The sequence below is a fragment of the Bicyclus anynana genome, chromosome 15 (genome assembly GCF_947172395.1).
Source record: "Bicyclus anynana chromosome 15, ilBicAnyn1.1, whole genome shotgun sequence".
Lineage (NCBI taxonomy): Eukaryota > Metazoa > Arthropoda > Insecta > Lepidoptera > Nymphalidae > Bicyclus > Bicyclus anynana.
Window position 1 is genome coordinate 13353331 of NC_069097.1, and position 72089 is coordinate 13425419.

The 72089-nt window shown below is 34.5% G+C and overlaps 2 long non-coding RNA genes across 2 annotated transcripts; both read right to left on the reverse strand.

The window, feature by feature from the left end:
• Nucleotides 1–3653: 3653 nt before the first annotated feature.
• On the reverse strand, nt 3654–48953 carry LOC112055601 (uncharacterized). Its single transcript, XR_002887513.2, has 3 exons — nt 47659–48953; nt 29882–29922; nt 3654–3941 (listed from the first exon to the last, which is right to left on the reverse strand). It is a non-coding gene; the product is annotated as an uncharacterized LOC112055601 (long non-coding RNA).
• Nucleotides 8115–29875, reverse strand: LOC128198795 (uncharacterized). The gene is made up of 2 exons (XR_008251497.1): nt 10236–29875; nt 8115–9828 (listed from the first exon to the last, which is right to left on the reverse strand). It is a non-coding gene; the product is annotated as an uncharacterized LOC128198795 (long non-coding RNA).
• Nucleotides 48954–72089: the final 23136 nt, after the last annotated feature.

Genomic DNA, 72089 nt, shown 5'->3' on the forward strand with positions numbered 1-72089 from the left:
TGCTAAAATGATTACTTGATGGTAATTTGTTGACTGTCTTTAGGGAAGCATACACGCAATTTGCAATATCAATTTTGGTCAGGCAAACATAAAATTGAGCGTGACAAACCGTCTGTATCAATCATTATTACCTATTAACATGTGATAGTGATAATTGTAGAGTCAAACATTTTCACACAAAGCCCGCTTAAGCTTCAAATCACTAACATATCAGGAGGAAAGCTGTTAATTAACTTTGACAACAAAACTGAAATTTTTTTTTAAGCGTTTTGACACGCCACAGACGTGTAACAACTTATTGCAAAACGGCTTATCTATTGACAATTTTATTAGAATATTTTCATTCAAAAACTTTAACGAAATTATTTTTTTTTAATTATTCTTTCGGGAAACATTAAATACGACACATTGAAGGGTAGCTACGAATATAACTATTCGCCAAGCTGTGATTTCTGCCAAGGGTCGTAAATACCGACTCGGTTTACAGGGTTAAGTTTAAAAAAATATGTTTCACTTTTACTAAGTTTTTAACAACGTTTCGTAGTCTTTTTGGGTGTCTATCCTGAGTAAATACGAGTACATATTGTATAAAATATAATAAAAAATATAATTTCATACCAAACTTTTTATGCGTTAGTTGTAACATTTAGTTTATGACCATTAAAATTAAAATATTCATAAGTACATTGTTTCCATCAAAAGCGAAATAGTAATAAATCTAAGATTATATTTATAGTTTTACAGCCTAACGCACATCTATAATTAAATTTCCCTATTGTGTTCAACAAAATTTAAGATTTATTTTGTTACCTAAAATTATCATACATTATAAACGTAACAAATTGTGGTTTTGTTTTCATATTACTTCTAAAATATTTATTTCTAAAGAAAACGAAGAAAACCGAAAGAAAGAAAATCCACCTAAACGACGGAAAATATAATTACAAACTTCGACCCTGATAATAGGCACAAGTGTGCAGTTTTTGACAAAATCGTTAAAATTCTTAATATGGATTGAATACAGATCCTTTAAAGGATAAAAATGGCTCTTCTTAACCACACAGACGTTATTTAAAATTATTAAAATACGCACGTGATAAACTTACTCAGGTTCTGAAACTGTATTTAGAGAAAATTGCAAAAGCTTCGAAGTTAAAGCTTTAAAAACACCAACTAACTATTAAACTAGCAAAATAAAAAAAAAAGTTCGGATAAGCGTACCGCTAATTTGTTTTGACATTTCAGAACGTACGGCCACTTTTCCCGCCTACAAGTTTGCACGATCGTTTGGAAGGGTCTTCCAAATTCAAATAATACGGCACAGATAGAAAAAATAATTCGTACCGTGTACACACAGGGGCCAAATTGCGTTGACCGAGCGGGGGTAGGTCTCTGCGTTTTATAGTTAGGAGAGCAATTGAGTTTTCGCATATCTATTATAGTCGGGACCCTTTCGGTTTTTATTTTTTAACCATTGTACAGCAAAACGTACCATGTTTGAGGGTGAGTCCCTAGGACGCGTGCCATCCGATATTGCGTTTCGTTTCACAAAAACTTCAACGCGGCCGATCAATAGTTACCGGTTACCTACGCGTGAAAAAAAAAGGTTTTTATAGATTTGTGTGTGGCCAAAAAATTCGGCCCGTCATTGTAAATGAAGTTACACTTGCGCTTTATGTTTTTGCAACATGAATCCAACACAAAAGTGTGATTTTTGTCGAAAAAGCTCGGCTAGTTTTGACTATTTTAATGTATGTAGATATTATAATTACTTAAATAATACATTTGTGTGTGAACTATGTTGTTGTATCATTGTTTATTCGCCTATTATAAGTAAATACACTTGAAGAATTTTAATATCAAATTATATGCATAAGATTTATTTGTTTTTATTCAAATAATCAAGCAAATTAATAATCTCTTTGTCTCGGAAATATTACTGGTAAATGCATAATATCTTGTCGTAATTACTTATTTATTTTCCAGCACGTAGCTGTCTGTACAAAGCACAAAGGTAATTGTGTGACACATAATAGAATGAGTCACATACAAGACCATAATTATAAAAGAGAGAAGACTATAATATAATTTTCCTTTAAACAAACTTACGCGTAAATTATACTTTAATCTGAGGAAAATGGGTAAAATTTTCCTCAAATCAAACACTCCCTAGAACTACTTATAAACATGAAGTAAAGATTTCTTTACTTTTGTCTTGAATGAGTTAAAAGGTCTGATGATTGCCGTAGCAAGTGATTAACCAACGGTTATTAGCGAATAACGCCGCGTATAAACTAGTATTGTACGATTATTGATTCCAATCAGTAAAATGACAAGTGCAGCTGTCACTGAAATGTCATTTTATTGACTAGAATCAAATCTAAATCTAAGAATAGTTATAGGTAGAAAAATCTTGTAAGTATTTCAAGTTAACCCACTACTATCACACACTTATATTAGAACTAGCGGACGCCCGCAACTTCGTCCGCGTGAAACTCGATGTAAACTTTCAACTACCTCTACCCTACCCCTACCTTACCCTACCCCTACCCTACCCACAATTAGGGGTATAAAAATAGATGTTGGCCTATTTTCATAGATACTGGATAAGCACAAAAAATTTCATCAAAATCGATCAAGCCGTTTCGGATGAGTATAGCAACGAAAACTGTGACACGACAATTTTATATATTAGATAATAAGTCAAATAATAACTAATTTAATTTAGATTCACATTTCATGTAAACCGCTTCTTAAATTTGTAGTATTACAATGCAATTATTCATTAAAACAGCCACATAAAACTATTAAAATAAATAGAGTTTAATTTATAGTCGCGCGGTAGAATTTCACAGTGTGAACCGCGCTTTAAACTCGTAGTTCAATACAAATCTTAATGGATTATTCAGGCGGGTCAAGCGACCGGTTCGGCTGCCAAAGACAGATACGGGTTATGGCCCTCTACATTGTCTTTGCACGTCACCGTGAGTCACTCTATTGTGGCGCACACAATGCCCTTTGTGCATTGTGCAGACCTGGGCCACGTGTTAGAAAATAGATAATTAGTTTACATGTTGATTGAATGACATGGGGCTTTCCATGGAGTGACGTTACATACTCTTGCTTGTAGATTGGCTTAATTGTGGGAGTAACACACAGATAGTGGAGTCACAATGAATACAATGGCCACCGTAGGTTGGTGGTACCTACCTATATTTGAACATAAAGTAAGCTTTAAGCTACACCTCGGTTTAGAGTTTTTTATATCAGTACAAAACCAATGACATTTGAGTAGAATTTAAATATACTTTTAATTACAATACGCGCGGTTATAGTTCACTGTGTAAACAAGTCTTCAAACTCTTATAAACTAAAGTCAGATTGTCTATGGGTACAGGATTCTACTGAAAAAAGAGAGAAGAAAAAGAAGAGTAGGCATTACTCTATTTAGTAGAATCAAGAAAGATAAGCGATTTAGCGTTCCGGTACGATGCCGCCTAAACCGAACCTATGTATCTTTCCAGATTCTCGCGCCAAATTTCAGAATCCATGATGACTTCACATCTGGTGTGTTTGTAGTCATAAATACAATACATGTAAATACGTAATTATAAATTATACAAACTAATTCAGAAATAAATGAAATACAGCAATTTGTTTAATTAATATTATATTAACTTATTATGCCAGTAGTTTTAAAGTTTAAAAATATACAATTTTTCCTCTCAGAAGGTAAAAAATGCAACAGCGGCGTTAAATTAATTGTAATTACAATAATAGGTGTAATTATGGTCAATTAGCATCTCCAGATCTCTCGATCTGAGTTAAAATCAAAAGGTAAATTACAAAAAAAAAACTTAAATACCAACGTAAATAAAACTTATATTACGTAAATAAAACTTACTGAAATACAGGTGAATGAACTCCGAATGTTAATTAATCTGAAACAAAAGAATCAACAATGAGTCTTTACACAAACATTTTACACAGAAATAACTTTAACTATACGTCACTATACCTACTGGAAATTGATATTATGAGAATGAAAATAATTTTCAAAATACCGATTTCCAAATATGAAAAAAACTAACCTACGCCGTGTAGTTCCCGTTCGCGTGAGAATACGAAATTAGAAAAGAAGATGAAGAAGAATACGAAATTAAAGAATCTATCTATTGTTAGTGATTCTTAAGTGAATTGATTTGATGTCAATTATATTACATTGCTATAGACCAGTTAGTGAAAAGGTCGGCAGGTCCGTTGGAATATTCTCAAGTCAATTGGTTTGATGTCAATTATATTACATTGCCAATAGACTATAGTTAGTGAAGGTAGGCCGGTAGATCCGCACGACGCCTTTCCAACAAATTAAAGAGAAACGGGAATATCGGTATTAATAAAAAAAATGTGTCAAATATTCTTTATTTTTAACCATCCAAAACCCGTCAACACGCAATGGAGCAATGTGGTGGGTATAGTCTACCTTTCCCAAGACAAAAGAGGCCTGGTCTAAAACTTCTTTAGGTACTATAAGATAAAGAAAGAAATGCTTAGTTAAAAACTAAGTTGAAAAACATCGAAATAATATCTTCGTCAATATCATTTATTTCATCTAATTCCAAATGAACGAACGAATCGAATTCCATTCACATTCATCATTCATTAAGAAGGAATGTTAAAAAACGAACATTAACATTTGATGTAAAAAACCAAAATAGACAAAAGATCGAATCATTTTCATTGTTGTAACAAAAAAATGAATCAACAGAATTGGATAGGTTACCAACGCCGGGCATTCGGTTTTTGTCTCGCAACCAAAGATTTTATAATAAAGACATGTTACTGGCGCATCAAAACTGAGCCGAACATAACCGGCTAATTGACCGCATTTCATTGAATCGCATAGGTATTCATCGCAACATCCAAAGGTATTTAAATAAATATCACCTAAATTATACGTATATACAATGTCAAGTTGTATGTTTAGGAACGTTTAAAACCGTCATAAATATATAATGGAATTAAACACAAAATTGTGCATGTGTGGTTCTGTAGTTGTAGCTAAATTCGGCTCACTTTTTGCAGTGATTCTGTAGGCACGTAACATGTCTATAGCATAAAATGTCGTTGCTCGCAGGTACGAATAGGTTACACCTAACGTTTTTGCTACAGTTAGGTTGAGACGACCTTGCCACGGTCAACAATGACCACTTTATCCAAGTCCAAAAGGCTGGTGCTTGGTTGTCTTGGTTTTTGTTGTGTTCAGATGCTTTGATATGAACCTTTAATTATTTTCAAATACTAGGTCCGTCCCAGAGTTTCGCTTGTGTAGCTTTTTTGTTTTTGGGAATATTGTGCGTATATTTGGGAATCTATACTAATATTATAAAGCTGTTTGTTTTGAAAGAGTTTTTGGAAAAGTTTCTTTGCTTGAACGGGCTAATCTCATGAACTACTAGACCGATTCGAAAAATTCTTTCAGTGTTACATAGCCCATTTATCGAGGAAGGCTATAGGTTATAATATATTATCCCCGTATTCTTGCGTAAATGGGAACCATGAGGGTGAAACCGCGCGTCGTCAGCTAATATGAACATATTAAAGTGCTTATCAATGAATTTTTGCCCAACTTAGTTATGTTTACATAATATTGTTGTAATTGAAAGATTATTTGACAACTTATATATCAAAAAACATTATAATTATGAGTTGAATAATTGGTTTGAAAGCGTACGAAACAAACTAGCATATGGTTTATGTCGAACATGATTTAAGATTAGTATGTTATAGTAATTTGTTAACAACGACGAAGTTTTGCAAAATTTTTAAAAATAAGATAGACTCTCCCAGCTGTCAGGTGTTACGACACGAGAGTGCGATAGTCGCGATCCGTCGCGACTTCTGCGCTGTGCGTATCTTCGACGTAGGTTGAAGTAAGTCTGAAGCGAGTCAAGTACCTACCAAAAATATTTTAGTGCCAATGACATACAGTGATTATAAACTTGATTATATATTACGTAAGGGATTACCTTGTGTATGATTGACATAGCTAAGTGTCGTTAGGTGTATTAATATGACGGAGATTATGATTAATGAGTGAAAAAACTGCTGCGAACAATATTGCTTGAAGACATAATAACAATTGGTCTATGTTTATCGATCGACCATCAATAATCTTTAAATATTTACACCTACTTATAAATTGGCAATGGATTTATTAACCGACTTCCAAAAAGGAGGAGGTTCTACGCTCGGCTGTATGTATGTTTTTTTTTGTATATTAGTAATAACACACATTATTTATATGTTGCTTTCCAAACCGGTGGTCACTAAGCACTGACATTTCAGAAGTGCTTGTATGAAAGCCTAGACAGTAGTAGAATGGAATAAATTTGCAGTTGTTGTATGAAATTGTATCAACTTAATAAAAAAATCAAAAAACCTTACTTAAATTATACAGAAAATATCTGTCACTAAATAATAACTATAAATTTATATTATCAAATGAGATCGTGAAGATTTAATTTACAACAACGTGCAAAGTTGTAGTCAGTGTGGTCCGAGCCTTAAATTCACGTTCGGAGTTAATGGCCGCGGAGTCACATTGAATTCGTAACGAGTATCAGCTAATCACTGCCGCTGTGACAGAACACAATGAGGTAAATGACATTACTTACAAAAAATCATTTCTACATAAAGTCATCTATCGGTAAAAAAATACACGTATAAATATAAGTTTATCAAATTACTGCAGTATCAGAAAACTATAGTTCTTAATATTATTATTTGTCGATTTAAATTAAAAATTAAAAAGCAAATAAAGCTCAATATGCAGCAGCGGTTTTAGATTGCGCTTTTGTGTTTTTAATGATTGAATATACTTCTGCAAGTAAAGAAAAAATTTCATTACTCATTGCATTAACAAGTTTTGATCTGCATCAGTCATTTATGATTCAAATCACCTACTACAATGTGGGATTCGCCCGCACAAAATTTCCTTTACAATACAAAACCTTCCGAAGAATAACGTGTAGTTATTATGTTCTGACTTCTGAGTCATAACTACACTGCTTTTTGTATTGCAATGATTTGCGTTATTTTTTAAATTACTTTTAAATTGCGGTGGTTCTCCCTGTGTATTATATGTATACGTTCAGCAGTTTCTTTGTAAATAAAAAAAAAATTCAAAATCATCTACATCTACTTGTGTCCTAGACTGCAAATATTTCGTCCTATTAAAAAAATTTTTTATTATGATTTTGGAAATTAGGTTTTAAAAATATTTAACAAATATAAGAATTCGAGAAAAATCGATTATTAAATAGAATTACACTCAGGCACTTACCGTGTTCTGTTTTAGGACTATAGATATATATAGGTACATATTTTACGATTGCTAAACAGGTTACATCATCATTTTGCTTAAAGGTTTAGACATAATCCCTTCATTATTATCAGCAGCCTTATGTAAGCGGGATTTAGAGTACCTATACCTACAAAAAAAGTCAAATGAGAGTTGATCCTGATAATCGAGTACAAAATAAGGATGTCTAATATTATAAATGCGAAAGTTTAAATAGATGAATCTTTGTTATTCAACATCGCAGAAAGTAAGTAATAGTCGGATTTTGATGAAATTTAATAAAGATACAGTCGGGAATAAAATACATATCTTTTTTCTTCCCGACATTCTCAAAGAAAAGAGACTTAAATGAATGAAGCCGCGCGACAAAGGTATAAGATTATAAAATCCTTCAAAGGATAAAATAATGAAGTTTAATGATATAGGTAATGAGTCATAACGACAGTGTTTTTGTTTAGCAAATGACGTGCGGTATTTTTGACGCGTGCAACGCCCGCTGCGACCTAGATGACCTAAGTCTTTGTTAGGCCTTGTCCTCTAACATTTTTTATTAATGTATAAATATTAATATCTTGTCATCGGAAACTTTATTACAAAAGGAGGTTTTTTTATATAACTGCAATCTTGAATGATGACGCAGTGTAAAGTTTTGTTACGATTTTGCATCGCTGTAGCCTCCTGGGTTTTTAAGAATAAGATGTTTTCTAAATCTATCTAATTTTATATTTTAACCGAAAAATTATACATTGTGTTTAAAATTAAAAAAAAATCTTTAAAAAAATATACATCAACGTTTGTAGCTTCTCAAGTGTAGGTACATCATTTAAGTAAATCTTGAAAACCACACCGTATATGTAGGCATATCTATACTATAGTATGCGCATTATCATCTGAGTCGTCCGGTCATAAAAGTCAAAAAAGATAGGAATGTGCAGCGCGCCTACCTGCGCACCCTAATTATCGATAAACGGCTACCTGCGCACGTGCTAATGATGAGTCAATAATGATTTGGACGATTCTGATTGGTCGGTTTCTAATGTAATTGCATTGCGTATTTTTTTTGCTATAAATGTGTTTACTGCAATTAAATAAATACATTCATGTGTTACTCGTTGCGCACTATGGATACTAATATATAATAAATTTGGCAGAAGACGAAGATTCTGATGATGAAGACTCAGATGAAGATTAATTTTATTTAGTTAATAATTATATAATATGAAATATGTATTATATTAAATCAAATATTGTTAATTTTTTTAATTTTGTGAACAAGATACGATAATAAACTTTACTTATCGATAATATGTCTTTCATTGTTACACCCTTCACTAGACGGCTCCATAAGACCCATAAGTGCAAGCGAGATAGATATAGAGAAATGATTTATGGCCCTAAGACTCAGTTGTTAATGCTATTAGTATAATATTAGGTAAAAGGAGGTATATTTTGTGAGGTTGTAGGGGTTATCACCCCATCTATCTTAACTCTATCTACCGAACCAATTTTGACTATTCTTTTACCAATAGAAAGCCACGTTTTTTGTTAGTTTCGTTGGCTAAATTCCCCCTATTTCTAAATTAAAAAATATCCCAGCTTTCCCACAGGAACGCGCACTGCGCGAGTGAAACCCCGGGTCATTTGCTAGTTATCCATAAAAACATGAAAATTTAATTGAGCTTTCCGATGAGGGTTAGTCCTTGGAAATAATATTTAATGAAAAAAATATATATGTGTATGACACATGCAGATCGCGACTAACAGACGATCAGTTTTTGTAGATATCAAGCCGTTAGCACTGTAGGCATGTGGGTTTATTGGATGGTGTGTGGCTAGCATAACGTGCTGTTTAATTAAACCTAACAAAGAAGTACGTTATCGACCGAAAACTTTGGAATTTTCCTAATTGCTGTTTTATCACAAATATGCAGCTAATAGCTCGGAATGGCGTCCGCAAGATAAACTAATAGGGGAGGCAATTTTGGAATAATTAAAAACGTAATTAGCGGGCCCTATCGAGGTGTTTCGTGGACTTAATACCTATTTTATCTGTCTTATCATGCGCCTCGGCCGTTTCCTAAAGCATTTTGAAGAAGCTTGAAAAAAACCAAACCTGATTTCTCTTTGTTTTGTTTTGGTATAAGAATTATCAGCTATTGTTTAAAACTGGCTTACACAATGCGGTAAAATCTGTATATGTCAATATTTTAAGCGGAAAATTCGAATGTTTCTTTGTTTGAATGGGGTAATCTCTGAAACTAGAACTAGTCGGATTGTAAAAATTGTATATAGGAATATATTATGTATATACGTATGGTTTTTGTATATGACTAGTCAGACTCCTGAGTGATCAATGCCTGCACTTCATAGATGCCAAAAAGAGTTACGTAACTTTTCGACCGATCACCTGATGTTTCAAAAGAGCTCCTAATTAAAATAATACATTTTTACTTGACATTACTTACCTTTGCTAGTGATGACCTATGGTTCCGAGACTTGGTCGCTAACTATGGGCCTCATAAGAAGGCTCAGAGTCACACAGCGGGAGATGGAGCGGGAGATCAGAAATGAGGAGATCCACAGAAGAACCAAAGTCACCGACATAGCTCAACAAGTTGCGAAGCTGAAGTGGCAATGGGCGGGGCACATAGTTCGAAGAGCCGATGGACGTTGGGGTCCCAAAGTGCTGGAATGGCGACCCCGCACTAGTAAGCGCAGTGTTGGCCGACCCCCCACCAGGTGGACCGACGACATCAAGCGAGTCGCAGGGATTCGCTGGATGCAGGCGGCTCAGTATCGTGATGTTTGGAAGTCCCTACAAATTCCTATGTCCTGCAGTGGACGTCCATCGGCTGATATGATAATTACTTACCTTAACCTGTCGTTAGCGCTGCCGGCACATGAACTTATTGGATGGCGAGTGGCTAGCATTACAAAGGCTTTAAAGGGGAGGAATAAACAGGTGGAAAAACTATGTACGAAAGTCTTTAAAATTCGAACGAAGTCGCAGACGTAGCTGACAGTAGATTAAAAACAACTATGTAAATAAAATACATACAATGTTTTAAAACAAAAATAATTATACCCACCACGCCACTCTGAGGCGGGTTGGCGAACGTTGTTCATACCGTTTGAAAACTGTTCCTTTTAGTGCGATTAGTGGACTCTTTTTTGCTAAAATGTCTCGAGAACACGAATCGGAGTTATGGTAGTAATTAGGAACCGGTCGCGGAGTTTTGTTTTTTTTCCTTCGGAGCTAACATACGCGTAAGTATTTTTATCTTTCAATTTTGTTGAGTTGTTTATCAGTTGATACGAACATTGAGGTTTGGGAATTCAAACTAAATTGAGCCTATCTAAATTGTTTTTTTAATTAATTGAAAAATTACCATATCAATATTACTAATATATAAGATAAGTATCTGTTCTACCCGTAGTAATTAACAATTAAAACAAAAGAAAATATGGAAGGAAGAAGGAAATAGCTTTTAGTGACTTAATGGCCTTTTAAAAATTAGTTTTTATTTTTATAATACGCCTCTATGACTATTTGGATTAAACAATAAGTGTATTATCTGTATAAGTAGAATATCTGGTTAGAGATTTATGTTTTTGTAGAATCTATACTATTTTAATATTATAAAGCTGACGAGTTTGTTTGTTTGAACGCGATAATCTCAGGGACTACTGGTCCGATTTTTAAAATTCTTTCGTCAGATAGCCCATTTATGGAGGAAGGCTATATATTATCCCCGTATTCCTACGGGAATGGAAACCACGCGGGTGAAACCGTGTGGCGTCAGCTGCTATTATAAAGCTGAAGAGTTTGTTTGTATGAACGCGGTAATCTCAGGAACTACTGGTTCGATTTGAAAAATTATTTCGGTGTCAGATAAAGAAATAAAGATAGCGTGAAAATGTGAACATAAAAAATAAATACTTTTACGTTAGAAAATGACCAAGTATCTATTTAGTATTTAGTATATTTAGTATGACCAAGTATATATTTTATATTCGATTACTCGTAAGTAATACATGTACCAAAAACCTACAACGATGACTTCAACTACTTATCTACTTGAACAACCCTTTAGTTATACTTGACCCTTTAGTTACGATTTTTTTTATTCCATTTTAAGTTTTTTTCACTTCATTTCAATAAACAATCTTACGCTTTAATATTTATAAACGAACGTATCCCACGGTTTATTTTTTTTAAACTTGTTTTTTAATACAAAAAACGTTCAAAAGGTTTTTTTTGCCTAGAGTGGCCCTACGGAACAGGTGCTGAGGAATGGTGTTATGCAACATGCACCTAATAGGATATTTAAATTTTTACACAAACTACAAATAAGTGATTTTCAAAAAGGAAAGGGTCTATGTACGGCTGTATGCATTTTATTTATTTAAATAAAGTTGTTATTAATTTCTTTTAGATGTACGTACCGTAACAGAATTTAGTTATTGATTATTAATATATTAATTTAGAAGTTATTATCGAAGAAAATACGGAAGGACGCAGCAATTACTTCTAGATTTAGTATTGTAAGATGTTTCTTTTTTTATTTTCATAATTAATTTTTATTATTTTTTTTCTAAGACAAGTACCCTGCGATGTGTCATCATCATTATCAGCATTTGAATGCCTTACTATATGTCATGCTGTAGAATTCGTCAGTTTTGACGGGTATGTGCCTATTGAGTGAACCGTTTACTTATAAGAGTCACAACTCATCTCCTGCATAAAGCCGTCCGCATATCTCGTCGTAGCAGGTAGATCCATTCACACGAACTTCTGTGAAACATCGCTCGGTGGTTCACAGAAAAACGACATCAAATAATTATGCCATAAGAAACAGATTTCTATGAAATTGCAGATAGCAAATAGCTGGCGTATAAAGCTGGTCGCGTATTCTAGACGCACGCGCCGCACCCATTTATAGTATTCAACAAAGTATGCTGTATTCGCTGTTGTGGTCATAGAAACCAATTAATAACTCATTTATTTTATTAATTTGTGAGAGTAACAAAATAAATGAGTTATTCCTTACAATCTCAGGAATTGATTTTAGAAGATCTTAATCGTTACCCATAATGAATGAATTTCCGCAAAATAAATACGTCTATTCGATGTTTTAAATGCGTAGCATATTCATTGAAAACAACGATAATTGAAATTTATTAATGAATAATTATTTCTTCATAAAAGGTATCTATTTTCATAAAAAGTAACTGAACAGACATTTGCACGTCTTTGTGACTGAAAAACCTACATTAATACAAGCGATACTACCAACAAACTAGTATGTACTTGTCTTTTTCAATCAATCACGATATACGTGACACATTTGTCCTATAAAAGAAGACTAGACTACAATTATTTTTTTCTCTTAACGGCGCGTGCGGTGCGTGCTATCCGTCAGTCACGTTTTATTACTTTGACCTGATGTGCGATCAACTAAAACTATGGGCGCTGTAATTTAAAATAGATCAGCCGAGATCGTGTGAAGTATTCAGACTTAGGCGTGATAAGAAATAATCTAATTGACAACTATTGCTATGATATATGTTGCTAACTGCTCATATGTATGATGTATATAAAGCTAATATACTATCACTTCTTCCGTTGCAATATGATATGGAGTTTTTTTTGACGGTCTCCGTGGCGCAGTGGTATGCGCGGTGGATTTACAAGACGGAGGTCCTGGGTTCGATCCCAAGCTGGGCCGATTAAGGTTTTCTTAATTGGTCCAGGTCTGGCTGGTGGGAGGCTTTGACCATGGTTAGTTACCACCCTACCGACAAAGACGTACCGCCAAGCGATTTAGCGTTCCGGTACGATGTCGTGTAGAAACCGAAAAGTGGTGGTGTGGACTTTTATCCTCCTCCTATCAAATTAGCCCGCTTCCATCTTAGATTGCATCGTCACTTACCATCAGGTGCGATTGTAATAAAGGGCTAACTTGCAAACAATAAAAAAAAAGGATTGCTTTCAGCAGAAGTTTTGTAGTGGTAGAACTCTTTATAACAGAGCAGAAGAGCAGAGAACTAAATTAAAAAAAAAATTAAAATTCATTTATTTTAAATAGACTTAATTTACAATTACTTTTGAAATGCCAGGTTTGTTTGTTTGTACTTCGTAGTGACTAGTGACTCGCTAGCTAACTACTTAATTAAGTACTTAATTAACTTACTTATTCCGTCTATTACCTTCTATAGAAAAGAAGTAACGATGGAGGTAATACTTTCAAGAACGAACAGTCACAAATAATTGTCGAGAGAACTCTTCGTTGGCTTTATAATTGTTATTATTCATGATATCATTGCAACTAAACATCTTGGTACTGCATACGTATATATACAAAGTTTCAAAATAATAAAACTACAAAGAACAGTCCGTAATCGGTAAAAAAAATACAACGCACTGACACGAGTTGGGCATCTGTGCAATGAAACCTTATTTCATTGCAAAAAAAAAACATTTGAAAAAAATCACATTCAAAGACCTCGAAACAATTGCAGTCCAGCCAAAAAAAAAATGCAAAACCATTTAAATGCATTTGAATATTTGCAAAGTAACGATCGCATATCGGTTTATTATCGGTTCTCTTATTCGAATATAACGCGCAAAAAACGTCCGAAATCGATTAAAATCCGTACCATACGTACATGTATCCGATCACGGGCTGTCGGAAATAAAAGTTCGGTTCATAAATTCGAAAATACCCGACCCAACCTGTCGCGGGGACATTTGGTGAGCGCTCAAATTTATTCTTTACCCTTTTTTGTTCCATATTTTGAGGGAAAAAAATGTAAATAATACGATCCTTTGAAATCGTGGAAGATACGAGTGGGATGAAGCTGTGGGTACACTCGACCCTAAATAAACCAAGGATTTTATTCAATGCAACTTCACATTTAAAAACAAAAGTACGATGATTTTTTTTTTAATTCCAAAAAAGGATGTTAAATGTAATAGATATGAATGTATCACTTGTTTGTAATGTACACTATTTTCTCAAAAATATTTATGATCTGATGGATATGGAATTAGTTATTTAAAATTCATATTTTTCAGAAAACGTTTTAGTGTAGGTGTGGACCAGGTTCTATTTTCGTTGTACAAAAAATATTAAAAAGGAAAAGTTACTTGACTTCGATCATGGCTGATGATAAGGCGATGATGCAGTTCAAAACTTGCGTAAATTGTAAGCAATTGTACTACCCACATTCTAAACTAAGTTTCTAGGCATTGTACGTTACGCTACGTTTTTAAGGGTTAGATTGTAACTACCTTGGTAAGTTACAATCTAACCCGCAAATCCCACCAGCTTAAATCGTAGAAATACAGCTTATCAAAGCTCAGTGTACCACTGCCCTAAGCACTTATCTGGTCTGACAGGCCCACTCTGCTGGAGGTTAAGTGCAGGTATCCTTTTTTGCCGCTCTCGAAAATAGGTTATAACCTATTTCTTTCCCTTTTCAAATTGAGGAGAGGTCGGTTAATTTGATCGCATGCGGCTAAGAAGGGTTAAATAAAGAAAGCCGTTCGATTTTTGAAAGGATTGTGTTATTCGATATTAATAAGTATTTTGAATTTGGAACGGTGGAAAAAGAAACTGAACATATTCGGAGTCATATGGTGGGTATATTCACATTTTTTTTTCGTTTTTGATGATCGTAATTCTATGCGTTTCAAGGTAATATCAATTTCTATGTATTGCTATTTATACATGACAGAAGAATATAGAATACACGTAATAAATACACTTAAAAGTTTTATCTAATTCGTCTGTTTCGTTTCCGAAACGCAATAATATACATAGGTTTATTAAGTAATATTATTAAAAAAAAATAGTCAATTCCTTAGTCGATTTAATTCGATGTCGATTGGGAACCTTATATGAAAAATCGAAAAAAAAAAAAAATCGACTAATATTATTTAAATGACCATTCAGTGTTTGTGTTGATACGATTTGAACTATGAAGGTCATGCCAAAGTCGTTCGCGACTGCATATATATTTGAATACGTAATTTAGGTAGGTATCATATACCTACACGAGTTATTTGTAAGTTATTTGTTTGTTGCAACACTCTCGGTTTTTCCTCGTGGCACGTTTTATCGAAGACTCGTCATTACATTAGGGTGGCATTCCATAGAAAATGCGTAACGAGAGATATAATAAGCTTTGTTTTATTTCATATTTATTAATAATAAAACAATCAGATAATCCACCTGCAGGCTAATTCACTATCTTTGACGTATGCTAGTTGACATATTAGGAAATTAAGATGCTATGTAACAAATGTCATCCGGTGGCTACTGGTGGATATCTTATAGTAGGTATATAGTATACATTTTGTCAATTGATTTGATGACAACCTTGGTTTTTATTTTGTCAATTGATTTGATGGTTGTTTTAATAGGTTGTTATTAAATACCAAAATAGTGAATAGGCTTGCTGATGTGAAGTAGAAAATCACGAGAAGAATGTGTACATCTATAACTTCGTTGCAAGTATATATACCTTGGAGATCGGCACACAGCAATGCTTCACGGCGATATTTATTTAGACAAACTGTGTCACAAAGTAATCCTTTACATTTGAATATTGGAAGGCGAGGAATCGTTTGTTGTTGGGACCTAGGCTTAGAGAGCTTTTAACGAGACTTAGGTTAAGAGAGGCATTGGCATTTGCGGATTGTATCAAAGGTCATTCCTGACACTCCCGTCAAAATGACGTTGTATATCTAGGAGCCTGTCTTAATCGGAGATGCCATCTAAAAATTTGTCTTGGCTGAAAGTATGTAGCGATGTCATCGTTTAGATCGTAAATAATATCCTCTGTTAATTTTTTCTAGAAGGGGACGTTGGGGTCAGTATGTGGCAGCTTATATTAATACTTTTAGGATTTTTTTGATTTATTATCGTCATAATAGCATCGCTTTAGATGGAAGCCAGTCAAAGCTGGAGAGGTAAGCTTATTAATACTTTTTAATGCTGTTTGAAACAATACCCATCGCATCGCTTTACATGGAAGTCAGCCTAACGGCGGAGAGGTATTTGTGAATTAATTTCCGATGTACAAGACGCGTAACGTGTTGCGTACAGCACGAGCTCCTTAATGGCTTCCGTTGTTACCAAACTGTATTATTACGAGTACTTGTAAGTATGTTGACTATTACAATACTCTGACTTTCCTATATTGTAAACTGTTGGTGTCTTTTAGCACTATGACAAGAAACTGATGTCTTATAATGCTTTAAAGAGTTTTAAGTATAAAACTTCTTTACGCTTGACTTATAGTGAGCTATGAATGCGTTACGAAAAATGTAATCGGACGTAACGAACGTTGAGAGGGAGCGCTAAAGAAGTTTAAATTTCATTTGTGTGGTATGGAACACACTTCAAAAACAAATTGCAGAGTTTCAGATCTGAAATATGTATTGATCTAGAATCACCGTAATGGAAATAATGGATGTAATGGAAGGTATGTAATGATCTAGTATCACCGTGATACTAGTCAAGTAAAAAAGAGCAAATACTGCAGTCGACTTATTAATAAGAAGGTTTTATAAGTGTCTCGGAACGGAGTAAAACATAAGAACTATAAAATTTTAACTAGTTATCTGTTATGTTACTAAATGGCTACCTACCTATAAGTAGCGATTCTGTAAACATTACCTACGTAGAGAGTGACATGAGTTCGTTTCCATGGCAACTTCGTTGTTGGTAACATTTTGATTTTGGCTTCCTATAAACATAAAGTTCAAATAAGACGTGTTGTAGGCGAAAAGTTCGTCAACGAGTATAAAACACCGGAATCGCAAGGTTTTCCAAATTTACCACGAAATGGAGAAAAATTACTAACTTAATTGTTACTAAGTTGTTGTTGTTGTTTAACTAAGTAAAAAAAACTGTTACTAAGTTAAATAACTGTACTAACTGATGCCAATCTCAAATAATGAAGCAAGTAGTCTTGTCGGCTTCCCAAAAAGCGGGTTTCGCGAATATTTTCCACGATTGGCAGATAAAACCTGTACATACTCGTAAACATACGGGAGGTGTGTGAGACTTGTGGGTATCAGGTGGCGGCATCGCTTTGTCTCCTTCGACAAACGAAGGTACCTTCATAACTTTTTGTATAAGGTATCACCAATTAATATCGCTTCTTATTTTGTTCATCTTAAAATGCACACAACTGAAAAGTTGGAGGTGCATGCCCTGTACCGGATTCGAACCCACACCCTCCGCAATCACAGGCAGAGATCATATCCACTGGGCTACCACGGCTCTCACTGCATTGCATGCACGTGCATTTTAAGAAAATAAATATCACGTGTCTCAAACGGTGAAGGTAAACATCGTGAGGAAACCTGCATACCAGAGAATTTTACTAGCTTTATAAACATATTTATAATTATTTTACCAGCTATATAAATCTTACAACTTCTAACATCTTTGAAAGAATCCGATCACAAAATAGTATACCTAGCTACTTACTCGTACTAAAATTTTCCCTGAAAAATATGCATTTATATACATATACAAAACCCCATACTAAATGAATTCGTAATTTTCAGAAAGTCGCGGAAATACGTAAACATACAGATAAATTCCTTTTTAGTGATCTTGTTTATTTTCACTAAATTTTTTTTAACCGTTATAGTATGAATAAGTGAAAATTATATAAGTAGTAAGTAGCACTTAATTGAGACTAACATTTATCTAATATAAATTTAACCGGTTATAATCATCGATTTGGTCAGATTAAAACTCATCCGTCGTCCTTATTCATGAGCTCGTTGCGTAACGCGGTACAAACTACTCTCCTGTCTTAGTACGAGATTTTCACTCTATACCGTTTTCGAGTTCTCGTTATATTTTTAATGGGTTGGGATTGTACAGGGCGAGGCTCTCTTTCAGTCTATTAATTTCGATATTCGAATGGAAATCTCACACTAAAGGTGAAACAATAACCAGATTTAAGTACACAGGTAGTGGTTTCGGTGTTCCAAATTCGAAAACGACTGTTTTTAATCGTGAACTTCTCACACCAAAGATACTTACAACGTAAGTAACCAATAGATACGACAACACGTTTTTTCAATACCTACGAAACAAAGATCTTAATCATATGTGAAGAGAAGTTTTCGATGTTCGAAATTCGAAAACGACTATTCACAATGGATATTCGCACTAAGGGTATTGGTACAACGTGAGTCAACCAGTACCCTGTAGGACCGGTTTAATTCAATATTAATAGCACTGTAGAGGCTAAATACTTAAAGAAAGATCTTAATCTCATTTACACTATGCGTATAGAAGGTTTCGGGGTTCTAAATTCGAAAACGACGATTCGCAATGGATATTCGCACTAAGGGTATTGGTACAACGTGAGTCAACCCTGTAGGACCGATTTAATTCAATATGAATAGCACTGTAGAGGCTAAATACTTAAACAAAGATTTTATTCACATTTACACTATGCGTAGAGAAGGTTTCGTTATTCGAAATTCGAAAACGACTATTCGCAATGGATATTCGCACTAAGGGTATTGGTACAATATGAGTCAACCAGTACCCTGTAGGACCGGTTTAATTCAATATGAATATCACTGTAGAGGCTAAATACTTAAACAAAGATTTTAATCACATTTACACTATGCGTAGAGAAGGTTTCGGGGTTCGTAATTCGAAAACGACGATTCGCAATGGATATTCGCACTAAGGGTATTGGTACAACGTGAGTCAACCAGTACCCTGTAGGACCGGTTTAATTCAATATGAATAGCACTGTAGAGGCTAAACACTTAAAGAAAGATCTTAATCACATTTACACTATGCGTAGAGAAGGTTTCGTTATTCGAAATTCGAAAACGACTATTCGTAATGGATATTCGCACTAAGGGTATTGGTGCAATGTGAGTCAACCAGTAGGTACCCGCTACGACCGGTTTAATTCAATATGAATAGATAGAGGCTAAATACTCAAACAAAGATCTTAATCACATTTACACTATGCGTAGATCAATCTATGGTCTTGTCTATGATCTTGAATTATATTTTCTGTTCTAGACAGAACGAGTTTAGTTCAAAAGTGCTATAAGTTTAAATGCATTTGTTTACTATAAAACCATTTAATATTTTACAACAACGAAAATTATTTTTTTTTACTTACTTGCTTATTTACTTACTTTTAAATTATTTTATATTCGTAAGTACCGCGAATGATGTGATTTAAAAACAAGAAGAGTATTTATGTCCCATAGTTGTTTGATGTTTATATAACTAAGTGTGATTCAAATTCAAGACAGTCCCTAATTCAATTCTCTGTCGAGTTGTAATAAGATCGCCACAGTAGCGCTACTGTCCTGGTTAGGATATTTAGAAGTTTTAATGATAAAATCGTAAGAAAGCCAAAGCGTAATTTTGTGTCTTTTCTGTATGTTTGTTTGTGTTAGTCTATTTATTTGTGTAAAATGTTCAAATAACAGGAAACATGTTATCTATCTAAGTAGGTAATAAAAAAAGATAAGTGTAACTAAAAGTCAAGTTTTCACTCACAAAATGTTACGTAAAAGAAAACAAGCGATAATAAAATTTCGCTGACATTGAGAAAATTTTCACAATACACGTGTCAGCAATCCATTGAAGTGTTCGAGATAAGGATGTAAGTACACGTGACGGTGCGATAAAGACAATTTTAAATCTGTCGAACATAGACGTAATAAAGTGTCCAGATACCATCTCTAAAACTAAAGAGAGACGCACCCCAATTACGCACACAGATGCACATTTTGAAGACAGAACGCCATTAATTTCCTACATATTTCTTGATGAATACTGTTTACTAACAAACAAATTAAAAATGAGGGTATAAATCACTAGTCATTTCACATCTAATAAAAATTATAATTAAATTGTTCTTAAATTAATGAAAATAAATTTGATTAGTTAGCTTAGAATTATATATGGTTAATGTATTTTATATATCATTTTATAAACAAGCCATACATAATTTAAAATAAATAAGTTATGAAATGACATGCGTTTCTACCTTCATTCCTAATTTATTTGTTGGTAAACAGTACTCATCAAAAACAGCTGACGTACAGTAATACACTTCACACATAGATACTCGGCGCCATTCATCATCAGCCTGTACAGTCCACTGCTGGACATAGGCCTTTTCTAGAGCGCACCACACAATATCCTCCGCCTTCCTCATCCAGCCACTTCCCAATACCTTCTAGATGTCGTCGGACCATCTAGCTAGAGAGTGTCCTACACTGCGCTTACTAAGTGGGTTCCCAGAACACCTCTACCCCAACGGCCCATCTGTTCTGCGACAGATATGGCCCGCTCACTGCCAGTTCAGTTTGCTAATCCTTTGTGCTACGTCAATTAATAATTTCCGTCAATAAATTTTATCCTTCAGAGAGACTCCCGACCATTAGGGTGCTTCAATTGCTTGACAGCGAGATACCGTCTGCCTATTCTATAAGTCCATGCTGTCGAACACAATCGTTATCATTGCGATGCAAATATTTAAACATGCAAACACAAAGATCGCTCTATATAGCTCCTGCATGCGATCATTCAAACCAAACAAGGCAACTTAATTAGCACAGGCGGGTTGCGTTTGCGCAGCGAATGTGAAAAAAAATAAAATAAAAAGAGAAAATCCAAGATGGCGTCGCATTTATCAGTGGGGGAGCGATTAGTCCACGTCGACGTCATTCCCCGACACGCCCGCGCCGTGATGGATCGAACGGGGTGGCGTGACTGCCGCCGCGTATTTATTTATTTCCACACAATTGCAAATGGCATTACGACTTCATTCCCATAGGAATGAGCGGGGCTGTATGGGCCTTTGCTTTCATCGATATTAATATTCGTTCATCGAGTTTACGTCGTTTTGTATGCATTCAAGCTTGCCGCAAAAAGTGCCTTGTTTATTATAGAGCTGTTTTCTTCACATTTTTATGCGTAGAATCAGTGGCGTAGCTAGGTAACCAAGGGCCCTGGTGCAAATAAAAAATGGGACCCACTATTATCTTAAGTAGTGAGGTTTTATCACGTATAATTATACAAAATATACTACAAAAATGCTAAGCTACTTTATCATCAGCTCTTTTTGTGCACAGTTCAAGTCATAGTTATATTGACATTTTCTGGTGAGATTTCGAGGGCCTCTGAGCTTGAGAACATAAATAAATTACTTGATAATAAGTCATTCACAATGAAATAATAATTTATGTACTTATGAGACTACATAGGTCTTTATATATTAGTATCAAGACAAATGTACATAAAATAAAAATAAATACAGAAACAAAACTCAATAAAGTACAATTCTACATGGAGCTAAGAATGTTTATACCAAAAATATAAATCAATAACACATTCAATTTAAAACTCCATGTCGAATTCATTTAATTTTAAAATTCGAACGTTGTAAATCCATACAATTCATTTAGTAAATGAATTCAAACAATCCATAATTCATTCGCTATGTTCGAATATTGAACCTATAATTGTTGGTATTGCTTTGAGTAAAATTCAAAAATCGAACGGAATTTTAAATTAATGATCGAATCGTTTGATATTATTAGAGTTAGATATTTTTACGTAATTATTTACTAGAACGTTACTTGATGTCTTGGAAATAAGTACAACGATCATCGAAGAGTTTCTTGTAACTCCTTAATATGTTAATAACGAAATACCTTATAAAATACTACCCATCATATAAGGACCGCGTGGCGATTAGATAAATTCTTTAGCTGCAATTATCTGGATATAATTGCTCGGATTGGATGGAAACCGCGACGCAATAATTTAGAAAAAAAAAAAATTTATTTATACAATTGTATACACTTTGTCACGCATTGTACAATATGAAACGTTTGATTTAGAATTACATACATGACATATCACGAAGGTATGTTATAATTAGGTTGAGTAATAACTTACATAATAAAATCTAAGTTTACGTAGTATTTTGTTCAGGGCTGAATAAATAATTAAAGCCCTAGTGATTCATGACAAATGTACCTACTCTAATCAATAACATAATACAAGTTTATTTACTTATAGGGCCCCATATGTTCAATGACCTCTGCATGATTTTAAAGGCTCTAGTTTGTTGTCAATTCTACTGTGACTACCTATGTACCTACCTAAATGGTCAAATATATGAATTAAAGTTTACTTTCTCAAGGGCCCCAAATTGTGAGCCCAAGGGCCGATGCATAGCCAAGATGACACTGGTTAGATGTAAGTACGTATGTCAATTATAAACTGTAAAAATAAAGGACCGAAAATGTAAAAATAACTTTTTATAGGGCCCCAAATAGTTAGCCCAAGGGCCCTTGCATAGAAAACCATGTCAAATGTTTCATACTATGATAAGGGCCGAAAAAATAAAAAAGTTGGAACTTTCTAATAGGGCCCCGAATTGTGTGCCCAGGGCCCTAGACAGTAAAGGGCCAATGTCGCCGCGTGTGGCCACACATTCACTTTAATTATCACATATAAACTTTTATTGAGGAAGCAAATAAATTAAATTGTATTTTAATGTGGAGACATGTGTGCTAATACTTACAAGTAACTTAACTTGAGTAAAAGTTTTTTTTACAAATTAGTTTACTTCATATACGTATAAATATTAAATACTTTAAAAAGTAACTTGTAATGGGAAAAACGACGTGAGTACTTAATTAAAATTAATTTAAGTTATTAATTTGTTTGACGCTTGTTTGACGCACGCGCAAGTAAATTATTAAATTAATAATACCTATGATGGATTTTATGTAAATAAATACAACAGAGTGCCCTTAATTAGACAGTAAGGTCATATTGTAATGATTAAATAATATTTTTTAATATGGCACTATTTCTATAAAAAAAATATACAGATTCATAAACTCATCAAAAGTGCTGTTAAATATTTAACGACTTATTATTACTCATTACTTCACCTACATAATAATATTTTTAATATGAGTAGTAATGCATAGATATTTTGTCACTAATTTGGAAATATTTACACTTAAGAATTGTTGAAACTATTAAACAATTAATGTTGATTGCTCCAAACAATTATCTAACCTATTAAAACAAAAACATGAAAAAAATTTAAATAAATTATCACCAATTATAAAAAAAGAACGTTTAAATCATAGAGCAGCAGAGACTTATTCTATAAATAACTTAGGATTAAAAAAAAAAAATTTTGTTCGATAAAATATTCTTTTGAAACAAGAAATATTTCTTACAAATTGAATTTGCACCAAACTACAACGACGGTGGATTCTCAAAACGGTAGTTCTGGGTTCGGCCTTCATCCCCGGCTGGGCCGATTGAGATTTTCTTATTGGTCCAGGTCTGGCTGGTGGGAGGCTTCGGTCGTGGATAATTATCACCGCTTAAGACGTACCGCGATTTAGCGTTCCGGTACGATGTCGTGTAGAAACCGAAAAGGTGTGTGGATTTTCATACTCCTCCTAACAAGTTAACCAGCTTCAGTCTTAGACTGCATCATCACTTAAAATCAGTTGACATTGTAGTAACTTGTAAAGAATTTAAAAAACCCAACGAGGCAGTGTTCGAAAGATTTTAAAAATTCAAAAATGGAACAGCCCTATAGCTGTCAATGGGTACAAATAACACTAGGCAGCTACGCTTATTACTACACAGGTTTAGTAACACAATGACGGTTGTTTTGCATAAGAATAGTGAAGAAACAGCTGTGGCCCGCGGCCATCTGTGTACGTACATACGTAGGTACGTCTTGCTTGTTATTACTTGTTGCCGTACGTGAAAGTGTACTAAAATTTAAATTATAGCCCTCTAATTGCCGCGGACGTTTCCAATTCAAATGCTATCTATCAATTTGAAAACGGAAAGTTCGATAATTCGAATTTCGAAACTTTTACGTTGCGTAAGTGTGTGTAAATGCATTAATTGAATGAATTACATGTGATTGGAATAATATTCTTTTTTTAGAAACTTTTATTTAGTGTCTATATTTATTGGAAGCTAAATTAGACCTGACTTTCGATTGAATCCAAATAGGTATATTTTCAGATCCTCAGTATCAATGCAATAAAAACGTACAAATAGTGTTTTAAATTATACCTAACCCAAGCTTCAGACTTATTAATACCACAAAATAATAATTTAATAGTACCTAGGTAAAGTGATAAAAAAGATCATTTTAAAGTCGAAATTCTTGCCGGGTTAACACTTGTTTAAGTAACGCGTGTGGTGATTATTATTTTTTGTATGTTTACAATGTGTGTTATAGTTATATTTTACTTATACGATCAACATTTGAATTTCGAACGTTCACTGTAAACAAATCATGAACTTGAGTTTTGTAAACTACCGACAACCCATCGATGTAAAAACTTTACCTTTTACACAAAGTTTTAATAATAACTTTAAAATTTAAAATAAAAGGTAATTCATAATTATCAGCCTATTTTAAGCTCTCTTTGTAGAAGAGAGGATATAGAGCTAACACGCACCACGCTTGTCCATTGTGGGTTGGCGGTGATAATGATCACTGATGTTAATGCGGCGATAATGATTCATTAATAATCTCTATAAGATTTTAATGATAATGACCGGGATCGACGGCTTAAGGTGCACAGGTTGTGACACCACTAATTTCCATCTCCGGGTAAAATCTTAACTGAGAAGAAAGAAATACTCAATACAAAGAAAAACCTAAAAAAAAAACGCATAAGCTAGCGGACGCCCGCATCTTCTTCCGCGTGGCATAGTAGTCTATGTGTTAATCCAGAATAAAAACGAATTCCATTCAAAATTCAGTACGATTGCGCTGTTTTTTCCGAACTGGGAACATTTATTTTGCGTACGTTGATAACTGGCAACACTACTAACTGCACAATACTGAAGGTAAATCAGAACATTCAACCAATCACTGGTAAAACGGGACATGACACAAAAGTGAAAAAAATTCGGGACATGCGCATGTTAACAACTGGCAACACTGCTGACAGCACGATACAAAACTACAAAGGTAGAAAATTGTACATACCGTTGCTTTTGCGAGTGCAATAATATTTTTTTCCCGACAATAATGACGCAATTAGGCCCGATACCGATGTGCGGAAAATAACGCCACTTACCAAATCGGTAGGCCGAACGTTTCTGTTAGTGTTCCTTTGTAAGAATAAGGGCCTGCCGTGGTCATACATACCTCGGTTATATGAAAGTTGATTTGTCAGTCCATGCTTCTACCATACGCAGGTACGTTAATCAATAGGGTAGTTGACAATTTTTTAAATGTTCTTAAATAGTTCATTAATCGTTCTAATTTCTAGATTGAAAAAAAAATCATATTTTTTTTGAGACGTGAAATTTTTAGTTTTTAAATATGTTTTTGGAAAATACGAGCTAAAACGCCTGTCGGCCACGACGGTCTATATTTCAACTGTTTCAAGACGCCACTTTAACAAATTCCTTGCAAACGTAACGTTTGACAAAAATATCAGTTAACAATTAGTTCGACGTTTAGTAAATCAAGTCTGTTAGTGACGTCACAAAATGGACGACAGCGTTTTTAATGTTCGGAACATTTGGAAAAAATACGTGATATTTATATTAAGCTTTACCTATAAGAAATCTTTAACTTTTATTTATTGATATCGATATATTTCGACCCATATTCCTTGTACACGAAAATAATGTTGTTTATATTAAATTTCATATGAGTGAACTACCCAATTATGAAGTTTCGACTGATGCGGCTCTGGAAGGTAGCTGGTACCAAGGATTCAGATCCTCAACCGTCCAAGTATAAAGCAATCTTTTAACCACGGCATAATATGATAAATTAGATCACCCTTCGGGAAACAGATCTAGCGAAGGGATTGAAGGGACAAACTTCAACCTATGCTTCTACCATACCATACTTTTTTATGATAAAATAATGTTTCTCTTTCTAATTGTGTAAATGCCGTAGGCTCCTTAATGGGACCTCAGCGGCTTCACCAGGGGGTCTAAAAGGAAGGCCTGACAAACTCTACATTAATAAAATGCAGTATGTCTGGCTGCCACTGACCCTCGCTCTATAAAGAAATATATTTAATGACAGATGTCCTCAATTAGTAATGACTTGTTACACTGCGTAGTGGCTTCATTGCAGCGGACGGGTGGCTTTAATTGTGACATTAAAGAGACAGACGTATTGAGGACTGTGCAACTTACTTTTTTACTTAAATTTCTGTTAAAAAATTTCTTTAAAAATCATGTGAAACAAAAATCTAGGGCATAGTATTTAAATGCTTTAATTTGAGCCTTGATTTTGTAATATTTGACTTATATTTAACATCAAAGTAATGACCGAGAAAAATAAGAATATTTGACGCATCACGCACGGCAAAATAGCTTCCAATTTCTTCTTGTTCAAAAACCTTGTCGCCGATAGCTTTCAGCTTTTTAGCGTTTGGTTGCTTGCGTAACTGTCAAAGCAAAGCTTGATTGGGTCCACTGGTTATAATTAAACATTACTGAATTAAGTTGAGTTAAAATACTTACCTGCAATCTTGGTAAGTTACTCAGCACCATAGGCTATTAGCAACGGCTGTCAGCAAATATCAGCAAAGTATACACGAAACGTCAGTTAACAGCTCGCAACGAAATCACCATAGAGAATACAAATTTACGATCAGCCGAGGCTCCATTCTAACCCATAGCCCGTGAACGCATTACAATATTAAAAAAATATATCACTCGCATTGTTCCCACATAAATTATTAACCGTGCGCGCACAACTATGGGAATAAGAAACTAAACAATACACCCAAATCTTAATAAATGATCACATTCAAAATAGGGTCGGAAGACATTTGAATCTCGCTTAACCCTTTCAACGAAACACCTGGTCGTTTAGATCCGGAGTCAAAAATTTCCTTTTATCGCATTAGCATAATATTTATAATATTTACAATGGGATGCTTTATACGGTGTATCTCTGATTCTTGCACGGTAGCTCGTTATTGTTCCGAGATAAGGGACCGGGTAACAATGGTGCACTGTGATGGTGGTTTGTAAGAAGTCTCTTTGAAAGTGAATGTAGCTTGAGTAACGAGCGCGGTTGGGCAACGGTGCGGTTTCGTAGTTATTCAAAATCCGCTTATCTTATCCCTTATATGGCTAATGACTCTTCGTGGCCGTTTTTGCCGTTGAATAACACCAAGATCGTTATAACTAATAGGTAAAGGAATTTTAAATGAATACTTAGGTTTCAAATGTTTACTTTGTTTCTAAATCTGTACAGGCTATACCGCAAACATTGGTATTTTTCATACATTGTATGCTTGTACATTGTACCACAAGATATTTGTGTCATAATATAATGTATCTACTAGAGTATTTGAATTTTAAAGCAGTCGCTTTAGAATAGCATTGTATAATGTTGTTTTATAAACTTCTTTTGATTTCTGACTCCTATTTTTCTGACGTTATTTAAACTAGTAATATAAAAAAGTAATTAGTTCATTCTAAAGACAACTCAGAGCAAATGATAGTACATATTATATTGGCAACTTTAGACAAGTTTAAAAAAAATATTATTTTATTATGTTTATTGGAGAATTTATAAAACAAAAACTTGAATTTATGATGAGCAGATATATAGTCGGTTTAATTAATAATATTCCTAAAAAGATCATTATAAATTTTGGCTGCCACACATGACTGGTTTTATGTTCTGGTTTTGATTTACAAATGGCCTTTATGTTAAGCTGTCGTATTAAATTCTTTTATTCGTAATAAAAATATTATTATGACAAGTTCTCAATTAAGTAAAATCACATATTTCATTTGACAGTCGATGTTAGAAATTTATGAAGTAACAGATACAAATCGAAACACCCGACAACAGAGTGAAAAAGAGAAAGTAAATTAAAGGTCTGAGACCCTAAAAGCAAAGTATCGGTTGCATCTTCCGACCCAATTTCGACCTTTGAAAAAATCCTTTTAACCCCACAAAAGACACCGGCCTATTGTCTAAAAAACCGTCAAATGATACGCATTAGGTTTTTTGTCGCGTTATGAATACATTTTGAACAGGAAGGATGTGAAAGTCGGTATTGAAGACACCGTATGGCGATAAAGGGTTAGGGGTGTATTCGACCGGCTGTGTTGGACAAAGAAATTAGTATAATGGGTAAAACATTGCATTTAGGTACGAGTTATTGTACTGCATTTGGATCTCAGCAGTAATAAATTTAATAAGATCAATTTTATTTACTTTGGGACGCAACTTTTATTCATTATAGTCAATTCAATGTATTTTATATAGTCGTGTTGACTTTTAAGCAAAATCGGTGTGCTAAATTTCATAGCACATATATATTTTATAGCACAATCAATATATTTACAATTACTCTATTAATTTTTATGAAGCCGTCATATTAACGATACTTGTACATACATACATTATACATATTATAGGCTTTCATATTATGAAACCACAACAAGTTATATGTGACAGCTAATAGCGAAGCTATCATTAATAATTTCAACATTTATCAATTCATTGAAAAGAGTAATACGATTAATTTCTTTTTCAAATAAAGTTCCAGATTCTGAACCGTTTCGTTGCCTGCGGTTCATTGAAAAGGTACATTCGGAGTAGGTATTACAATATTACAAAAAGGTTATTAAAGGTCAAGGAGATGTAATCAAATTCTCTTATCGAAACGGATTGACTTTCACTTTACAGTTTATCCCGGCGATCAATCACTTTATCAAAACTTAATCACAAATACCGTTTGAACTTCGTTTCAATTATTACTTTATGATATTGCCTGGGCACGGGTGACTTACTCGTGAAACTGTATTATATGTAGCTGTACTTTTAATAAACTTTGCTGTGCTTTTTTAAGAGCAGTGATAGCCCAGTGGATATGACCTCTGCCTCCGATTCCGGAGGGTGTGGGTTCGAATCCGGTTCGGGGCATGCACCTCCAACTTTTCAGTTGTGTGCATTTTAAGAAATTAAATATCACGTGTCTCAATCGGTAAAGGAAAACATCGTGAGGAAACCTGCATACCAGAGAATTATCTTCATTCTCTGCGTGTGTGAAGTCTGCCAATCCGCATTGGGCCAGCGTGGTGGACTATTGGCCTAACCCCTCTCATTCTGAGAGGAGACTCGAGCTCAGCAGTGAGCCGAATATGGGTTGATGACGACTTTTAATAAATAGTTTTTATGGTTAAGTAACTACAATTATTAATAAAATACTGTGTACTATCCTAAACATTATAATTGCGATTGTATGCTTTTTTGTTAACGTTTAGCATGGAATTTTGCATAGACGTCAAAATAATAACAAAGTATCTATAGTATATATACTATACAACAAAAGATAGACCACAGGGTCATAGTTGTCCAACTTCTTGTCATAAAAAAATCGGCTGTTGCTTTCCAAAAATAGTAAATTTATAATATTTAATAAAATATGCAGCTCACCTTTGAATCCAGTAATCGATATGGAATCCAGAAAACACAATCTGTAACAAACAAATAAAAACAAATTAAATATAAATTTGAATAGAAACACAATAAGAAATAATTGCATAATACAAATCTTATTTAATGAAGATTTTTTTTACATTTTTTTTTATTTAATACATCTATACGATGTTTTATCGAAAACGTGAGATTCCAGTGCGAATCGCATATCGCAAGATTGAGTTGTCAATGTGCTGTCATGTCAATAAATAATCTCTCAATTGGATTTGAAAGTTATCTCGTTCATGTTTAAAAAAACCTTTAATAAAAATGCTTGTCTATTTTTCATTTGATGACAGATTAACGAATGCCAACAGTTTCATGAAATGTGGTGCAAATAAAATTGCTGGCACTCATGACATGACATAAATCATTCATGACTTAATTTTCGATTTAAGTCATGACTGTATGAAGGATAACCTATAAGATTGATACGAGTAGATCTTGTCCAATGGTCAACAACATTACACGCAACACGTTTCTGTCCTTCATGGTTTAAGTTTAACAAATAAAAAAAATTCTTTATTTATCTGTGCCCTTACGAGAATAAAGGATTAAAATAACATCACATCAAAGAACATAGAAGGTGTTAACTATCATTGAGATGACTAAAGAAAAGATAGTGAAAACTTCAAATGTAAGGAAAATAAAATAGTTATCGGGCGTTGATTATAAATATACCGAGTGTTCTCAAGGGTCTGCCAATACAAATAAATTGGCTAAATTGAATTAATAATAATATTTCGACTGCGACAATTTATCGATACAAGCGTAGAATTGCAAAGGGCTCAATACATTGAACCTGAAATAAATAACCCGGAGCAGATTGCTTATTAAAATTTTTATCACGGAAAAGGTGTCAACAAATCTCATATCGCCATCCGTCTTATTCTAAGCGGTTATCGCTCACAAATATCTAACTGTCGACGGACCCATACATTATGTATTTATGCACGAAATTTGCATCAACTTTTGAAGGGTTAACCCCGTGTGCGATTTCGGGAGTACGTAGATAAGATTGTTGTATCAAAATTTTGCGATATAATATTTATTTCTTTTTTGTTTTTTTTTCTCGAGTGAATATTGAACACGACTTTTTTTGCTAACAAAAATTCCACAGTATGCTCACATATACAAATTTATAGATACACCTTATCTAAATAATAGCCTATACCATGTCTACGGCATTTAATCCAAAAACTAGTCGAGTATTGGTTCATCTTTGCTGCGTACTAGCAAGCAAGCGAGCTGGCTAAGCGGATACCGATGCCTAAGCAGCTGCTTTAGAAAAGATAAGTTCCTAAGACACGAACTGGAAATTCATCTCACCTAAGCACAAACAAAAATGTGCCAGACAGATTGAAATAAACCGTTTATTTACAAAAAGCATCTTAATACAAATACTAAATAAAATATTATTTTGTACTATCAATACCTACTTCTTATAAAATGATTAATTTGTCAGCAATAATAAATTGTACCTAAGATTAAGCTAAACTGATTAAAGAAAACAATAAGGTCATGAAAACATTGAAATACTAAATACATAAAGTATGATTAACATAACAAAATAAGGAATTTGATTAATGCTTCATTATTCTTATGCCATTAAAGTGTTTATTGTTAATTATTATTTTACGAGTATGTTATTCATAACCTACGCCTTAGACTGACTGACGCAGGACAAATGGAGTGTTAGGAGTAGATGTGAAACTAACAAGTGGACGCTGTAAAATAAAGGTTTATTATTAAGTACATCAGAAATACTTTCCCACTGAAGAACATTTGGGCCATTTTCTTATTTCATAAACTCAAAAACTATTAGGGTACACTGTAGGGTGATCAAATTGGTGGATAAACAAGTAAAAAGCAATATTGTATTCGAAATTATAATACACTATGTCATTCACAAAACTGAAACTGAAACGTATCTGATGATATCTCATAACATTTTGATAACAATATCAGCATAACAAAGAATGAGATATAGTAAAAAGGTAGGTGTAGGTATACATTACATTAGAAAAACATAACCGCACCTTCGGCAGTCGGGTAACAAAGTAGTGATACATTTTTGCAAGTAAAAGTACATCTGAAGCCATAAAATATCCCTGTAACACAATCTCGTTTTGCCGTCGTTCTACGCAACTAACAATGCAACATTGTCTTGAAAATTAAAATATCATATTGCTCAAGTTGCGTTCTTAGTACGCAACGCAACACCGTGCGTAGGCCTAATCCGACGTAAACATTCGAATTTATAATTCCCTAACAAAATTGAGACTTGGAACATAAAATACGGACTTAAAGGCTTAACTAGTTGAGACGTAAAGTATGAAAGGAAAATGGCCGTAAACAGGCCTACTGAAATAGTTACGCGTCCTTTACCAGTAGTTTATTAAATTCTAAATTCAAAATTTGTTTATTGTGAGTATAGGCTCGGTTTACAAGCATGTTTGTGTGTAGTGACTTAGTATCTTATGAAACATTTTGTCATCGTTAATAACAAAATAATTAGTAGGTATTTTTAATTTAAGATCAATGATAAAATTTACACAAAATATACGACTTCTAAATGTTCAAGCTTTTTTCAAATACTTAATGCATTTAAACACTTTTTATTTTTAGGAGAAAATATTAAAACACCTTGCACTCTACACATTCATTACCAGAAAACATCCTTTAAAAAACCAACTAGCCAAATCATACAATGGAAAATACATTATGTGATGAATTTTTAGTTATTGATAAGTTATTTTTTTTCATAAACATATTATAGTCTCGCTAAATATGCGAAAATTTTGTGTACCCACAACAAATTTAAGACACTGAAGCTACCAGTATCTCAATTCCATTCTCTACTATCGCTGAGCTATCGATGATAAAAGTATTAGTAGACATGTGTATAGAATAGATATTTTTTCGTCCATCGTTCGTGGTAAGGTCAAAGTCATCATTGTAGCAAAAAAATGTAAAATGTAAACACCGCTCTAGCGGAACAACTCACGGACAACAAGTTACTTATGCTGTCCATCAAATTTGTGCAACTAACAACAAAATGCAACGCAACAAAAACAACTACTTGGAAAATTTTCAGCTTAACATTTTTATTGACCCTTAACCGATCGCTGGGGTCATATCGACCGTGCGTAGATATTGAAAGGGTTAGAAAAGTAGAACAATTTTGCTCAAAATCAAAAACAGAAGAGTGTCATTATATTTAATGAATATTGTGCAAAATAATTATGTGTAAGTGAACCGTATGTACATTTTATAAAAACCCTTTTTTAAATGAATTTTACATCTTCTTGTTTTAGTAATATTAATTGGTTATTTTAACACAATTTGAAACGCAGAAAAGCTCATAAGTCTAATAACACTAACATATCTAAATGATAGTTAACAGACTTTTAGTATTTTTTTTTTTATTTTGAGTTCCCATCTAAAATATCCAAAAAATCCAATTTCTTCCGTTACATATATCCTAAGAAATACCCGTCCCTAGAACCCATTAAAATACTTAATAAAAAAAGAACTAAAACGGAAACATTCTTCCAATTTCTTTACACAATCGATACAATCAAATGATTGAATGCTACGTAATAAATTAACAGCACTTCCTTCAAAATTAATTGACCCTTTCTAACCCTCAAATGCTCATAGAACAATAACAAAAGTCCAATTCAAAAAGTTACCATTTTATAATTAACAACAAAAAAAGAATATAAAAATTATTTTCGTTCAAAACAGTTGCTTAGAAAAGAACAAAAAAAAAAAGATAGACAAAAAGTTTGAATTAAGAACGCATTTAAAGAACTATTTGAGTAGCTCTCGTAAAGAATGGGGCGTGTAAAATGCTGTAACTAGAGTTTTTTCTTAACAGTCCGGTGTCAATAATAAATGTACGGAACACTTAATACCATTGTGTTGTTTATTCTGTGGGTTAAGTTTTCTATTCCCTTCTCATTGTACGGGAGACAGTAATGAATTGCTTGTTACTTTACGACGCTCGTGTTTTGACAGCCAGCATTGAGTCGTCGCACACAAAAGATTTAAGACGTACTACAATGATTAACGTGTTTTGAAAAAATCTGACAAGTACCGGCAGTTACGTGTAAAAGGATTCTAACAATCTATTACACAAATCTCTTTTTGAGTTTTTAACCGACTATAGAAAAAACAAGTTTTGATTGGAGCCATAAGTAATATGTAAAGTATACTAAAAAGTTATATTTGAATGTCCACGATATTTTCAAAATGTAGTTTCATAATTCAATTTAAATGCAGACATTAATATTATTATTATTTGACCACCTTAAAGGGACGTCCTTAATTCAAGTGTCGTTGCTAGGTGTTCCAAAAATTTAATAAACTTGATCATGTTCATTTAATAAGAGAGAGGTCCTGCGAAAGGGTTACATTCCCCGATTGTGTTTTTTCTATTTTTTTCTATTTTCTAAATTATCTACTCTAAGAGGCTAGGATCGTAGCTAGTTAAAGTGGTTAGTACTAACTATCCTTCCTAAGAAACGCACTACCATCTTAGACTTAGTCATGTGTTAAACTGCCGATAAATAAAATATTAAGAATATTTTGATATTATGTATTATTGTTGATTAAAAACCATACATGTGGCTGGTTAATACAAAGTAGGCGAATATATCTAAATAACGAAAATAGGTACCTAAGTATAGGGTTATCAAAAGTTCAATTTCACTTAATTACTAGTACTCATGTTTTATTATCAAATAAACAGCACTGGTGATATTTACGACGCAGCGGAGATAATAACAATGAATTTTATACGTAAGTAATTGTTATACGTTATGTTACTGACCAACTGATTAATAGGGCATTAATCATAATGTCTGGGAATCGTAAGTATGTATAATACTTAACCTAAATTTAAAATTTGATAAATTTTGAAACAAGATTTTATTAATACTTATTTAAATACTTCACTTATTCGGAGCTTAAATTAATAAACAAATTGATGTCGATGTGTGATTGATGTTGATGTCTAAAAAATTGACAAAAATTTTAGAATACCATTCAATTTCTAACTTATCTAGAACTCTACTTAATATATCTAAGGTTTCCTTTCATAATAATAAAAACAAATGCTTTTAATATACATATTTATTGAAATTTAATATAGGTATTAAAAACCCTGCGTAGTTGTTGTTTTTGAGAGTTTCATAAGGTATATGAGTATTTTATTCTCCGTACTATGCGGGTGAAACCGTGAGGCATCGGCTAGTTATAAATAAACATGCTCGTGTTAACAACAACGGGCGTAATAATTGTCATTTTATGAGCCCGTCATTTTGTATTCGTTGAATTTAAAATTTACGAGTCGTTTCCTGTGAAATCCTCATTGTCCATATTAGCTGTGACCTCAGTATGAGCGTCAATTGTTACTGTTTGCCACTATTATTAATAATTATTATTGCTAAAACAAAAGTTTTAGTGTAATTTAAAAATTAAAACACGATGGTATATTATGTCTATATACTAAAAACGTGGATTTTTCCGGAATAAAACGTAAGTAGCTTAAGCAATATCCAAAGTCCAATTTATCTCTATATCAAAAGTTATCAAAATCACTTCTGCGGTTTAGCTGTGATAAGTTACCAATGATTACTTTCACTTAATTATTACTTTAAGTATACACTGACTATGTTTGTCGACATAATACGAAATTGAGATTCTACGTAACAAATGTCATCCGGTGCCTATTGACAACCCTTCGTAGATATCATACAGTAGGTAGATTTGATGTTTATTTTAATAGGTGGTTAATAAAGACCAAATTAGTGAATAGGCCAGCTAGTTTGGGAGCGCCACAAGTACTTTTTAGCAGCCTGTGCTTCATTAGCTATTAGAAGAAATTACTTAATTCCTTTTTTTCTGCGACATAGTGAGCTTTATTTTTCTAGACAGGCTATTAGCTGTTTAAATTTGTCACATTATTTGTTATAGTGATTTTTTCATAGTGACTTTTAATAACAAATCATTAATCATTATTCACAATTAATTAACCACAGAACTGAATTCAGGATATCAATAAATTTCCTAAACATATTAAGGTAGTTTTTAATATTAGTTAGTTTTACTACAACAAATAAATGTTATTTTAATCTCATTATCATTGTAACCAATAGCAATTGGTGTCAATCAAATTAATATTCATAGTGATACGTATTTACGTTTGTTGTCCGTTCTATTCCGGGCCGTGACCGCGTGACTCAGCGGCCATAGTAACAAACATGTTTGTAGTATATTTGGCCAATCCTTGAACAAATGTTTGTACAAACTATTGACACACAAGATTTTAATCGTTTTACATCTAGTAACTTCGTACTATGGACGTAGTTTTTTTTTTAATATTTAAGTTTTAAGGGATTTTTGTTATGAAACCCCAGCCTCTACCAATTTCACGCCAGTGAATAGTATAATAATTTATTGTATATCTTTTCGTGGTCGTCTTTAATAACATAAACTTTTTAATTTTTTTAAAGAATCAGATAATTCAATATTGAGTTTCTTGTGGGTTTCTCAGAAATAATTTTAATTTAAATATTATTTTGAAATTAATATATTACCTACATGGAAATTAATTACAGATTTTAATCCCACATGCATAATAACGAACGTCCCAAGTGTATTAAAAAGGTTGTTAAATAAAGAAAATAAAGTCACAATATGGCGTATTGATAAGTTGATAACTTGATAACATGATAAGAATCAGACCGGATGCCCATGATGTTGCATTAAGATTTGTGATAACATCTTAAAAATCATTAATGATCAATACCAGGAACTTACATTTCATCAAACATTCTTAAAGAGGCACGTAACTTTTTGTTTTTTTTTCAACTGCGGTTTCATCTGATGTTAAGTGACGATGCAGTCTAATACATATATTAAAATTAACTGACGCCACGCGGTTTCACCCGCGTGGTTCTCGTTCCCGTAGGAATACGGGGATAATATATAGGATATAGCCTTCCTCAATAAATGGGCTATCTAACACTGAAAGAAATTTTCAAATCGGACCAGCAGTTCCTGAGATTAGCGCGTTAAATCAAACAAACATATTATACGACTATTTCTAAGGTCAGCCACTGACGATCAAGTAAGCTCACATGCCTGCAGCGCTAACGGCTTGACAGAATAAAATAAAACTGATCGTGTGTTGTTCGTGATATGCATGACATCATTCCGATAGCGACCAACACACGGAAGTCAAGCCGTTAGCTCTGCTGGCATGTATTATTTACTAGCTGACGCTGCACGGTTCCCGTTCCCGAATGAATACGGGGATAATATATAGCCTATAGCCTTTCTCGATAAATGGGCTATCTAACACTGAAAGAATTTTTCAAATCGAACCAGTAGTTCCTGTTCAAACAAACAAACTCTTTAGCTTTATAATATTAGTATGGATTATATCGGATATATCGGCTTATCGGATGATGAGTGGCTAGCATAACTCACTCAAGAAACGGAAATATTGGTCAAATACCAAAGATATAGTAAAGATTTTAAAAAAATATATAAAATTTAATTAGCAATGCACCAAACGCATAAATGCAATTTTACGAATTGGATGCATTTAATGCGTCCAGTCAACAAGGATTCTTGTAAATTAGTACTGCACAAAACGCAAGATCGAATGCAATGCAACCATTGCACTCAATACGTTTAGTTAATTACAAGAATCATTCTTGTAAATTAGTAATGCAAGGAACGCAATATTGCAAATAGGACGATTTAGATGCATTTACCGCCTCCTGTATGGTTATCTAATTACAAGGAGCATTCTTGTAAACTACTAAGGCGTAAATGCAAGAATGCAATTAAATGTATAATATATTCAAGACTTAATAAAAGTGGTGTGATTTGTACGCAGGACGCAATGGTGTTTTCTCGCTTCAATTTTACATTTCAAATGAATGCAATACAAGTTTTAATGAATTCAAACTTGCTGTGTAAAATACATTTATTTCAATACCTAACAGATAAAACGGACCGGTCTACGATTAATTGATAGAAAACAGGCAAGATAACAAGCTCGAGTAATTATTAAATAAATTTAAGTGAAAAACAATATATTTACTGGACGCGGCCATTTTTTTTTATTCTTTACAAGTTAGCCCTTGACTACAATCTCACCTGATGGTAAGTGATGATGCAATCTAAGATGGAAGCGGGCTAACTTGTTAGGAGGAGGATGAAAATCCACAACCCTTTCGGTTTCTACACGGCATCGTACCGGAACGCTAAATCACTTGGCGGTACGTCTTTGCCGGTAGGGTGGTAACTAGCCACGGCCGAAGCCTCCCACCAGCCAGACCTGGAAATTAAGAAAATCTCAATCTGCCCAGCCGGGGATCGAACCCAGGATCTCCGTCTTGTATATCCACCGCGCATACCACTGCATCACGGGAGCCGTCGAAAGCTCGAGTAATTATTAAATAAAATTAAGTGAAAAACAATATAATTACTAGACGCGGCTATCGAAACTTCAATCTTTTGTTTTGAGCCGTAAATTAACAATTAATTGAGTATAATTTCAGTAAATACTGCATCGGGTCGTGGAAAATACTTTAATGAACAAAAACAGACACGAAAAATAAACTTGAAAATTGTTGGTAAATGGCACGCGTATTTTGTAGTTAGCTGGAGGAATGAAAATAACCCTTTAAGCCCTCATTCGCACGAGAGTTTTGTTACCGGACGTTAAAAAAGCGTTCAAATATAGTATGAAGTTAAATGAAGGTTTGTTTACAACGGTTTTTTTAAAGAGCAAATGTTGAGTTTCTTGCCGGTTTCTTCTCAGCAGAACCTGCCTTCCGAACTGGTGGTAGAATCTTTACAAATAGTCAACTGACGTATCAGAAGTGTTTGTAAACTGAGCCTACTTGAAATAAATGCATTTTTAAACCGCCTAAAATTGAAAATGCAACACTGCTCGAAAAAAAACGTGTTTTAATAACGCTGTCGTGTGAACATATAGGGCATGCTTTAGTTGAATTTGAGCGCTTTTTTAACGTCCGTTAAAAACCTCTCGTGCGAATGAGGGCTTAAGTAACGAAAATTGACGAATTTATTTTCGTTATATAACAACTTGTTGTTCATAACAAGCCCAAAAATAGATGGTTACTGAAATTAAAATAGATAAATCTGCTAAATTAGATAATATCTTTATTAATATAGTATCTATTTTTACAGACTTAAGAGCACAATTACTATATTCTTTACGATTTTGTTCATTATTAATTTTGTGGATTAACAGTATGAGGTCCGGAGTTCGGGTCTTGGCTCGGGCTAATATAATAATCATCATTTTGTTCATCATTATCAACCCATATTAGAATAATAGAGAATGAGAGGGGTTAGGCCAATAGTCCACCACACTGGCCCAATGCGGATTGGCAGACTTCATACACACAGAGAATTAATAAAATTCTCTGTTATGCAGGTAGCGATGTTTTTCCTTCACCGTTTGAAACACGTGGTAATTAATTTTTTAAAATGCACATAGCTGGAAAGTTGGAGGTGCATGCCCCGGACCAGAACTAATTGTATTCCACACTTTCCTTACACAGGTCTGTCAGTATTGCGTCACAAGTTTTTATCTATGTAAAGTGATTATACATTTTAAAGTTATTCAAAACCAAAATAAAACGCCATAACAATACAAGATTTTATCTACAATTGAGTTGTTCAAAAATAAAACATAATCTAATTCAAATATCATAGGCCGAGAGCCGGTGGCAACGTTCTACAACCTTAATGAAAAATACAAAACTATCAGAACAAAATGATAGACAGTTAGGTAGTTATATATAGATAGCAATTTCTAATATTTCTTATATTAGAATATATCTAATATTAAATTATACCCTTTCTAATATTAGATATATTAATAAAATCAAAACTAGTTTGTCACTCAATCACACAAAATTGTATGGATGTGGATGAAAGTCCAAATTAAAATAGGAATGAGATCTAAGTACACACGGATGAAATAGAGTATTCACTAATTATTCGGAGAGATTATGCCGAATTAACAATCATCCAGCATGTTTTTCTTAAATTTACTTACTCGTAAGTTGTAAATGTAAGTGTAAGTATGCGCGTTTTTGTACACAAAATATTATAATATATTATAGCAAAAATAATGTAAACTAAAATCTATCTACGTTGGTGCTAGGTAATAAATAATATGGGTACATATATACAAATATTCAACATATCAGGCCGTTTTGTCTCGCTTGTAAAGTAGCTAAATTTCACATATGCGGTTTAAAATGCCGAGAGAATATAGATTCTTCGGGTAAAATTTCTACCGTTTCTCAGACTATAGTATAACAATAAAACTATAAGAATTAACAAATTTACATAGTGGATTGTTTCTCTAATCACATTTCATGTACGCGGTTTTAAATACCTTAGGTACCTACGATAGATAGATTGTTGGTATAGTTTAGGTAAAACATCCACTGCTTCTCAGCCTATACTCTAACAATAAAACTAAAAGAATTAACGGATTTACATAGTTAAAGATGTGGAAAAAAAGAATGGTTGGTAGTTAATTACTCGAGCATCCTGCACTTTGAGTTGATAGATAACAAAAAAAGTAATACTTAGGTGTAATAGATAATGAGAAGCACACCTCAAATTCACGCGCGTTGATATTGTTTAAAAAGAAGGATCCGAATGTATGTTTGTATGTTATTTTCAGCGTTGGTGTGTTGTGGTAATAGAGTATGGTTGCTTAAGGCACATGAGTAGCGTCATGCACTTCTTAGATGCGTAAATGCACTGACTACCCTAAAGACTCAATACTACCCCATATTGGAGAAAAAAAATCCAGTTTTTACAATTTGTACCTACGTATAGTGCCCACCCTAGTTAGAAACCTTGTGCACGACACCTAATGCACCTGTGCCTTAGGTTGTTACGCACAATATTGTATGAGATTTTTCTGACATATTACATAGGCGAAGGATTTCGTTTAACATAGGTGGGTTATCTCCCTTATTCATCTCTTCTGCTTAGAATTGAAAATGCACTACTTATATACAGTTTTTGTGAATGCCCTCGACTTCTCCAAGATCCCATCAAACCCTGAACCCATGCCTATGGAAAAAGAGAATATTCTAAATCTCAGTCCATACGTATTCGAATAATCGAGCAACATACAATAAATAAAGATTCAAGAAATTGTAAACCTTTTTTGTAGGAGTTTAAAATAAATATAAAATATTCATACAAGTACAGAACAATATTTAAATACTAAGTAAGTAGATAGGTACATACGTGAGCCGTGATAGGCCAGTAGATTTGTTCTCTGCCTCCGACTCCAGAGGATGTGGGTTCGAATCCGGTCTGGGGCATACACCTCCAACTTTTCAGTTGTGTGCATTTTAATAAGAAATTAAATATCACGTGACTCAAACTGTGCAAGGAAAAACATCGTGAAAAAACATGCATACCAGAGAATTTTCTTAATTCTCTGCGTGTGTGAAGCCTGTCAATCCGCATTGACCCAGCGTGGTGGTCTATTGGCCTAACCCGTCTCATTCGGAGAGGAGACTCGAGCTCAGCAGTGAGCCGAATTTGGGTTAATAATGAGATAGGTACATAATATAATAACTGTTTGATGTTGCCAACGGACTTCAAATAGTGCAACATTGTCATATGGAATGCATGTGCGAATTCTCGTTAGGTATTTCGAGTGACAACTAAAATAAATCGAAGGCCGGACATTATTACTGCGGGTAAATGACTTGGAGTCATAAAGTCATGTCAGCATTATGTTTTACTATCGGACGCCCGCGATTTCGTCCGCGATTAGAACCCATTAAACTACCTCCCTGCCCAATTTCATCTTTATACGAAAACTTTATAGGTACGTTGAAATTTGGTGATGAGTGACCTTTCGCGTTTATATATTAGGATTATTAACCAACTGACGCAGTGGGTAAACACTGTCTTCTACATACAAGATCGTGGGTTCGATTCCCGTGACTGGATGTTTGTGTGATGAGCAAAGTCCTTATAGAAGAGGGGATATAGAGCTTATAGCTTGGATCCACCACGCTGTTCCAATGCGGATTGGCGGGTTTGGCTTTTTAATGATCATCATCAGAATTCAAGTGTCAATGATAACGCCAGCCACAGACGGTCAAATTTTCCATCTGTAAGCCTCAATAGCTCACCGGTAAGAGCGGTCGGACTCATCGCCGAGGGGTGGTGGTTCGATCCCCGCCCCGTTGATCTATTGTCGTACCCACTCCTAGCACAGTCTTCCCGACTGAGACTGTTTCTTTTGGAGGGGAATGTGAAAATTGATCATATTATAAAAAAAAAATGTGGCAAATATTCCCTTTAAGAAAAAGAAAAAACAATAGAAATCTAGTCTGCAGGGCGCTTAGGGATGTAAACCGTTGGTATGGCAAATATTCTTTTTAAGAAAGAAAAAAAAAAGAAATCTAGCTTAGATGTGGATCCATACCTACCCAAACGATATTTTGTTATTTTTTTCACTACCCTAAACAAACCGTGTGTTTATTTAGAGATGTGGGCAGAAACCCTGAGAGCTGAGAAAACTGAGAATTTCTTGTCATAAAGAAAAGTTTAACCTTTATTAGGCCAGGAATTTTGTGCTTGTTTTTTTCACAAGCACTTTTGTAATGTCAACTCAAGACTCAAACCCAAGACTCGTGGACCGAAGTGACATAGGCCAACCACTGCACCATCGAAGCAGATAATCACATTATGCAAGTATATTCAAAAGTGCCCACCGAATCATTCACTTGTAGGCATCTATAAAGATATAAATCATTCGGTCTTTTCCGTTATTAATAATGCCAGCACGCCGCGGGCGACAAGAGGGATCGTTAGTCTGGCGGAACGGCCCAGGTTCAATTCCAGAGCACTAATTATTATTTATGACCGCCTTTTAGTGTGTGCTCGGGGCTAGAGGAAGTGTTTCAAAGCAAGATGCTTACGTTTGATGCTAATAATATTAATATATTAAACTAATATATTATACATCACTAGCACCTGATGATGATGGTTATAAATTAAGAAATACTGTGCCCTAAATTTTCAAAGCGGGCGTGGTGAGTCGGAACTCTACAATCCCACTTCTGTGTGGGTTGATTGATTGTTATGCTGATTTTTAACCGACTTCTAAGAAGTATGAAATTCTACGTTTGTTAAAAAAACATGCATGTAGCATGTTTTTAATAATATTAAGTATTTAAGAAAAATCTGCAATAACTCATTTCATATAAAAAATTCTCTACTTATTTTTTTAAGCTGAGACAACTATTTTAATGATAATCCATACTGCATTACTCTATCCTTCTGTGTTAGTTACGTTTTTATAAATAAACCCAGCCCAGCCCAGGAATTGAACCTGTAACCTTAAGCTGCGATACGCAGTTTAACTAACTAATGTAGCAGTATCATACTTTCATCTAAAATATTATAAAGATTTATAAAAGAAAGTAATTTTGTGAGGTTGTAGGGGAGTAATCTATGAATCTACTGAACCGATTTTGAAAATTCTTTTACCAATAGAAAGCCACGTTATTTGTGTGTATTATAGGCTATATTTTATACCCGTACTCCCACGAGAACGGGAACTACGCAGGTGAAACCGCGGGTCGGCTGATAGTGACACTAATATTATAAAGGCGAAAGTTTGTGTGTATGTTTGTTTATCCTTTGCGTTGCGACTACTAAAGCGATTTGGCTGAAATTTTAAATGGAAATAGATTTTACACTGGATTAACACATAGGCTACTTTACATCCAGGAAAAAATCATTTTTCCCACGGGATTTGCGAAAAAACAGAATTCCACGCGGACGAAGCCGCTGGCGTCCGCTAGTCCAGAATAAAAAGGAAGGATTTAGTAATGAAGGTTGCATATTTGATCAGTGGACGAAAAAAAAAGAAAACCTCGAGGCGAAAAATTCAAGAGCCGAATATCGAAGTCACGATACCCCCGCGGGCGAATAACCAAATAAACACAAACGATGGACGCCGAACCTAAATTAATAACGATTCCGAATTTACAGGCTTATAATAGCCGCTATTTGTCTTATAGCCGAGTTATTGGTGGATAAAAGATGTTTGTGTTGGTTTGTGTGTTGTGTGTTGTGTGTGCGACAACACACATGTGTGTGTTGTGTTTGTATGTGGTCATCATCAGCATATTTTGATGGCCCAGGCCTACAGGAGACGGGATTTGGAGCAATGTGTTAATACACATTTACTTAGTCGAGGTTACTACACCATTGATGAGTTCCTTAATGATAAAGGTGCTTTGAGGCCATTGGATTAGCTTCCACCTTCACACAAGAAGTAAAATTATAAGAAATTGTTATATTGTCATCAATTGTAAATTATAATACTACGATATTTTTATAAAGAGCAACTGTTGAGTTTCTTGCTGGTTTCTTCTCAGCAGAATCTGCCTTCCGAACCGGTGGTAGAATCTTTACAAATAGTCAACTGACGTATCAAAATTGCTCGTAAATGTGAGCCTAATTGAAATAAATTAATTTTGATTTTGACCCACCAAGCTGCTATGCGATGCGTATATAATCATTAGCAACCCATAATCGGCTCACTATTGAGCACGAGTCTCCTCTCACGCTGGCCACATACGGAATGGCAGACGAATTCACACACTTAGAGAAATAAGAAAATTCTTATGTTTGAGACACGTGATATTTAATTTCTTAAAATGCACATAACTGAAAAGTTGGAGTAGAAATGAATTGGCCGATTATAATGTATTTTTTTTGTCTCTTTGTTCATTTCTAACTTTCAGTCTTTTAGAGTTTTTACGGTTAAAATTATATGAATTATTCTAAAGCAAAATCTCGACAACCGCTTCGATTTGCAAAAATGAAACTTGGCAGGGAGGTAGTGTATAATTGGTAGTAGTCCGCTAAGAAAGGATTTTGCGACAGGGTCGGATTAAGGAGGTCTACAAATGGACAAAGTCTCTAGTACCCAAACCCTTATTTTTACTGGTCTAAAAAATAACAATGTAAGTGACAAAACCATCAAAATAAAATAAACTTTTTTTAAACAACCTCAATCTGAGCAAATATTCGTTTGAGCTAAGGCTATGAACTTTACAAAGTTTAATTAGGATCAAGGTTGGCTCGATAATACTCGGAGTTACAAAAAATCAATTAATAATTCGTACGTATATATCAAATTTTGCGTCTTTTTGCTTTTTTGCTTTTAGCTATAATATCCAGAATTGGATTTGAATAGAGTTGAATAAAAATTCAAGGGATACCTATAAAAAATCTGATTCCATTTTTATATTATGCAACAACAGCGGGAGCTTTTATTATTTTTTTTTTTAAATGAGATTTTTTATTTGCTCAAATATGCGTAAAATAGATGTACCTACATTTTACTTAATATGGCTAAAGCAATATAGCAGTATAGTAGTGGCCTTAGAATATTTAAGTATCTTTTCTCTACAATCTAAAATAAAAGATATGGTAATATCTACAAAACAGCTGGCATAACCGATTCTGTTATTGTAGGGCCCTTAATTTTGTTTTGCCTACAAAACAACAATTACGGTTCATAGCAAGAGAATCCCATATAGTTGATGACTCTTAATCATAGCTTCGAAGCACCTCTTACTTAGCGAGTAACTGCTATCGACCGTATCATTTTCTAACTTTTCATTGGTCTTAGTAATTACATAGTATCTGCTCGAACGTTACTTTTTGTTGTGGTATGGGTAGCTATTATTTTAGTGACACTTAAATAGCACCCATATAATTACAAGTATTTGTTTGTTAATAATCAATTTATTCTTTTTTGTGACACTTTCCGAATAAAATTTCGATTACGAGGAAAGTTTAGTTGAAAATCCGAATTCGTAATGATCTTCACCCATCTGTTTACTGCATGAAAAGTGTTTTAAATGAAATTAGTAACTTTGTCAAAAAATATAATTATTCTACTGCTACCACTAATAATAATCGGTTAAAAGACTTACTTCAAATTAAAAAAAAAAAAAAATCTTTTTTCAGTTCAAGTTTGTAATGAGTCCAGGCAGTGCAATTTTGCACTTAAAAAGTGCATGTCACCTGTTAATTTAGTGTATTGTATGGACTAGAATGCCAATACCAAACCAAAATACTAAAGTATTAATTAAAAATTTATGTATGACGGTATAACGTCTGGTTTAACAGAAATGTTTAGATTTTTCCTGTTCATAATACGTAACTATTTAGTATTTATATTAAGACGTGTTGTTATGTTTTATATGCTTAGTTACTTATTATTCAGACGATGAGTTAGGTAAATACTTTTTTGACTAGGACTTTACAGGGACCTAACTTTTTTTTAATTTAAATATAAAAATACTTGCCAATTTTTTTTTTAAATAATATAACCAATATTCTGTTTTTCATTTGTTAGAAATTGAAATGACAATAGTTAAACAGGCGGGATGTAACCATAATCTACGATAATAATTGTCACACAATGTATTATTAACACAAATTATTGACTTTAATATCATAATATAAAAGTCACATAATGTTGATAATACTGCCGTCACGTGACAAAAAATATCTTAGACCTGACCCAAGCCAATTTAGAAAATTAAAATCCTAAAGCTGAGAGTAATATCTTATTTATTTTATGAATATATAACTAGTACCTAAATAGACAGAAAGAATCTACGAAAAGCTACTTCTTTAATTTAGTTTACAAAGACACCTATTGTAATCTAGTTGTGATTTTTAACCGAGTTCCAAAAAGAAGTTCTATGTTATTATGTGTCCAATTTACTTATTAATATTTATTTTTACAAACATTTGTATAAAAAACTAAGCAAAGTTGCCTGCCAAATTACTTTGTACCCAGGACACTGGTGAAAAAAGACTAGGTAAGTGACAAAATCCAAAAAAAACATTCAAGACCTACAAAATTTTGTTGAAATATATATTTTTTACACTTTTTGCGTAGAAAAATGTTTGTAATGCTATTTGTAGAAATACACATGGGATTAATCAAGAAGAAATTCTAATACCTACCCACCATGTTTAGTAAAAAAGTTAGTTTTTAATGAGATTTTTTTTTTATTTTGCCCTCTTTCCATATGAAGCATGTTTTTATTAATTTATTATATAAGCATGTTTTTATCATAATTATTATACATTTAAAAATAAACTTCTTAAAAGTCTTCCAAATTTTCATTTCATGTCACAAGTAAATTTTGAAACCTTGAAAAATTATTTGGTGACTGAATTAAAAATATCTGTACAAAATTACTCTGTTAAATGTAAAATTCAAACATTATGCACGGCAAAAACGGTTCACTGCAATTACATAAAACACAATTGTAACATTTTAGTAGGTATTTGCGGCAGATAAGGGCTTGGCTCAAATTATCGTGGCAACAAGATAAAAGTATGTGGCTGGTTTTTTTTTTATCAGCAAAATTACTGTTGCCAAGTGAGCTGATAACAATTTACTGAACAGAATTTTTATCTGGCATTATTAATTTTCCGTCTTCAACTTCATTTTCGCTTCGAAAAGTCGTATTGTGTATCACAAATTACCTAGGCTATTCCTATTGCATTAATCCTGCTGATTTATTAAAAAAATATTTCACTTTTGATTTTTACCCTTACACTTTAGTCATAAAAAAAAATTGACTCACCACTCATATTATGCGAGTTTTCTTTACATTTTTCTACTTCTTAGTCTTCAATTATTTTTTTCAAATAATTTCTATTTTATCATGGCACTTGTTTAATGCCATTTTTTGACACTGTAGCACTGATAGTCACTTCCTAGCTTTCGAATTTCACAGTTTTTTTAATGTTAAGATTTATTTTTGTAAACGGGTTTATGTTTATTTTATTTATGTTGAAAACATTTTGTAAAGCTTTGAAGTGAACGGCGAAATTTATTGACTTGACAATTTCGTCGCATCCTCTTATTCACATTTCCGGCTTCACTACCGCTAAATATCCATGGTGAAGTCTTAATAGGTTTAGATGTATAATAAAAAAATCGTATAATTTCCTATTAGAATCGAAGTGCTGAAGAATGAGTTTTCGCTTGAAGTTCCAGTATATAAAAAAAACAATTGATGATACGTGTTCGCGCGTCGATTGTCGTCACGAGAAGGCACGCCACGGCGCGAGCGTCGGCCGCGCCAAGCCAACGGATTGTGTAAACGCGCGCCACTCGCTCCGTTGGCGTCGCCGGGCGGGGGCGGCGCGGGGGAGGGTCGCTGCCACGCACGCACACATACACCCCCCTATACAGCTCTTATCCATTACTAACGCTCCTATTTTGAATACGCGACACGCCAATCTAGCTTCTATGCGTTAGGTATACGAACTCGAGGGACGTGACGAACGGACCGCGACCGACATCGGAACGTCGGCGAAGCGAGAGCCCGAATTTCACCGCGCGAGAGCAAGGGACGCACTACAGCACCATCGGTAGTTGAGCCGCGTAACGCATGTGTGTACAACGAGCGCTCCGGCACCGCAATAGTGCGACGTGCCGGACTCTGTAAGTACGCGTAGATGAGAAGTGCCGTGTCTTGAAACTTTAATAAACGACGCCCGGCCCTGTCATCTACTTTTGAATTTTAAACTCGATACTTGAACCGACGTGCCGCGTTGATGAGCATTACGACTTACTGAAACTATCATTTGATACGTTCACGGCCCACTAAACGTTACACAGGTTAGCTCTCGTACAAGCTTACGTTACCCAACCGATAAGTCGGAGAGCGTTTTGTAGTCTAACGAGCTTCGGACAGATCGAGTTTCGGGACATAATGATCGTTTGTCTAACAGAAACGGAAATTAGAATGGAGCATGTTTAGTAATAACTAGCTCTTGCCCTCGGTCTCACACGCGAGTTTACTCTGCACAACAAGTCTGTTTCTGGTGACGAGAATTACCTTTTTAAAAGTAATCCTTGGCTCAGGCTAACTAAAAAATGGCAATTAAATTCCATGAAGCCAAATTGACATTACGTTTAGGGCTACGAAACAGAACTCTAAAAATGATTTTTAAACAATTTTTCAAAAATAGGTATAGATCAGATAAATAATTACACAAGAGAAATTTAGCATATCAATACCCTCAAAACATACACAACCGATACGTAAAGTCACATTGTGTTATAAAAAATGATTGAGTACAAAAACAGGCGCATTTAAAATTCACAGATGTATGTATGACAGGCGAATGGCCTCGGCGTTATTGAGGAATCGAGTGTAAAGACCTCTTGTGCGGTGTGTTTTTAAAACATATTGTGATGAGTAAAATATGACGACTCAGAGGCTTAGCCACACGCCACACGCCCCACCCACGTTAGGCGATTAAAAATTTAAATGCGCCACGACAGATTCGTCGCTTTTATATTTTATTCCGCTCAATACGGATTTAATACAACTAGTTTTGTATTCTCTGATTATTATCGTCAATTCGAATTCTCGATTTTAGTTTCAGAGTCAAGTTTTTATATTTCTAACTAAAGGACCGCGACAATAGAATTAGTTTTTTTTTTTATATAAAATACATATTAAGTCAATGAAACATAGTCATTGATACAGACTAAACTTAATCTACCTGTTAGAATTGAATGAATATACGTTTAAAAATATATATAAAAAAACGAGTCATTACTTGCTAATTTGAGTCATTAATTGCTTTTCGACGCATATGTTTTTTTTAATGTTTGTTACCTGATAACTTCGTCATGTATTAAGCAATTTTGAAAGTATACTTCCAGATTGGTCCCATTTAATTTACATGAAAATCGGTTCAGTAGTTTTGTGTTAAAATCAAAATAACTGAAATAAGTGAACGAATGCCCATACTGTGGCATTTACGGTCACTATGCTAGGACACACTAAAAACAGAAAATAAAACTCTTTTTAACAAAAAAGTTGAGTCGACTTGAATTACTCTAAAAAGCGAAAAAAAACAATGTACCTAATGTCTTTTTATTATTTAAGTTTTGCTTCAAGGATTTTAATAAAATTTTGTTAATAAACTGTGTACCAAATTTGATAAAAATCCACTAAACCATTTTAGCGTTACTTACTAAAAATTTAAACATCAAAACTTACAAACTCACACATTTACAGAAAAACTATATTCCACTCGGTACGCATTTAATACAACTAGTTTTGTATTCTGAAACGATTATCGTCTACTCCACGTTCTCGATACTAGTTTTGGAGTCACGATCTTTTTATATTTCTCATATTATGGTCAGAATGATTTATATTTCATGGCGGACAACGCAGCTCGTCCACAGGTGCGAGCAGAGCTAATTTGTTGGCTATTGATTTATTTGTACAGGTTCCAAGTTTCTCTGTCATAAATTTAATTATACGTTCCCGCGTTGACGGGGGTTTTTTTAGAAAGTTGATCAAACTAGCCGAGATTTAGACGTTCAGATTTTTAACTCAGTCTGTGTAATATTATGTAGTTATTTTATGTTACCACTACATTTCAATGTCTTTAAAAATGTATTGCTTGGAATTCTTTCTTGGTTATTTTATATATATATTTATATGAAAAAAATTACATGATACCCAAAAGAAAACATTTAGGTAATAAATTTATTTATTCAATCGCAAAAACGTTTTCAATTTAAAATTTCAATCATTTTTCTTTTTGGGCAGGGCCATATGGAAAAAAACAATATTTTTTGGTTTTCTCCGACATCATATAAATTTAAATCAAAATTAAGAATAAGTGCTGGTACAAAAATAGCTTGGGTTTAAGTTAATTGAAAATTGAGAAAATTCCCTGACAGTCATGAATCCTGTTTGAATGAATAGATTTGACTAAAGTGTGTAAATACTTTTCCACAAAAGAAGGTAAACCGATATCTTCAGAATAGTTTATCGGGTTATCGTAGTAATATCGGAGAACCATTTCTATAACGTCATCTTTTTAAAAAATCATAATAATCGGTTCATTCATCAAAAAGTCATTGGCATTTGGCATTCATTCATGCCAAAGACAGATGTCATATTTTTCAACAGAAGTCAATCTACACATTTTTCAGAATCTACTTATTTTTAAGCCAGTGGTGGAGTAGTCATGAAGTGTAATTTCCGAAAGAACTAGTATAAACCTGAATTTTAGTTTTTAAGATTTCATTAAAAAATTTTTAAAGAAATATTTTTTGCAGTAAATGCTTTTAGTTTTCAAGCCAAAATTCCTTGTATATTCCATCGAACATGACTGTATCAATATCATGATACAGTCATGTTCAATGGAATATAACCAAAACAGCTTGTTTAATTACATCTAAATATACAAAAACGAAACTCATCACGTTATCTCAAAAACCGCTTGACGTAGAGAGATGAAATTTGGCAGGGAGGTTGTGTTTTTTTTTAAGTAGTAGACGTCCGTTAAGAATGGATTTTGCGATAGGGCCGGATTAAATACGTCTAAGGACGAAGGAAGTCGCGAGTGTCCGCTAGTTAAGTATAAAAGTAATAATAATCACAAAATCATTAATCTTCTACAATTATATTGTTAATATAATGGATATATTTTCTAAAAGATACTTAAGACTAGTTCAGTTTCTACGTTTAAATTTTCAACAAACGTGACTTTTCTAAAGCAGGTTAATCTGTTTGTTTTTCTAACACGTTTTGGTATCTCGTTACTACCTTATCTAAAGAAAATATTATTTTAACAGTTTGATTTGCATTAACGACATTAGAAATTAAATGCCTAAGCAATTAGAAATGCATAGATTACTTTAATAATACTATAACACGATCAGGTAGGTATTCCAGTTCAATATATATAAAAAGGCTATGTAAGTACCTAATTATTTTTTATTATTTAGATCTTAGATATTATCTAGGTTTAGTGTGCAGTAAAATTATTTTAAGATAGGTAATTTCAACCAGGTTCTTAATACCTACCTATTTCGTCCATAGATTTACGGTTGCCTATGATTTTTTACACTGTTTGCCTAGATCATACATCTACTAATATTTTATTATTGTTGCTTGACAATTGGCCCCTAAAACTTACATATAATGATATAAATATATCACTAAACTTACATTTCGTAATGTAATTTAGATGTCGTTAACGTTTATTTGAGATTTCTGAGATTAATTTAATGGATCGTAAAAAGAAAATAACGTCTAGTTTTATTTATTCAATAGTTTCGAGACTATTTTCTCATTTAAATAAATAAAAAACGATAACGTAACTCTTATCTCTCTCACCTGACATTCAGTACTTATCAAGTTTATCACATTTGATAATGGCTATCAAAATACGTTCACATACCTACTTATGTACCCACATAGGTACATATTTCTTAAAATTAAAAAAAAAATATCTCGAGTAAATTCAGTTAAAAAACGTTATTTTTTATTTTTAGATAAGTAGGTACCAAAGTTTTTACGTGTTAGTTACAGGTTCCTATTTTGTTACCGTCAATGGAAATGGAAGCATTCGAATTTCGACCATTTGAAATTTTTATTGTTTTTGAATTGTTTAAGTATTATTGTTTTTATAAAGTTATTTTAAATAAACAAATAAAAGATATTAATGAGAAATAAATTCTAGAAGGGAATATTAACTGTAGGTGCCTACCTAATGTAATATTTCTTTATTCATGTGTTTTAGTAGGTAACATAGGTAAAAGTGTGTGTAAAGTTTTCTTAAGACTTTTTAACTTCAAAGCAGTTCTGAATCCTACACTAATCGCCTACCTGAGAACAAAAATTCGTACTTAATTTTACAAATTATTGCTCAAAGTGCATGAGTTAAAAACCTACGACATAAGTACCTACTTTTGTACCTAAATAACAATTTACAAATTCTAATAAGATTCCCACAAAGGCAAAACAGACATGTGTGATTTGTCTTCCACAAGAAAATAGCCCTACTTGCCTTGCTAAATAGGTACAATCACCCTACTTTTAATTTTCCAACGTTACAGTTTCAGTGGAAAATACCTAAGTGTAATTAGGTAAATACCTAGTACAGAGTACCTACCTACCTGTCAATAATTTCAGTACTTAAGCCTGGTTTAAATAAAATTCCTTATCCCTACCCCTACGAGGTAATCTGCCAACTTAAACGGGATTTTGACTGCAACTACAACGCATGATGCAAGGTAATTTTAGCGGGAAAAGTAATTAGAGGATTTTCAAGGTTACATTTTCATTAATTTTAGTAATGTTTTTATGTGGATTATCATTTTAAATTTTGGTGAATGAAGTGGGTACCTCACCTATAATTTTAATATTATTTACCTGTGAATATAAAATTATTGTCCTTCCACTGCATTACAATACTACAGGAAGTACACATTTTTGTATTTAGAACACAACAACACAATACGAAACTTTTGAATCCGCTCACTCGCCTAGCCAATCCGGCGAGAGTAGTTTCGCGGGCACACTTCAGGAATTTGCATTTTAGTTGCAAATAATTAGTTGTATTGTTTATGCCGCGGCAGTGGCGGCCGCTCGCGGACACAGCACTGCACCTCGCCACATGATGCTACTAAAGTAACAGCGTCTCTTTCCCCCATAACTTTGGCACAGTCTTTTTACAGAGGGCGCAGGCGCCCCTGACCTTTTTTAAACCGCGCCCAAGTACTGCAACACTCTACGCCGCGCACCTTCAGTGAAAATAGCGTTTTTTTTTCTGTGCATTTTTTCGCGACATCTCACTCTATCGTCTACATTTGCTAATTCACCGTCCCCCTCCACATAACGGTCGCTGTGGGCACCGCTCTAGCGTAGTACTAGATGGGTAATACTTTCTCTCTCTAGAGACGCCGCGACGCTGGTGACGCCAATTATTTTGCACTTCTTCAGTGACTAAACATATCTTATAAAAAATATAACCTTAATTTCGACCTTATCTCCTTATGATAAAATGCAACACTAAACATACGAAATGCAGTTACGACTTTATGATTTACAACACAATGTGTAAAGTTCCGGCCATTTTTGCGATAAAAAATGCTTTGCATGCACGTAACCACGCCTTTGTATACGCATATTGCTGTCTATTTTACTCCTTTTTTATTTTTCGATTGCCATCTCGCTCTGTCATGCACACATGTGAAAGATGAGCGAATGCTTCGGGACGTTTTACTGAACGCCATCTAGAGGTGGATAGCGGAACTCGCTCGAGAAAGGGGTTCGTTTCTAGTTTACTTTCTTTTCAATGGTTTGTATCTGTGAGTGAAAGGGGTTGGTTTTTGGATTAGTTCGGATATTCACCGCGCTATCGCAGCTCCACGTTTTAGAAACAAACCTTATAAAGCTCCTCAACTAAAAAGGGAGTGCGTGTTGCTTATAAATTAAATCATTCAAACGAGCCAATTAATGAACCGGCTTGACAATTGAGGGAAGAAGGTTTCATGTCTATAAACAATTTAATCAAAGGGATTTAGCTCTGAATTAGCATTTTATTTGCTTGCCGCGATCACTAAGCCAGCGGGAGATCTTGAGCAACGACCGACTACGCACATAACGTTTTACTAAAGAAGAGGAATTATTTTTTTAAACATCAATAAAAATACCTTCTAATTTAGTATGGCCATACGTAGATGTTATCGTTTATACCTTTAATTTGGTGATGTGAAAATTTTAATTTTAATTGCTAATTCAAATGAGTCAACCAATGAGATGCAAGCGAGTCGTCACGGAGTCCGAGCATGTATGGTGATTATTTTTAATTTGTTACCGGCTTTAATGGAGGGGATGCACATTTCTTATATTCTAGTAATCGTTTAAATAAAATAATTTAAAAATTAACCAGGTGTTTTGGTCATTAAACTTTTTATAGAAAGGTTGCCAAGAAAATTATTATTGTTCTAGCATTAAGACTAGATATTTGCACACTTCGTTCTGTGATTCATCATTACATTATCATCATCATTCCATTACATCAAGGTACAATTTCTAAATTTCTCACAAATTTACAAATTTAATGTAATCTCTTGGTCTATTGTCGTACCCACTCCTAGCACAGTCTTTCAAGACTAGTTGGAGGGAAATGGGAATATTGGTCATATATTAAAAAAAAAAACTCTGGATCTACTGAAACAGTTATGAAAAAAGAAAATTCTTTCACCAATAGAACTAGGTAGTAACATGGGCTATATTTTAACCCTTATTCAATGTTTGACGTGATAGTCCAGTGGATATGCCTTCGATTCGTTGTGCGTAGGTTCAAATCCGGTCTGGGGCAATCTTCTCCAACTTTTCAGTTATGTGCATTTTGAGTAATGATCTTGATGTCTCAAGAGGTGATAAAAACGTCGTATTTTCTAAATTCTCTACGTGTGTGAAATCTGACAATCCTAAAAAAACTAGCTGATCAATCAAAAAGTAGCTGACGCTTTCGGTTTCACTCGCGTGGTTCCCGTTCCCGTTAGAATACGAGGATAATATATAGCCTATAGCCTTTCTCGATAAATGGGCTATCTAACACTGATAGAATTTTTCAAATCGGATCAGTAGTTCCTGAGTTTAGCGCGTTCAAACAACAGACTCTTCAGCTTTATAATATTTAATATTAGTATAGATTTTCCAGTTGTGGGAATCAAACCAACAGCATCTGATGTAGAATGTAGGGTACAAGCCCACTGTGCCACTCGTTTATCACTCAGTAATCATTGTTACAGCCTATTATCTGGTTGTGCCACAAATCTCCCGTATCTCTAACAGTCACAGACAAAAGGATCGTGTTGTTATGCCAACAGTGGGCGGCAGCCATTTTGAAACCGAAAGGTTTGTTATTTCGTGAGTTAAAGTAAATTAGACAATCTCGGAAAGATAATTGAAAATTATACCTGTTTGTGTCATCATTAACTACCTACCTTATTTTTTAGTAATAGGGATAGGTATTATTTTAAATGCGTTATTCACATTTTTACGTTCTGGTTAGTGGGTAGTTTCTGAAACCTGTAAACCAGAGAACTTTCTTAATTCTCTGTGTGTATGAAGTCTGCCAATCCGCATTGGACCAGCGTGGTAGACTATTGGCCTAACCCCTCTCATTCTTAAAGGAGACTCGAGCTCAGCAGTGAGCCAAATATGGGTTGTTGACTAACTATATTAAGTGCGTGTTTTTTCCTTCTTCATTTTTTAAGAACAGAAAGTTTGTCAGCTCAAAACCTGCTACATTTAAAGCTGCCACGGTCAAGGAATATAGGTATAAGAAAAATAATTTTAGGTGGTTTTTCGAAGATTTCCTCTGTAATATAAAAAAAACTTTTTTTTTTGGTGGGAGGATCCGCAGACGAACCAAACATAGCTCAGCGAGACGCGAAGCTGAAGTGGCAATGGGCAGGCCACATAGTTCGAAGAGCTGATAGACGTTGGGCTCCCAAGGCGCTAGCGCAGTGTTGGTCGACCCCCCACTAGGTGGACCGAGGATATCAAGCGGATTGCAGGGAGCCGCTGGATGCTGGTGGCGAGACCGTTGATGTGCTTAGAGGTCCATGCAGCCTATGTCCAGCAGTGGACGTCTATCAGCTGTTAAGGTAAGGTAGGTAAAATTAAATTTTCTCCCATCCCACGATTCACCGGATGTCACGATCGTCCCTGCCCATACAATAACACGCCTATATCTGCTAGCTGCACGATCACACAATTCGACACAACTCATTACCGAAGAGATCGTAATGTGGATCTCGTTACAAGCCCACGTGGGGCCCATGTGCGCCCACGCACAATGCCGTCTGTTTACAGTTTACTCGTTGTAGGCATAGAGGTAATAAAAAGTCCAGACACCGTCTACTGAACTGAAAAGTGATGACAGTTCGCATATATACGTACACGGTGACACATATTATGAAGACAGACGATCGCCATTAATCTATACACTAATATTATATATGCGAAAGTAAGTCTGTCTGTCTGTCTATCTGTTACTGGACCGATCAAGATGACTTTTGGTATAATGGTAAATGGTAAATGACCTTTTTGACCCTAATATAAAAATAGACAGTGAAATAGTCAAAGTCGGGCGTCCGCTAGTTTTCTTTATCTGACAATTTAACTGTCTCATTGGTCCCGTGGTTATTTGTTTCAGCTACGGACAATGAGGTCCAAGGTTCATATCTCGGGTCTTTCGGGATTTTACTTACAAGAAAAATCTTAATAGCAGACTGGAGTTGGGAAGTTGGCGGTGTTGGTATATCTCCATGCCTCGGAGAGTACGTAAAGCCGTCGGTCCTGCACCTGATCACCTGATCACCGGTGGTGTCGGTCTGTCGTCCCTCTCACTTGTGTACTACAATATCTTCTACGTACCTACATGGTTAATCTCACCATGAGATAGGCCGCCGTGGCCGAAAAACAAATTCGGTCGGGAGCATATTATATCTGGCAATAACACTCATACATAATATATATTCGGCGCTTATGGCGCTTCAGTTTTTTGACAGCGTAATACTGTCTGTCTAATTTATAAGTCTATGGTTATAGGGTTATGGAATTCCTAGTCTTTTTTATTTATGTTATGTTACGTAATATAATTTAAGCGAGCAATTATTTAGTTATGCATAGCTTTCACAGTCAATTGGGGTTTTTCACTGCTATTGTCTGTAAAATCCACCTTCCGATGCGTCAATGTATGTCGCATTTTTTTGAGATAAGAATCTCAAAAAAACTAAACGTTTTTCTTTCTTCTAAAACATGCGATTTGTTAAGCAATTTCGGAAGCCTATAGAATCCTTAGATCGTCAATCGTAAAACCTAGGTAGGTACCTACCTATCAGGCCTGGGCCTGTAGCCATTTGGCATGTCGATTTTCTTTCTACAAACGCTAACGCTTCGAAAACTAACAAAATGTATAGGAATGATAGATCCGATCGATAACATGATCACATGACCGGTAGATAATGAATGTCAATCCCATACATTTTTTTAATTTTCGAAGCGTTTGCGATCGTAGAAAGAGAATCGATATGCCGCATGGCTAGAGGCCCTGCAAACGAATATGTACTAATACGAGACTGTATTGAATTCCTGCCATTCCAAATTGTACACAGTAAGTACTGTTTACTCAATTATCTATTTCGCAACATTGTAAGTTGAGTTTTACTGCACAGTTTAAAACAATGTAAAACTCACTTTATGTTTATTTGATTAAGGTTGAAAATCCGATGGCTGGTAGTAATTACGTAGTTATGAACATCTCAATGACTGGCGTTTATTTAAAGAAGGTTTTAATTTACTCGGTTATGTGTGATTAGGTATTGCAATCTAACTGGATTGGTCACTTCCTAACAATCCTAGCTACTAGTAGTAGTATAAGTATACTGTAATCAGCGTTGAGACGTCCCGATTTTGGCGGAACGTCCCGATTTTATCATCAAAATTAAATTTCCCGCATGGAACTGGTTTAGTTTCGCTTTAAGGGAATAACTCGACTAATTAACGATAAGGTAATTTGATTTAATATATCATATTTTTCAGTTATGTGCATTTTATGAAATTAAATATCACGTGCCTCAAATTGTGAAGGAAGAACATCGTGAGAAAACCTGCACACCTGAGAATTTTCTTAATTCTCTGCGTGTGTGAAGTCTGCCAATCCACATTTGGCCAGCGTGGTGGACTAAGGCCTAAGCCTCTCATTCGAGCTTAATATGGGTTGTTGATGATGATGATGATAATAATGATGGTGATGATGATGATAATGATGATGATGATGATGATGATGATGATGATGATGATGATGATGAAGATGATGATATTTGGTTATGGAATGCACGCCCCATAAATATTGATTACACATAGACTACGAGGCCAATCCAATCCAATCCAATGCTTGGAATTTCTCTGTATGATCGAATCCGCAGACGAACCAAAGTCACTGACATAGCTTAGTGAGTCGCAAAGCTGAAGTGGCAACGGGCAGGCCACATAGTTCGAAGAGCCGATGGACGTTGGGGTCCCAAGGTGCTGGAATGGCGAGCCCGCACCGGAAAGCGTAGTGTTGGTCGACCCCCCACATAAGGATACATAGGCTAACCATTTTACCGACTACACAGTTAATATCAAGTGCCTATAATAACATCAGTAATTCGCCAGCGAGGCGTCGGGTATGGGCTTAATCAACACCACTCATTCGGGTCAAATTAATTAAGTGCATCTCAAAATAACACCCGGCCCAGAATTATTGTTTTTGTTTACATTTGTTATACTACGAGTATATTACTATAGCTTTACTACAAATAAAAGACAAATTAACTTCGTCAAAGCAGGTTCAATAACAAAATCATCTAGTAAGCCTTACGGAATCCTAGGTTCTGCACCTGATTGGATTTTATTAATGGATACGTGTGAGAAGCATTATAAAATCCCAGCGGGTGTCGCTATTTCGACATTTAGACCAGACATTTTCCTTTTGTCCTAAAAAACTAAGCGAATAGTAGTTGTAGAGCTTACTGTGCCGTGGGAGATTAACATTCCGAAGGACTACAGTATAAAAGTGAATAAATATTATGAACTAACTAAAAATGGCTATGTATTTAGTCTGTACGCCATAGAAGTAGGTGCGAGAGGATTACCAGGAAAATCTCTCTATAACATGCTTAAAGTCCTTGGCCTCTCTAGAAGTGCAGCTAGTTCTATATTAGAACGAATATCCAAAGCTGCTCTAATAGAATCTCACCAAATTTGGCTAGGCAGGGAGAACACGAGCAGAGAACGGGGAGTGTTGATCGATCGTCAAGTAATTCCTTAACCCTACATCCTGTAGCCACAAGTTCAGGACTCTGCTCGGAGGTTTTCTCTCTACCACGCGATGGACCCGGCACCCGCGCGGTGAATCCATGGAATGCTAAGATATTCGTCTCATATAGTACACAGATCCGAAATATAGTACAATACTATATATTAAGGTACGGTTTGCAACTCGGAACTCTAAAGACACCAGGGGAGCTCGGTCGTCCAGATATTATAATGAAAATGCGTTAAGTTTGATATAATTTTAAAATATCTTCAACATTAGCCCCAATAACAATCGCAATAACAATTTCCTCAACGCGCAGGCGTCAGATACTTACTCCGCCCGGTCTAATTATAAAGCTAAATGTTAAGGGCCCTCTTTGCATAAATAAGCCAGTGAACATACTGAAACCTAAATATTTTTTTAAAATAATAGTTGCCAGAATAAGTAAATGATCTACCTGATGGTGAGTGCAAAACCATTGACTATAACAGAGCAAGTCATAATAAGAAAGTTGATTCAATCTCGTGTGCCTATAATTACCGGCAATTCAGACCAGAAAACAGCAAGATGGCGACAGAAAGAAGTATGATAGTGCTTCACCAATAAATGCTTCAAATTTTGGTTCTAAATGCTCAACTTCTAATTATTTTGTTTAATTTAATTTGATTTTTTATTTTTATTGACAGTATTGGATACATTTCTTTGGACTTTCCAGCTATCTGGCAAAGATTTTCTTTTAAGTGACCGGTACAATGTTATGGAGAAACGCTGTGGTGTACTCGTAAGCTGTACCTACAAACAGTATCCAAATGCGCTAATATCATGACTTAATATTAGCTAGGCTATATTTATTAAGTCAGAGACTTTAAATCAAGAGACAGAGTTTCGAAATTTATTTTTAGTATCACTCAGTGTAAAACGTAGATAATTATGTCTAACAGCACTAATTTCCGTTCATCCGGTTGTGGGTTTTTTTACCCACGGTTTTTTAACACCCTCTCAGAATGGCCCGTAAGCCGAGGTCCGAGTGTCAGAGAGTCGTTCCGCCTACATTTTCGGCTTCTGCCTTCGGGCCCCATCAGGCGATGATTCTGTTCTACGATGAAACCCTCGGTGACACCGCTGAGGTCCCGTTAATTTTTTTCAAATACAAAAATCTTCAAAGGAGGGCCCTTAACATCTCGAAGTAACCTTGAGAAGTGACTGAGATCTGTTCTCGTCAACACAATACTGGAATGTCATTAATGCACATAATGTTCCTACAGTACATGTACCTAACGCAAACTTATTCACACACTCGTGGAACAACACATGGAATTCACACAGCTCTTATTTTATCAGCTATAAAGATTAATTTTCAACACAGTTTTGTTTACCTAAGGATAATGTAAGCAAAGTTAATTTTGTGATGTTATAATGGGGCAAATCAGGCGTCGTGATCGAAGTATTGCAGTCGTGCAGTGAATATGTGTGCATCGGAATTATCAGCGGTTAAGTTTGACATGCGGTTTATTAATATTGAAAATGCGGATTCGCCGAAGCGCATGCGCATGTCAAAAACATGATCGGCACTTTTCTTTACGACGCACCCGATGGTTATTATCAATGAAGTGTTATTGCTTCTAGAGATCGTTGTTGCGAGTGCAAAAAATGTCCATTTTGGACCTGACATCCTGAAGTTGATGTCTTACTTAAACATCGACGAAATTTTTGATTTAAATGCTTGAGATTTTCAGGAGCAAATGTTCCTTTCTAAATTAGAGAAATGTACTAAAAGGATTTTCCCGCATTGCCACATATTTGTGTTTTCCTGTATCTAGAACAAATGTGTGTAGACTTTGATCGTGTCTTCTTAAGAACGAACTGTTTTGGCTTTTAACTATCTGGTGCTGGTTTTTTTCTTCCAATAAATTCTTATTAGCAATTCAGAGAACCTGCAGCATGTCTGCAGGTCCTTAATTATCTACGTGTGTACTGCCATTCCGCATTTGGCCAGCGTGGTGAACTAAAGTCTAACCCCTCTCATTCTGTACAGAGTACCTACCTGAAAGACGTCAGTCAATACAGGGCACAGGACTCCTTCCTCATATATAGGAGGACATTTGGAACTTATACCCACTACACTGCTACAATGCGGTGTATCAACGAGAAATGGTAGCATCATCATCATCATCATATCAGCCGATGGAAGTCCACTGCAGGACTTCCATCTTTTGTAGGGACTTTTAAACATCACGATACTGAGCCACCACCAATAAGGGGTCGACCAACACTGCGCTTTCTAGTGCTAGGTCGCCATTATATATGTTATATGTTACGAGTATATGGCCCATACTTACATTAATTATATTAATGACTAGCTCGGGTACCATGGATTTTTCCTGGATGAAAAGTAGCCTATGTGTTAATCCAGAGTAAAATTTATTCCAAACCGTTCAGTAGTAGTAATATTAGTAGGATAAATATATTCGTGTCTACATTTCTTATAGTATAAATTGTATAATATCAAGACAAAATTAAACCCCGTAGGCGTTTAACTTAACTCTACCGGCTAGTCATTAAACTTAATGGTTTATCCACAAAAGGCCTATTCAAAAACATTTATTCAACTGTCCAGCTATTTGCTGCTTGACAACTATTTAAATAATGCCAATCAACTTTATGTACGTGATTAATTCTGGATTACATTTCAGAATATTCCAAAGGCCGTATATTAATGACAACAATAACCTCATTACAACAAAACTGAGGTTTTGCTTATCCTAATTAATACAAAACAAAACAACTCTTGTTCAACAAACATTACAAGCCACAACGACTCTTAATTCCTTATTAATAGTCCCTAAATTGGCTTACATTTGAATGTCCTACTGATTTACACATAGCAACACCAATTTTGTTTAACACAGCATTTGAATTTAAACCCAATTGTTTCAAACACATGTTTGAGAATTGTTCAACAGGATGAGGTATGCTAGAACAATCCACCGGCCCACACAAGCGGCGTATCAAGCAAATGCAAGTAATCCGTTTTCCAATTAGTTATGGTCATAAGACCTAGCCACCTACATAATTTAAAGCCTGGTACCTTTGTCAAGGTCCGATTACCGAGAATTATGGCGCTTTGCCTCGAGCTTGGGCGACTAGGCGCTCTATCTACAGTAATTGTTGGTTTGCTAATTCTATGCACCTAAATAGGAACGTAAGTTATATGAGAATTAATGAACTGATTTCTGTAATTGTCTCTCAAACCTTATCTCGAGATCTTATAGTTATCTCGTAAGATAATCTGTAGGTTTCGATAAAGTGATTTTAAGGTAACCTGTAGATTTAATAATAACAGGTATTAATATATTTAATAGATTATCTATATTCTGGTTTAAGCAGTTTTTATGTCTTGATAAAGAAAATGGACTTACACTGCTGTATGTAGGCCTTTTGATGTTGAATTTGTTGTATTCATCAAATCAAATGAAAACCTTTTCATATTCTCTAATAATCCTGGAAGACCAAATAAAATTAATTACATAAAGCATTCATCTGCATAATTTAATAGAAGTATTTTGGCATATGCCAATAGAAGTATAGAAGTATTTTGGCATATGGCGCCAAAAATTTATAACAACTTGCCACAACAGCTGTCAAACAGAAACATAAGCAAACCTACACTTAAAGAAAATCTTAAAAAGTTTCTAATAGAAAAATGTTACTACTCCATAGAAGAGTACTTTGCTGATGCTTCAAAAAAATAGTATTAATTTTTTTTTTTTTTTATAAATATACTTAAACAATACACATCACTATCTAGCCCTAAAGTAAGCATACAGAGTAGCTTGTGTTATAGGTGCTAAGATAGTTGATATTATAATATTATTATACAATTATATACTACATATAAATACTTATATAATGTATAAATACACACAGACACTGGAAAACACTCATGCTCATCACACAAATATTTTCCAGTTGTGGGAATCGAACCCACGGCCGTGGATGCAGAAAGCAGGGTCACTACCCACTGCGCCACGCGGCCGTCAAATTTTAATTATATTTAATTATATTTCTTTTAAACTTAATGTCATTATATTTTAATTTAATTAATTAAACAATAAACATTTGTATACTTTTTAATGGTGAAACATTGTTACCTAATACATAAGAACATCTTTGTATAACTAAAAGTAATGTTTCTTGCAAATAAATGATTCCTATTCTTATTCTCTTTGGGGGACCTCCAAACAAAACTGTCCTGCAACCAGTGTTTCCCTATTATAATATCTCAGTCCACCTAATGGGGTTCAACCAGCACTGCGCTTTCCAGTACGGGGTCGCCATTTAGCATCTTGGGATCCCAACGTCCATCGGCTCTTCGAACTATAAGAGCCCGTCCTTTGTCCAAATACTTCGTTTTTGTGAATAGTTGAGTAATAAGTAACCAATATTCCCATTCATCTCCAACTAGTCGGGAAATACTGTATTAGGAGTGGGAACGTCAATATTGCAACGGGGTGGGGATCGAACCATCCCATTACAATACTTATGTATAGTGCATAGTCTAGTTAAAAACCTAATGCACACCAACGTGGAACGTGTCATTCTGCATTATTTAGCCCATATTTATTCGACTAGCATACGGAAGGAGTGGACACACAGATATGCCTGCACACGCCCGCTAGCATACCTAATTAGCCATAAACGCATCACGTCTAATCGCTGCGCAGTCCGTGCCAGGAGTATGAAGTATTACTGTTTAATAAGAAGTTATATCTGGAGCTTGTATGCAAAACGCTAACGAAGCTTTGTTCATAACAACTGTTCATATTGTTCAACAAAATCACACTTTGTGTGTGTTTGTTCCTTGACTAAACCTACCCTTGTAGGTGGTAGCCGTGATAGCCCAGTTGATATGACCCCTGTCTCTGATTTTGGACGGTGTGGTTTGGAATTCGATCCGGGGCATGCACCTCTAATTGCTGTACAGTCCGTGCCGGGAGTATGAAGTATTTCTGTTTAATAAGAAGTTATATCTGGAGCTTGTATGCAAAACGCTAACGAATTTTCATAGCAACAGTTCATTTTGTTCAACAAAATCACACTAATATTATACTTAAAGGCGAAAGTTTGTTTGTGTGTTTGTTCCTCCTCTACTCCTTGAATATACCAACCCATGTTGTAGGTGGTAGGGAAAACGGAAGCCGGATACCACACCTTTGCAATGCGTGTAGGCTAGTTAGCTGTTAGACTGACTTCCCGCGAGGTCAGTGAGGTCACATGACTCCACTGTAATGCTGGAAATGACATGTACGTAAGAACCGTGATAGTCCAGTGGATATGACCTCTACCTTCGATTCGGAGGACGTAGGTTTTTATTCGGTACGGGGCACGCATCCTGCACCTGCATCCATGCATGGGAAATTATCGTGAGGATCACCTGTATACCTGAGATTTCTTTTAATTCTCTGCATGTGTGTAGTCTACTGGCCTAACCCCTCTCATTCTGAGAAGAAACTCGTGCTCAACAGTGAGCTGAATATTAGTTCTGATGATGATGAATGATGATATGAACGTATCCTAAGAGCAACAAATCAGCACGTACAAAACTGCAGTCACCTTAATCATTTCACTTTGATCGCCACGTACTTAACTAGGTCTGACAATATGCCAAAGTTTAATCAAATCTCGACAGCCCGTCACCCATGTCAAGTGGATGGGCTAAGCCATTGATTCCCAAAGTGATCCAGGTGGACCCGCAGGGGTCCACGGGAGACTCTTCGGGGGTTTACGTCGGGGTTTTACAATTCGTAAGCGGGGGTCCACGAAAATGTATCTAGTGGTTTTTCATACCGAATGAGGACTTTTTTATATAAGATACATAAGAATGGATTTATTGGTTCCTTGCGCTATACCTAAGTAGATATCATAAAGTATAGTTGGCTGGAATCACTTTTTTTATTCGCAAACGTTGTTGAATAATTATTTTACTACAATTCTCATTCTCTTCTTTTTTGAATACTGTAAGTTTATGGTGGTAGTGGATTTAGTCGCAACACTAATTTCCATTGTTAGATATAAATATTGAACTTTTTGTCGTTTTGGCACAAAAAGTTAAAACTCTATATTAAATTATTTCAAACTAAGTACAGTTCTAAACGATCTAGTGTTTGTGTGACAGAAGAGGAACCTCCGACTTCTGATGCTATGTCAGATTACTGGCGTAGCATCTGGTCGGTCCCCGTAGGGCACACTGAAGGCGATTGGATAAGCACTGTCAAAGATGAGTGTGGAGTGGTGGAACAAATGGTTCCGATAACCACCACTACGGAAAATGAAAGTTGTGCAATTCGTCCGGCTTCAAACTGGAAAAGCCCAGGACCCTGCTAGTTTACAAGAATTTTTGAAACGTCAGGTAATTCCATTTGCACTAGCTCTACTCTCTAGGGGGACCACCGGAACCAGCAAGATTTTGAAAGTGTTCTATGAGTAAAACAAGTTTGGGAACCTCTGGGCTAAGCGAACAATAAGTGAATTCATTTTAATTCAGCTCGCAGCTCGTCGTTAATAAAGATATTGCATGAATGCATCGTGCGGTAGTGTGCATCACAAGCGTGGACGGTTAGCGCGAAATTGTCTTTAGGTAGATTTTAGTAAGAGCTTTTTTAAAGAATAGAATAAGAATAATAGAAAGAAGCTGTGATTGCCCAGTGGATATGACCCCTGCCTCGATTCCGGAGGCTGTGGAGGTTCGAATTTGGTCCGGGGCATGCACCTCCAACTTTTCAGTTGTATGCATTTTAAGAAATTTAATATCACGTGTCTCAAACGGTGAAGGAAAACATCGTGAGAGCATAACGGAGATTTTTATTAATTCTCTGCGTGTGTGAAGTCTGCCAAGTCCGGTGGTGGACTATTGGCTTAACCCTTCTCATTCTGAGAGGAAACTCGAGCTCAGCAGTGAGCCGAATATGGGTTGAGGAGACTACAACTATTTTATTCTAATAGTCAAGAATACTGGGTGCATTTCTGCGAAAGCTAGTGAAATAACACGGAAAAAAATCTTCAACTGCGACTCCAGACCTAGACCAAGGATTTCTAGGGCAAAAGGAGCAAATATATTTTAACTCTCGTTCAGAGAAGCATAGTGATGTCACTTACCAGTTTTAGCTTTTTCTGCTGCTGGTCCCGGTTTTGATTTTGCCACGCTATGTAATTCGAATAAATATAGGATAAACATTAAAAAACTATCCTGTTTAATCTGTCCTTTCATGTTTATTTCTATAAAGCACTTGCTTTATAAATTTGCTTGCATAAATAGCACTAAAACTCTTCTTACTTTATAGACAGGAGGTCGTCTATAAAGTAAGTAGTGTTTTAGAGCTATTTATGACTTGCTTTATATTAATAAACATGAATGACAGATTAAACAGCATAGTTTTAAGTAAAAAAGCTTTCTATGAATGGAAAACGCATCTAAATCGGTCCATCCATCAAAACAATTTTGCGTCGATGATAAAAATACATCTAGCATGTATGAAATCGGCCCTGCAACAAGTCCCAAGTACTTAACTGCTTTTAGATGTACCGGTTGCCGTTATTGTTCAGGTTCTTTGGTTCTGACATGGCGAGCCAGTTCGCAACCCGGCTAGATGTTGCATCAGCCGATTTATCATAAAAAAAACCGGCCAAGTGCGAGTCGAGCTCGTGCCTTCGTGCGCGCACCATTATTTCTTACCATCTGTAAAAACGGCTAGAACTTTTGTTGTATGGGAACCATAATATTGATTTTATTAGTTTTTTAGTATTTCTTGATAAAGGGGCAACAGTCATCAGTGAAAATTTCAATTGGCTAACTATTACGAGATATTAAACATCGATGACAGATGGACAAACATTGTACAGTTAGCTAAAATGACGTTACCTAATTCAATGGCAGACTCCCAAAGATATTTATACATAGGATATTTTATACAACTAGAGTATATTATATGTAAAATACCAATCAAGTCGAGTACCAATATAAAACATTTGTAATTGAATAAGTGGTTTCAGTGAGGTTATATTATACAAATATGAAATAATTATACTGCATTTGTAATACAAAATACAGTTCAAAACGTATCTACAATTATCTTGTATTGTTAAGTTAAATCCAAAACCAATCTCTACCACGTTACTCTAACCTACTTTAAGGTATCCGAAGAATGTACAATAGTCATTATATTTTGTAGAAATAGCTAATGATTTATAGGAAATATTGAAAGTTTTATTATATTATGAAGTAATTTTATGGCTGGTCATAAGAAATAATTTTATGTTCTATACCAACCACATTCCTAAAGCGGCTTGTTAAAATAACAATTGACAGAATAAATTTTGGTCAACTTAAGGATAAATTCACACAGAGCAGTAGAAACGCACGTCAAACGCGACATTTTAATTGGCATCATGATTATTGAAATGAAACGGTTTATGGTGGCAAGGAAAAAAAAACAAAATTGATTACTATTGGTGAAGCGAGTGGTTGACCTTGGATCCTGTACAAGCACACAATATAAGATAAATTTGTTATAAAATGGGGAATGAAATAATAGATATGAAATCGGAAATCCTGAGTAAGATAAAGTAATATTATATATATGTAAAAGTTAAATTATTAGGACATTGAGCACACTTATTGAAATATGACACTTTTTATCTCAGTCAGTCGATCTAACAGTCCACTCCTATTTCCTAATAAATAGCAATTTAGGAAAACCTGGAAAACTCTCAATATTACCTTTTATGTAAATACCGCAAATCTTTGCATAGTTTGGCTTTTATACCAAAGGATGTATTTGACACTGTTTGCAAGTTAAATTACATTCATATTGTATTTACTTCCCGGTTGTGAGAGACGCAGTTTATCGTGTGTACCAATGTATTAATTATTTTTTACACTACACTACAAAAATTAGCACTATGTATTTACAACTGATTTTCGACGCTCAGTGTGTATTGGTCCTTAACCTCAACGGTATTGATTTCAGTAGTTGCGTTGAAATCATTTTCGATAACAACCGACGGTAGATTTAAGTTATTGTTTCCATTTTGTTTTCGACAATGATTGTTATCAAGTCCGTAATGGCCAGGAAAGCGGATTTGTGTTTAGGTAACATTCACTCGCAAGTAGGGTATCCTTGTGCGTATTGAAATTATTCGAAAATATAAGGAAGTAATTTAATGTTTTTTTTTAATTTTTACTAGACGTGTGTAAACAAGGGGCTCACTTGATACTCAATGGTTACCGTCCAATAGATATTCTAAATACCTCGAAGGTACCTACCTCTTGTATGTCTATTTATTTATTAGTTTGTTTCAGTCTCTGAAATAATAGGAAATATCGCTGTAGGAAATTGTTAATATAACTAACACAAAGAAACGTTTCTCAAAAAGTATAAGTTTTGTCATAATATTTACGTAAGGTATTTTTGTGGCCTTGAATTTCCAGCCACATTAGTCTACGGGAATAGTTTTGCTAAATACGTATGCATCAGGTACCTGGAAGAGTCATTAAATTGTAGGGCATGATCTCAATTATCTCTTTTTTGGGGCCTTGGCTTGAGCATGACTAGCCATGTCTGGTGAAAGACAATGAGTAGGTCTAAGACGTGCTTGCCTAGAAGTTGCATATACACTTTAATTTTGATGGTATGCCTTGCAAGGTATCCTCTGATATGTGTATAATTAATCAATAGTTGATGTACCACCATCTAGCACATACGCGTATTTCATCTATTTCGTCTGCTTTGTCATCTAAAAAGTCATTATAATGTGTAACAGCTTTATAAACCTCATCAAGAGTCATTATTAGCTTTGCTATTAAATTAAGTAACTCGGCGTTATATTCTATTCATATTTTAAATTGTAGCTACTTTATTACATACTTCAAGTAGTTTATTATTGACATTTATTTTCAGCTGCCTATCACAAATAAGGATATTTCCTTATTATTCTGTGAGCTACAAGGAAAATATTGTGTAATTATTCAAAAATATCTGTACAGCAATTGAAAAACAGCACTATTCCTAGAAGATTGTGCAGTAGTCTTTTTATATCATGATGTGTTTATACTTGTATATTTAGGTGAAAAGATTCAATATTTTTAAAGAAGAAACGAAACAAATTTTATCTTCAGAAAACTTTGTAAATAAATAACAAAACGAGAATATTAATCAAATAGTATTTGGTTTAATAAAGACTCTCGTCGTTGTTAAAAAGAAATGGCCACCTTAACTTAATTAGTTGCAACCCAACCATTTAATTTGTAACTAATAACTATTATAATTCAAAATACTTTAGAGTAATAAATCACAATCCACTTGAGGCTTGAGGCCAGTTTGTATAACATTCGTCACTTTGTCTCGGTAACAGTTAACAAGGTAACAATTTTGCTATTTCCAAGTTAGGTATTCAACAATCACTTTCTGCTATTCCTGAATTAGCCGCAGAATTGCTATGAAATCCAATACGATACTAATCTGTTTACAATAAACAATAAAATTCCTTTAAACAAATAAGTTGCATACAATAATGAAACGTATATCAATGACAGTAAGAGTGTAAGTGGTGTGCAATGATATCAGCGAAGTGGATAACATAGTAGATTGTACAGTGTCAGGCTTAAGTTAATAACCACATCAAGTTGATCTATCGCCACTCATTTTTCTTATGCATGAATGAGGAAATCATCAAACTAGCGGGTTCTTGGCCTACTGGATACGTTAACAGATTTACTGTCAATTTTAATCAAGCTATTTGTGCCGCTTAGTTTAACTCGGGGGCCTTAACAGATTCTATTACTGAAAACGGAATGTCGCTGATGCTATCATAGTATCCAGAAAGGCATGAGATATCTAGCTAAGGGTAAATTGATAATAGGTGTTGTTTTATCTTTATTTACTACCGTCGCATTGGTTCGTTAAATAATTAAAACCCTATCATTAATTAATAATTCTGATAACGTCTTAATGGTTACTTCGAAGAAGGTTCATTTATAGCATTTATTTATTAGGAATGCCTCACACAGATGTCTTACTTTATGTTGTTGTTTTCTACAATGTAATATGATCTTATAGGGAATTTGCTAATCTTAAATCAAAATAAAAAACAAGATAAAGCTGTAATATATGATGAACAATATGTAAATGATTGTACGTTAATGTTATGAAGTCAATTTCTATATTTATTAACGAACGAATAATAATAATAAATAAATAAATAATAAAATCTTTATTGACCAAAAATAGATACAAAAAACCATAACATTGCCTGTGGTCTCCACACTAGATTGATCTGTATCGTGGAGACCAGGTAGGATTTTCTAATGTTTTCCGTTGGACTATGACTAATTACAAAAAATACAATAAATAGGACTACATTACAGAATAAATGGTCATTTTGTCATAACTATATAGTCTTTATACTATCAGAATACAGTTTGGCTTTAGATGTTGTAGACAAGGGTATAATAGGCGCGTTGGTGTGTCTAAAGGAGCATCACCATTATAAAAGCGTATATACTATTTTCTGCCTGTGTATGATTGGGAAGCTCAGGATTTTTGATTAATGCGTATCGATATTAAATTTCTCTCTCTTTTTTTAATTTTGAATAAGCTCGCGCTTGACCACGATCTCACTTGATTGTAAGTGTAGATGTGGCCTAAGGTGGAACGCGCTTGCCTAGAAGATGCCTATTCACTCTCTTCTTAGATTGTACGTGTTGAAGTTATGTTACACATATAAAGGCCTTTCTGTCAACTTACTACAGCCAAAAGCAAAGCATCTTCCGGGAATCATGATCAGTCATCATTATCAGCTGATGGACGTCCACTGCTGGACATAGGCCTCTTGCATGGACCTCCAAGCACAACCGTCTCGAGCCCCCAGCATCCAGCGGCTCCCTGCAACCCTCTTGATGTCCTCGGTCCACCTAGTGGGGGTATGTGTAGCTGTATCTTCCGGGAAAGAAGAACCAGGTATATCTCATATATATTATTGAAAGAATATAGCTAAAAGTCTTGGACAACTGATAATATAAATTAAAGAATTACGTATACAGGGTGCTCGGGAGTATTTCCCATAACTTCAAGGTGTTGACGAGTCCACTTAAAGGAGCCGAACTTATAATATTTTTTTAACTAAAAATAAAAACTTTTTATGTTTTCATACAAAGTAAATCAAATAATTCCTGTAACACACGCCTTTATATGTATATCCTTGCATTTTAAAATTTTAAAGTTTGGCTACGTTATAATTAAAGCCAATAAGGATGCGTTTTTGGGACACATTCCAAGATTTATTTACAAAAGAAATATTATTTCCTCCG